At 42.7% G+C, this 71,335-nt stretch overlaps 2 protein-coding genes across 4 annotated transcripts; one reads left to right on the top strand and one right to left on the bottom strand.

Annotated features, from left to right (window-relative positions):
* Window positions 1-22,705: 22,705 nt before the first annotated feature.
* On the bottom strand, window positions 22,706-46,899 carry ZIC4 (Zic family member 4). Of its 3 annotated transcripts, XM_043998708.1 has the most exons (6): window positions 46,467-46,899; window positions 42,107-42,191; window positions 34,822-35,326; window positions 34,102-34,713; window positions 28,629-28,953; window positions 22,706-25,697 (listed from the first exon to the last, which is right to left on the bottom strand). In XM_043998708.1, coding segments are annotated over exons 3-6 (1,422 nt in total). In that variant the 5' UTR covers window positions 35,306-35,326; window positions 42,107-42,191; window positions 46,467-46,899; the 3' UTR covers window positions 22,706-25,696. The 3 variants fall into 3 exon arrangements, with proteins under 3 accessions (XP_043854643.1, XP_043854644.1, XP_043854645.1); XM_043998709.1 differs by lacking the exon at window positions 34,822-35,326 and having other exon boundaries at window positions 46,467-46,889; XM_043998710.1 differs by lacking the exons at window positions 34,822-35,326; window positions 42,107-42,191; window positions 46,467-46,899 and adding an exon at window positions 37,774-38,976.
* A 2,530-nt stretch (window positions 46,900-49,429) lies between these two features.
* On the top strand, window positions 49,430-54,418 carry ZIC1 (Zic family member 1). Its single transcript, XM_043998711.1, has 4 exons — window positions 49,430-49,558; window positions 49,951-51,450; window positions 52,863-53,026; window positions 53,780-54,418. The coding sequence occupies exons 2-4, from the start codon at window positions 50,472-50,474 to the stop codon at window positions 53,975-53,977; spliced, it is 1,341 nt and encodes a 446-aa protein (XP_043854646.1). The 5' UTR covers window positions 49,430-49,558; window positions 49,951-50,471; the 3' UTR covers window positions 53,978-54,418.
* The last annotated feature ends 16,917 nt before the right edge of the window (window positions 54,419-71,335 follow it).

Raw genomic sequence — 71,335 nt, 5'->3', positions numbered from 1 at the left:
GAACTTTCTTTAATAACCAGAAACAAGATGCAGGACTAGAATGTATTTATAATTGTCGTGGAAAATCAGACAATTAATGGAGTCAGAAATTTTGAAAGAAAATTAAAGGGAAGGAAAGAGAAAGAGGAATGGAGGAAGGAAAAGAAGGGGAAGGAAGGAAGTACTAAGGAAAGGAGAGAGGGAGGGAGGAAACAAGGGGAAAAGGAAGAGAGGAGGTAAGGAAGAAAGGAGGAAGGAAAGAGGGAGACAAGGGAGGAGAGAAGAAAAATGAGGAAGGAAAGGAGAGAAGGGGAAGAAAGTAAAGGAGGGAAGGAGGGAGGAAGGAGAAAGGGAGAAGGAAGGAATAGAGGAAGGTAGCACAGAGGAAAAGAAGGAGTAAGGAAGGGAGAGAAAGAGGTAGGAAGGAAGGGAGGGAGGAAGGAGGGAAGGAAGAGAGGGAGGGAGGGAAGGAGAGAGAGAGAGAGAGAGAGAGAGAGAGAGAGAGAGAGAGAGAGAGAGAGAGAGAGAGAGTCTGCTCTTTCACTTTAATCCTCTTCAGTCTCTAATCACCTTGGTTCAAATTCATGCTTAATCACAGAAAACCAGTACTATTTGAAAATTATTTTACTAGCATTTTTGGTATTTTAGGACTAAAGCACATCTTTGAGATGTTGAGATTGGTAAATTCAGGAGTCATAGGTTAAATCAAAAGCATCCCTAATATCGCATCTTCACCAACACAGCTAGGATAGAGAGTTAGAATCTATTTAGATCATTCCTGAATCTATATAAAATTTTAAAATAAATTACCTTGGAGGTAAAATATGAATAGGGAAGGGGAAGAATTATCTAGATTAGCTGTCTACATTGATTAAAGTAAGCAAACCCTAACCTCATTGCTCCACTTCAATTTTGCTTTGTAGAGACAGAAAGAGATTTCATGGAACCTATCAAAATATCAAGCCTATGTAACCTGACGTTACAGCAAAGTCAGAAAAAAAGGTCTGAATAAATAAGTTGAGACATAGAAGACAGTCATGGAGCAAACATTACAGCTCCAAATATGAGCCCCAGTATAACAATAATAATTTTCCTTAATAAGAAGTTGTATAAAATAAAATGTCCTAAGTTTTGACCAAATACTCTACTGCTTGTAGACTAGTTTAGCAGTAGCGCTTCTTTTATTGATTTAAATAACTCATACTCATTTGGAGCTCCCTGGGAAACAATGACATACAGCTTTTGTGTGTATTGTCACCTAGAGTGACATATACACATACATATATGTGTGTGTGTGTATCCAAAAATGTTACAACTGTTTTATGTAATCTCTTACCTTAAAAAGGTTTTTTAGATTTTTAAATTCCCTTTATATTGATCTGACAGTTACCTTATTAACCCACTAATATTAATAAGCTTCAACAATTTGCCTTGTAGTTTTCACAAGATAAATATTTAACAGCATTTTATCTTTAGTGGTTGTGGTAAGAAGAATGTGTATATAATAAATAACGCTTTAACCAATAGCAGGGACAATTGCTCCACTACATTTTTATTCAACTGTTTTGATTAGGTACATGAATAACTAATGAAATGTATGAATGAATAACATGCTTAAATTTAAATATTTAAATTGGCCAGGCTTTGGTTTCCATACACACACATACATATTTCCTTCTTTTTAGTTTATTCTCACCAAAAATCATCAATTTTTTTCTATACATGTTAATTTCTTAAAATTAGACCTTTCTGTCTCTAAGACATACCAACTGATTTTTAAATTTACTTGTTCTCAACTTTTAGAGGTCTACGTTATGCAATTTTAAGTCACTATCTGAACGTGTATCCACATCAAACCCCAAATCTCTAAGAAGAATCAGCCTGTTTTTTCCAGGTCATAGTAAAGAGTTTGTAAAGCCATCAGAGAAGAATCCCAACGCTGACAGGGTAGTTCAGGATCTTTCACCCAGATTGTCTGGCTGAACTCCGGGAAAAGGGGGTCACATTCCCAGTGATTTCTCTTTGCAAAACAACTAATATTTTGATCAATATCACAGTTAACGTGATTACAGTATGACGAAATTGTAGGGAAATCCGTTCCCAAGAACTATTCCACTAATTCAATTTCTCCCTAATGATTGCATTTGTAAATAGAAAGTCAAAACACTCAGGTTATCAGTCATCCAGGTTTCTGTCAGCCTTGAAGAATTGTCTTTAAATGGTGTTTACCTGACGCATTGTTAAGCAAATCGTTCAAAAAGCTGACACTCTTATTTGTTGGCTTTAAAAATAGGGACTTTACAATTCCTCTATTTCCAATTTCTCCTTTCCAAATTTCTCTTCCTATTACAATCACAAGCAAGGTATTCGTAGGACCTCCTGTTTTCTTTTTTCCTTCTAGTGTCATACTTATTCCCAGCTAGATTTTGTGTGGCCCTTGACTTTAATGATCTAATAGGCTGATCTTTTCCAAAAGTCCATTAAAAAAAAAAAGCCCGCCGATAAGAGGGTAAATGAAATGCCCTCTGCTTCGGCCAACCAAAAAAAGAATGTTATGCTGGCTGGAGGATTGCTGCCACCCCCACCGCCCCCACCCCCACCTCAGGTTGGAAAGATGTAATTCTCAGAAAATATCAACAACAGATAACAATTCAAGTGAGCAAGAGAACTCCTTCAAATTCTGCAGAGTAAAGTTTTGTCCTTAAAGCCCCTGATAATTCTCGGGACATTTTCGATCCGCGTGGATTTTGTCCTTTGCCACGAAGAAAGCGAGAGTACTTTCCCCTAAAGTTTCTCCCATCGGAAGAATCTCCCTAATAAACGACATGCTTTCTTGTAACTATTTACCACCTCCCACTTTCCCTTAACTTTCCCCCCCTCTCTGCAACTCCACCAAATCAGAGATAGGATTTTTACGCTTTACGGTTAAGGAAACAAAAATTTGCCAGGCGCTGAGCCAAAGGGTGGGCACGGACACTGGGTCAGATCAATACCAACTGTTGTTTCATCCTCTTCATCCTCAAGTTGAGGATCTTGTCATTAAGCTCACTGCAATCACGTTGTCACAATGGTGTGTGTACCTAAGTCAAGGTCTGATTTTATTGTTTTTAATATAAAGTTTCCACAGAATGTTTCATGTCACCTGATAAGCCTGTTTCTTTCATCGTGGAGTGGGGGGGGGGGAGCGCGAGGGGAGATGGTATACACAATAGCCATAAGGTCGAGCGGTCCAGCAAACTTTTTTTAAGTTTCTGCCCAGAAACTAACAGCATGGTCCTAGCAGTTCCCTTCCCCCACCCACCCCTCCCGGCTCCATCCAGCTCGTCCCGGCTCAGTATATTCTCCAAGCTCTCTGGGTCTGTTTCCCAAACAGTCTCGCTTTCCTATTGTCCTGTATGTCAGCCCCCTTCCTCTTCAGCACACTACTCCTCCTGCCCTTACTTTACCAACCTAACTTATCTTTGTAGCTGAGCCATTTGTAATGGGAACGCATTCATGTGCCCATTTTCTTCCTGATCAAACAGGAATCTGTTGATCCCCCCACGTTTTCCTTGACCATGAGTTTTGTCTCCTGACCTTTTTACAGATTTTTTTTAAATGATCTACATTCGACATGTAAATGGTCTCCTATTTAACCAGCAACGAGCAATCATCAGACATTAATTTATACGGTTTTTACAAATACCTAAGCTATTTAAAATGCTGAACTGGGTTGTGTGTGGCAGTGAACATCTATCTGTTGAATAGGCTGTGTCACACGGTAGCATGCTCTCTTGTCAAGGCTGATTGTGTTTTAGGCAAACATTTGAGCAGACATAAAGGCATGGGTCAAGTAGTGTTCAGTGACAGTGCGTGCTAATTCACCTAGCTAACCAATGGGGCAAAAGTTGCATTTTCTTTGCTCGCCCCTGCAGACCCTGGCTCCCTGAACTGCTTTTCCTGTGACCCCCTTCAGCTGACTGCAAGTCCATAAACAGTAGAGTTCGAGAAAGCGAGTTAGTCCGGAGAGTTTAGAACGGTTTAGCCAAGAAGCTGGCCTGGCACGTGTTTATTTCACGCTCCTCTGTCTCTGAAAAACCGGCTGCCGCCGAAGGTAGCAGGTTGCTGCTGGGTGGTTAAATAAAGGACCCTAGGCACTGCTGCCTGGATCTCTGAGCTGTTATACACACGGCAGCCCCACTGTATTGTCCCGTCCCCACGAACAAAATCACAGAGCTTCAGGTTAGTGACAGGAAATTACACTTGAACTGCACCGAAGAGATGTATGAATGTGTGTGTGTGTGTGTGTGTGTGTGTGTGTGTGTACCAGAATTGGAAATTTAGTCTTCAGTTGCTTTACTAAGGAGCATTTCCCTTGTTATCCAGAGAAAATAAATCAAGGTTTAGGGGATAAAATAATCTCCCTAGAATAATTTTGTATACAACACCGACCAGGAATACTTTTGGTTATTTCCCTAGTCTTGTAATATATATATATATATATATATATATATATATATATATATATATATATATATATATATATATATATATGCATGTCAAATGAGCGACTGGAAGCCAAGATTTTTTTTTAAAGAAAGAAATTTTAAATGTGGGAGAAAGGATATCTCCACCATCCTAGGTCTTCAAGCCAGATTCCCTAATCATCATTTGGTAAGAAACAATGAGTTGCTGTTTTTTGTTTGTTTGTTTGTTTGTTTTTTTAAATAAAAAGTTCCATGTGTTGTTGGCTGAATTTTTTTTTCTTTTTCACAAACCCAAGTTTCACAGCTGTGCTCTTAGGCAATCAAGTATGTTTACACGTGCAAAATTCATTGCTGGGAGTCCGGCAAGCCCCCAGCCTCCTGCTGCAGCGCCTGAACCAGCCCATGGCAGGGAGAGAACAGGACTTGTTGCCTCAGCAGTCCCCAGTCGAGTTCACAACGCCCCCCCCAACCCCCCATCCACTGAGTTGTATCTAGAAGCCCCTGGGACAGCAATTGACAGTCCCCCTGGAGAATCACCTAGATTTGAAACGTTCGGAAGAGCAAAAGAAGGGGGAAAAGAGTGAGAGAGAGAGCAAATGTTTCAGTTAGCAACAGTGTCCTGGATTCTCCAGTTAAGTTCGTAGTCTCTAAAACAAGAGGGAGATTTTCCCAAGTGCATTTCCCTGATCTCAAAACCCAAACGATAAAGCAGAAGAAAATGTAACTTACCCCAACCTGCCACAACACTACATTTGGGGAGTCCTTTTAACCCTTTGATTCTTCCATTAGGGTTGTCGATTTTTTTTTTCTGGCTCCTTCCAGAAACCTACATTCAAACTTGCTAAAGTTAAAACTTTTTTCCCCTCCCTCATATCTCTCCAAGTACAATCTGCCTCAAATATCTCGTCTTTCTTTACAACTCACTGGCCACGATCCTCTAAACACCACCTGTGCATCTTCGCAAGCTTTAAAGTTTTGTGTGTGTGAGTGTGAGTGCGTGTGCGTGTGTGCGTGTGAAGTAAGTTGCTTTAAAAGACACCGTTGTCATTCAGAGTAATAAAAGTGTTGCCCTGATCTTTGGTGTGATGTTTATACATGCACCTCTCATTTCAGTTAACTTTTTAAAGATGAGAAAATCTGCAAGCTTAGTTTCTGGAGACTTCTCGTTATTCATCTGTTTAGTCGCCTTAGCTGCACAAAAGAGTATCAGCGGCGTTATGAAAAATGGCCTAAGCCCAGAGAATGTCACAGTGGTCGACTTATTATTTTAGCCCTTCTTAAAAAAAAAAAAACTCAGGGAAAGTTTGCTTTTGATGAATTCAATAAAAGCAGAGCTGCAACGGAAGAGATTTTAAGCTAAAATCATACAGCATGGGGCAGAGCTTAAAACAGCCAGATGGCCAAAGGTAGACTAGAGCTCTCTGTTTCAAAAACCCAGATATAGAATTACTCCCAGTTGAGCTTCTTAACTTATTTAATCCTGAGTATATCTTTATGTCTTTTTCAATTGATTTCTTTCCCCCACTCCCCGCCCCCCTTCCTTTTCCCGGCGACTTTTTCTCCCCTTTTCACAACTAAGTTTCTGGTTAGACCTTGTCCTTGAATTTGCAAAAGTCAGTTCTCAAGTTTCCCCTTTTTATTAGAGTTAAACTTCCGAAAGGGCTGAGCACCATCAGATTTCTTCATTAGCCAGAAAATCACCCTACTTCTTTCCTGACTCACTATTTAGGATGAGTATTTGATAGGTGGGGTAAGGTTCTGAAAATGAGGAATGCTGATGCTTTTACAAACACCCAGAGGGGCGAGAGCTCAAGTTCACCCCTCAGCAATTTCCTCTCGATGAAATCACCTGCTTTCATGAGAAAAGGATATAATCAACCTCTCTCCATCCGCAGGTAGTATTTGATGTATGTCGCTTTTTTCCCCTCCCCCTTCCCCAAGTAGCTTTCTGAGAGCCAGCAAAAGCATAATCATAATAATATGAATTTAAATTTCTGTAGCGCTTTAAACTTTATAAGGCGCTTCCCTCATAACCATCTTGGAAGAGAAACACACCAAGCATAATCGAAAAAGAGAGATGTCTAGAAACTGGGGGAGAGGAACGATGGAGTTCAGCTATACTGGATTTCTCGATTTACAAAGTGTTGCAGGATGCTGACTGCCCAACAGGAAAAATTGAACAAATGAAAGAAGATAAGTTACTATATGAGATTTAGCGACCCTCACCCTAACCCCTCCTTTAAGGAAGTTGAAGAACAAATGAGATGACCGTTCTCATCTAAATTGCTGGTAAGTCCACTCTACCCAACTCCTACCCGTAACTGGGAGCAATGTGAACCATTTAACGCCAGTAAACGTCAATTTATGCTGGAAGGCAAGTGGAGGCACTCACTGCTCTCCCAGCAGCCAGGTCTTGGATACTGGTATCCATTAATAAAGCTCTGAGGTGACAGATAGGGATAGGTATAGCTAGACTCTATGTTACAAGGGGTCCGAATGACCAAGGAGGAGAAGCAACTAGCTGGCCCCAGGTTTTTGCATAGAATCACAGGTTTTGCGAACTTGAATTCAAATTCAACTTTGGTTGCTCCAGATGAAAGTGAGGGAGAATACCAAAGGAAGCAAATGCCTGCAATTTTAAATGTCTGGGTCCACTAAATTGAGGAAAGAGTCCTAGATAACAGCTCAAAAGACCTGAGCTTTATCCTGGCTTTACCTACTAGCTCTATGACATTACCTTGCTCCTCATTTGGCATCAATTTTGTCATCTGAAAAATGAGAAGGTTGGCCTAAATTCTTTCTAGAGCTCCTTCCAGTTCTAAATTCTATGTCCTTATGTACTAGGAGGTTGAAAGGCATGCCTTCCAAGGTCTAGAGAGTTTTGGGTTGGTTTTTTCTCCTTTAGAGGGGTGGAAATAGATTATATCCTCTGTACTAAAGACTAGAACTAGGTTTTGGTTGTCAGCTCCTCCAGAAGAAGAAAGTATCTGTGCCAATCTCCAAACTTCAAGGACTTTAAGCCCTGACTCTTCTCACCTGAAGGTACCTGATTCCACCACTGCTCCACACCTTCATTCCATTGCGTTGCCCTTGGCCCAATCCAAGGCAGCTGTGTTACTCTGTCAGAGTTTGCTCCTTTTAAAAGAAATATGCAGAGCCTCTGTGGTTGACCCATAGTCAATCATGACTCTCACCTCTAACCCCCGAGGGAACCTGGAAAGGTGGCTTCTTTGTTGAGATGCTGTATGTCTGAAGCAAACAGTCAAGAGCACTGTTGCTGTCAGTATCTCCCGTCTGTTTTCCATCCTATCCACCTACACCTAAAAGGTATCAAGGAAAAGCTACAGAAGGATGGGGTTGCCAATTTCATTTCCAATTTTTCCTGTATCAGTCACCCAAAAGCTAAGGGAAGGTTCTTGATGCCAAATCCTACCCAAGCATTTGATTCAGAAGGTACCTCACTTAAGTCAGAATTTCCCTAGCAACTCCCCTTCTCTAAATGTGTTTCCAGGAGCTGTGATCAACGGGGCACTGTCTTGTTAGACAATTTCTCTTGTGGAGCAAAAGGGGGATTCTAATTAAAAAAAAAAGATGTGGGCTTCAGTTTGAAGTTTCTTGTTTTCTTTGTTTTCCTGAAAGCAAAGGACAGAGATCTAACTATTCTGTAATTACAGACTGAGTGGTGTTGTGAAATAAAAGGAAAAGAACCTCCCTTCAGCAGGAAGCTTTCTTCCAGCTGTCCAGAAGAATTTAGTCAAATGCCAGGACACACATCGCTATTGGATCCAAAGAGTAGCCCTTCTCTAGTGTTCAATAGATTTGATTAAGTCCCTTCTCCTGTCTTTTCCCTTCTTCTATGAAGATACTGGGAGAGTGCCTGCCTGTAGAAAGACTTTTAGAGCTTGGAGACTTCCCATTTCTTTGATTTTACCCCTTCTGGATAAGACTCCATGAAAACCAAGCCAACTTAGAACCTCTAAAAGGTGTTAGGGTGAAGAGCATCAGTGAGAAGGAAAGGGTTTCCAGTGCTCCATGGCTGATATTTTCTGAAATTGCAATCGCCAAATAAAGAGAGGTCAAGAACCCCGACAAGCCACCTTGGGTCCCTCTTAGAATAGGGCTATTAATTGCTAAGAACCATTGTGGGCCATGCTGTGTGCTTTTTACCTGTTTTATATATTTGGCACACTGCAAAGTTGCATTTCCAGTCTGGAATGACAACCAAGAAACGAATGAGAGAGTTGGTGCTTATGAAAATTTTGCCACGCCCACAATCAGATCTTCTTTGGCCATTTTCCACCTGAAACGATATACAGAAGCACTCCCAGGTGCACACCTGGGCTTATACACTTTTCCAAAGTAGCCACACACCTATTGGAGTTTGATGTTCCTGACTAAGAATTTGCTGCTTCTGTGTGTACTCCTGGGATTGGAGGATCTCATCAATATTGTCTTTATTCGAAGTAGACAGAAGGACTACGTGGGCTCTCACAGCAGCAAGGTCACTTAATAGATTTATACAGGATGGAAGAAAAAGTTTTGCTAAAAATGAAGATTCTGATCTTGGCTTAAAAACAAAAACAGTAGGTTTAGGGGTAGATATGTTTAGGGACAAATAGTAATTTAAGTGCACTGTTTCCACAAACTACTGACCTTTGAAGTCTTGGATTTCTTATGATTAATGGACTTGGCTTTGCCATTCAAGATTATAATTAAACTATTCGAGGCTCCTTGCTCATTTAAATACGTTTAACCAACATTAAAATGATGAATGACTTTGTTTCCCAATCATAATTTCGCTTCTGCGGTCCCCTTCCATTTAGAAGACTCTGTCTGGCCCCGAAAGTTTGCCCATGCTTGCCTAAGGCTATGGCAAGAACCCAGAGGGGAAACTAAATCCCACTACGTTTGCTCTTTGGGGGCTGGTACTTTTGACTTCTGCAAGTATCAGTAGAATTCAACTTCGGTGCTCTGCAGATAACATTTTCGCCTGAGGTGTATCCCCAGCATTAATTGTCCCAATAAATTGAGATATAGTGTTCGTAATGCAATGTAACAATATGGTTATATTCCACGTGTATGACTTAATTAAGCTATTTGCAGCCTGATGCTGCAAGTCACCGGGTGTGCAAGTGGATTAACAATGTACTGTTCTGTATCCTCAGGATGGTGCGTAATTACTTTACTGGCGGTACATATCAATTTTTGATGATTGCAGAACACATGCTCACTTTACCAACAAGCGGCTTAATAACTCTCCATTGTGTATTAAAAAAAAGTGTTGTTTGGAAATATTTGGAAGTCTCGACCAACCCCTTTATGGGTTCTTCGAGTCTTTTAATAGCTCTGCGTTTTTATTCTGGATGTATATTTTATAAAGGGGCAAAGGCTAAATTTAAGGACTATGCTCGGAGAGGGAATTGGAGTTCCCTCAATGCCACTCCGCTCTGACTGGCCTAGACTTCAGCCAGACTAGAGAAAATTCTACTGGGAAATAGACTATTGATATGACTTCAAGTATGTCTATCCCTGATTCATTCCCTCACCCTGTCTAATCTCCCCTCGGATTCTGCTCCCTTTTTTCTTCCTCCCTTCCTCTACCTCATGGCAAAGACACATGCACACACCTTTCCAACAGTTCCATCAGGAACTGAATCTGGAATGTGGGAAGGCTTTCTTTCCATCTCCTCTCCTTCCCCCTCACTCTCACCCCTCCCACCCCGACCTCAACAAGGCTTCACAATAGCTAGAAACAGCCCAAGAAAGTTCCCTGATGGGTAGCCTCTCCCTTGTGGCAGAAGCTCAGGAAAAGATGGTGTCTGGTGTCCCGGCAGGGTGGTTTGTAACCAACACAGGCTTATGAAATTTGTGAACAGGCTAATGAAATTTACCAGCCTGATTACAGAGGCTTTGACAGTTTGTCTATTTGGGAGCCCAAGTCTTTGTTTCAAGTAAGATGGCGCCAAAGACCCAGATAAAGCCTTTGCAGGCTGGAGACTACGGATATTTATGCTCAATAATTTACTCTTTGAATCTTAAGTCAATGTTGATCGTTTGACCTCTCTGCATTGAACTAAATTTATCACCTATAATTTTATTTAAAAGCCTGGTGGCTATCAATCATAATGAATGCATGGGGAGGCAACAATTTGTTGTTGTTGTTTTTGTTGTTTTTTCATGGGGAAACTTGTCAACCCCTCAGTCCCCATTAAAGCTCTTAGATGCTGGTCTTCAACAAGGCATATAAATGTGCTGCTGTCCTGAGCTCCAAAGTCGAAGTGTCAACCAATTGCGGGGAGGAGGTGGGGGGGGAGGGAGCATGGTCAGACAAACTTAGGTGCTCTACCCTTGGGGCCTTCACTAATATGTAAAGGATGGGTTTGGGGGTCGGGGGAGGAACCAAAGCCCATTGAAAGTTGTCTTTCTCCACCTGATTTAGACTCGGTTATAAATGACTTTTCTCTTTCTGAACTAGAGGGACCGTAGGGGCATAGAATTTCCAGAGGTGAAAGGACCTTAGAAACCACCTAATCTAAGCCACCTTCCCTTCCCTCGCCTCCCCTCTCCCATTCATTCTACAAGCAAGTTAAACTTTTGAGACCAAGAGATGTTACAGCAAATCTAATGTCCAGTTTCGACTATGAGGAAGTCTCAGAAAAGTCCAAAAAAGAATGTAATCAGCTTTAGTTTCTCGTAGCCCTTGACTGAAGCTCTAAATCACAGTTCAATTACAGCAAGCCCTTTACCGAGCTGCTGTCCAGGTATCCACACATTTTTGCCCTACCACAGGGATAAATGGGTAGAATAAACAACTCTTTCTTTCTCAGAGAGAGAGAGAGAAGAAAAGAGAAGAGAAAGGAAGGAAGGAAGGAAGGAAGGAGGGAGGGAAGGAGGGAGGGAGGGAAGAAAGAAAGAAAGAAAGAAAGAAAGAAAGAAAGAAAGAAAGAAAGAAAGAAAGAAAGAAAGAAAGAAAGAAAGAAAGAAAGAAAGAAAGAAAGAAAGAAAGAAAGAAAGAAAGAAAGAAAGGAAGAAAGAAAGAAAGGAAGGAAGGAAGGAAGGAAGGAAGGAAGGAAGGAAGGAAGGAAGGAAGGAAGGAAGGAAGGAAGGAAGGAAGAAGGAAGAAAGAAAGAAAGGAAGAAAGAAAGAAAGAAAGAAAGAAAGAAAGAAAGAAAGAAAGAAAGAAAGAAAGAAAGAAAGAAAGAAAGAAGAAAGAAGGAAAGAAAGAAAGAAAGAAAGAAAGAAAGGAAGAAAGAAAGAAAGAAAGAAAGAAAGAAAGAAAGAAAGAAAGAAAGAAAGAAGGAAGGAAGGAAGGAAGGAAGGAAGGAAGGAAGGAAGGAAGGAAGGAAGGAAGGAAGAAAGAAAGAAAGAGAAAGAAGGAAGGAAGAAAGAAAGAGAAAGAAGGAAGAAAGAAAGAAAGAAAGAAAGAAAGAAAGAAAGAAAGAAAGAAAGAAAGAAAGAAAGAAAGAAAGAAAGAAAGAAAGAAAGAGAAAGAAGGAAGGAAGGAAGGAAAAGAAAACATTTTTTCAGGGGTCTGGTCAAATTACGTCTGAATTAATTCTTTAAAAAACCGAGATTGCCATGCACCAGTTTTTTTTTCCCCCAGGTTTTCTGGAAGAAGTAGATTTGTTCTTGTACCTGAAGCAGGTGATGTTTATGCAGAGACATCTGAATGACAGCGGGAGTGAAGGACAAATCTAATAAAGTCTAATAAACCGTGAGAGCCTAAATGTCATTAAACTTACAAAGATGATGCTCAAAATCACCAAAAAGGTAAATGTCTTCATTAGTCTGATCTCTGAAGACTGTCGAACATTTCATTAATTTATAATTTATGATTGTTTGACAAATATTGAAAAGTATGTAAATATGAGAGGGATAATGTCTTTTCTGCGGGAGATGAGGAAATGACCCAAACTGTACGTGCCTGCTAGATTACACACGAGGACCCATCTATCTGTTATCAAACTGTGCTTTCCCTCTCTCCAACATATTGTGCAAGTGACAAGTGAAATAGTGCAGATAAACCAATGGTTTAAAACGTAATAAAGACAACAGCCATTTGCATTTTTTACATTTTATTACAAAGGTAATTTACTATGACACATTTCTGAATGTAATTTATGAAAACATTTTAAAGCAATTATATAGTGTATACAGCCTTTAGAGCTTAAAAAGTCCGATAAATAATAATATTATAGATCTTTAGAGACTTTCACTATTGAAAACATATCATAGAAAGAATCCTTTATTTCAAAAATATTGCTTGCACAGGAAAAAATAATAGTATTAAAAATTTAAAATTAGAGAAATAAAGTGCAGAAGGATGCAGACCGGGTAAGGGAAATGAATAATATCCTTCTCTGGAATTACAAAATTAAACCTTCATGAGGACGATTCCTTATTTTACAGTGATCTGAAACCAACAAATACATATGTGTCTATATCCCCCCTCCCCCACAGTTCTAGGTACAGAAACCTTGTAGAGGCCTCTTTAAAGCAGACGTGGAAAGATGGAGGGGGAAATAATTTAAATAGTTTTGGTCTAAAATGCTCTACTTCCCCCCCCTTTTTCTCTTTATTATTTTTTTCCTTGTATTCATTTTCTTCTCCAGTTGAAACATGCTGAAATAGGAAAAGTCAAATATTTTCTCCTTGGTGGTGAGCACTGTATTGATAGTATCCTTTCTTCGACTGACTCTTCTGGTGAGTCACAAGCTTTCAACGAGCAACTGAATTGTCATCCATGTCTAGGCCAAAAGGGGAAAGGAGAGTGATCAAAGAAAACTCGATTGTGGAATCAACGTTACATACATTTGATTTCTTCTCCAACTGTGGCAAACATTCATTTGTTTTCTAGTAACTCCATAAGATGCCTTAACCCTGCATTGCGTCACCGAACAGCCTATATATTGGCATTAAAGTGCTGTTGTTACAGTTAGTTTTGCCCTATGGACGTGGGAAGGAGGGGAAGTGTCTGTGTGAAAATTATTCTCTCCTGTTCTACATCTGCAGGTATAGTGAGTGTTCTTAAACCACTAAAAAACAAATCCACAACTATACACTTCCTAACATCTCCAAGGAGAGAGACCTTGCTTCATCCTAGAATCATGAGACCATGTCAGTAGTGCCTGTTAGAAGTTTCACTGAAAGATCCCAGCAAAGGAGGTTACCTGCTGTGAGACTTACTGCCTCCAGCCCCTTTCACCAGACATATTAAATCTCTTACCCTAAGAAAACAGGCACTTGTCACAACAGAAATCCGATTTACGGGGTAACCGAATGTAATGATTTAGGGAGCCTTATAGTTTAACTTGTGGCTCCAAAGGGCCCTAGCATCTCTTCCCACAAACTATGCCTTGCCTCACTCCCACCACCCCCCACCTTGGCTGAAAAAAAAATTCCCAAAGAAAATATCCCTTTAAATCTCCCGAGTGCCTTTAAATTTCGTAAAGGTTCTCTTCCTACTTTCCCTTTCCCCCAAGGCGGAGGGCAGAAAGCACAAACCCCTTAAACCCCATTTACACCCTATTCTGTTCCCAGAATTCCAGAGTGAGAAAAAAGGCTCCTATTTCCCTCCTAGCAGAACGCTCCGGGATGCGGTCAGCAGGTGACTATGCTCTTTGGCACCCCGCACACTTGCCTCCTCCGTGACCCTTCCCCCTTAGGGAACTCCTGACCCTTTAGCCGGGAACCCCAGGAAATTCCTCTTCGCTCTGTAACTCAACGCTCTCTTACGAGGGGAGCTCCTGAGTGGACGTGTCATTGTTTAGCTCGTTAAGCAACTGGCCACTTAGGCAAATTCCAATGGAGGTTAACGCGGCTGTGTAGCCCCAAAGTTCGGGGAAGGTCAATGCTGCGGGAGGAAGGGCCGGGACCTAAAAGTATTTAAACAGCGGGAGAGGAGTCATTGACTATTTCATCTGCTTTGAACGGATACTGTTGCATTCCTGTCCAGGGATCTTTAGCATAGTCTAGCATTTCTAGCCGGGAAATAGCCCTTCCCTCTGAAACCTTCCCCTCTCCAGTCCAGACTCTTCAAAAAGGTCTCCCCAAAACTGAAGCCGTCCCCCTGCTCTGGAGCTGCTGGGGATTGGAAGCCAGTTTTCAACAGAGTTAAAAGTTTTCTTTTATATTCTTTGTCCGAAATGCCATATATGAAAAAAATTGCAATTGCTTTTGTATTGCAAAATGCGACCGCGTCCCCAAGTAGCTACCAACCCGCTTCTACGGTTTTACTCGCCCTAGACAACTGGAGATGATCAGTTTGGGTCCCTCCACAAATTGGTCTGTGGACTATGCAGTCCTGCACACACACACACACACACACACACACACACACACACACACAATATTCCTTTTTTTAGGAGGGGGTAGAATGCGATTTAATTGATGATGGAATATTCAAGTTTCTGACTTAGCACTGAAAAGGAGGAAATGTAATGGGGGGGAGGGAAAAGGGGTAGAGGAAAACATGAAACCTACTGGTGTATCAACTCCGATGGGCAAACGTTCACTTACTAACAAATGGGGACAATGAAAGGGCTATATTGCTTCCTATTAAGCAATTCATAAGTGACCCTGTTTATAGATGAATAGCAATGTTTTGATGGCTTATAGTATATGCAAAAACAAACTTTCCCGTCGTGGGGTGGGGTCTCCCCCCCCTACTCTAGTTGTCAAGTCCCCCCCCCCCCGGAAAAAAAAAAACCAAGAGTTGGATGATTTTAAAAATGAAAGAGAGATGGAGGGGAAGAAAGGAAAAAAAAACAAGAAATGATAAATAGCGGCGCATAGCTAATCGCTGGAGGGCGCGTTTACCAATTCATAATCATTTATTCTTGGTGATGTATGGCCCTTACTCTTAAATCTGAAAAGCTTCTATTTGAAGGTGTAAATAGCTTTTTTTTTTCTCTTGCAGTAAACCTTAGTGCATTAGCAGTGATTGATCTCATGTACAATTCGTCCCAGAGTGCTATTTTAGAGGGGGAGCACTGGCTTTTGGAGATTAACTGGGGAGTCTGTTACATATTAATGAAGCTAGGAGATAGACTAACGTTTTGGTAATTTAGTTATTTGTGTCTATAGCTATCGCCATTATTTTCTTTTAGACCCCTGCGGTTGTTATACAGCGAATTAAAAAGTGGTCCTTAGCATTATTTTTTTCACTGGCAACTAAACGCCATTTAATGTGAAAAACAAATGTTGACTTCTCTCTTGAAGGAAGTGTGTTTCTTGGCAAGACATCAAAGTGTTTTAAACTGTATTAGAGGGTTATGTTAGTTTTCTTACTCGGAGCCTGGGCTCATGTAAGAAAAAGAACGTTGGAGCAAGCTTTGCCCACAGCGAATTGGTACGAGCCGCCAGGAAATGGGAGAAAGTTAAACTCCGGAAGAAGCGTGCCATGTGTCTAGGCTTCCAAAATCATTTGGAAACTCGAGCTGGATCAATAGTCGGACTGCATTTGTGGGGAGGGGACGCTCAGTGATTTGCAACCTGATAATTAATATCCCACTAAATGAGACGTCAGCGTCATTAACACCTGCTTGTGTGTCCCGGGAGTGAGCCAAAGAGTGTATATTTCCCATCCAACATAAAAGGTGCACCAGGCAAAGAAGTTATCGAAATGCCCATTTTCTCTAGGTCCTTAGAAGAAAGTGCACCAACTTTCTTAAGAAAAACGAAATCTCACTGAAGCATGACGTTTTCCCTTGATCTTTAGAAAGGGGTAGGACTCTTAAAGGCCCCTTAGCTTCAGAAACGTGTGTGTGAGAGAGAGACAGAGATACAGAGATACAGAGACGGAGAGAGAGGTCATGGGGGGGGGGGTGTTGTGGGGGGTGTATTCATGTCAATGGAGGCTGGCAGTGCCCAGAAGGCCTCTCAAAATACTTCATCCATCCCGAACCCAGAGGAGTGCAATCAGAGCCCTATGAGGACCAAGATAGCTTCATAACCCTTTCAAGTTTCGCATCACCCATTGGTCCTATGTCTAATGAAGTATCACATCTTGGATACCATTTATTACAGCGTTGTGCCCGTTGCCTTTGGATAAGTTGAAGCAACCCTGAAAGGTGAACTCATTTGCCATCCTTGAGTAGGAGGGTCCTGTCCACTACATTCCCATGATCCTTCTTATCAATCCATCCGAATACACTGTCAATCTCAGCCGTGATCAAACATTCTGGAAACTCCCCAGTGGCCCAGTAGTATCATCAACAGTGGCACGTACCCCGCCCCTTTTGTCCCAGGGATATACATATTTAACTACAATTAGATTTCTAGAAACCTTGCCTAAAAAGTTAGACAAGTCAAGTGGAAATGTAGGGACTCTCTTCACTTCCAACCCCGAGACCCTCTAAACCCCAATATATTTTCTTGGCAGCTCGGCACCCCCAAATCTCCCTGTTTGTTTAGCATAGTGTCTACAGGGAGCGTCTCGTCTGCGGAACAAAATCATCAGGATCCCCTGCCCCAGTAGGCGAGGCGCACAACTTTTGTTTTCGGGGGGCGATTTATGTTCTTTATAAATATGTGGTTTGGAAAATAAAAAAGGACTTGAAAACGTTGTTACAATGAAAAAGGACAAATTAGAAGACATTTTCTGTGATCAAAGGCAGAAGAGAAAGCGCGCATGGGTATTCAAAAAGCTTGACTCATTCAGACAACTCCTTTGGAACGCGAGGGCAACAAGCGTGTCTCCCCGTGAAAAGGCGCCTCTATTCAGACTGCAGGTGCGAGGTGGTGTGGCACATTCTGCGACATTATGTCAAGGTTGTTGGAGATTAGTGTTCAGACTTAATAACTAAAGCGCTTGATTTACATTGGAAAAAAGCCCCCTCATCCGTGAAAGCAAAATAATTTAACGCGTGATCATTTCGAGTGCTGCTGATATCCTAATACTTGCATTGTTGGGGGGGGGGGGGAGAGTGCCCCAGAAGGACAGAAGAAATCTTTGGGAACATCAAGCTCTTAGGCACTGTGTCCTAGTCACAACTGGATGGCTAGAAGGACAGAACAGGGGGCGAGGGGCCTGGGACTGGGAGGAGGGAGAGCAGGGAAGATAAAAGTTTCCTTGGCATAAAAAGGAAACAATGGATTTGGGGGCCCCATCTGCAATCGGCACTGGAAGGCTAGAGGGGAGTGGTACAGACAGGAAAGAAAGGGGAAACCTGGTTTGGACAGACCCCCTCCTTGCCTACGGATAGGAGGAATTGAAACTCCTTTGAGTTAAGGTAGAGTTTTAAGATCCGAGCTCCAGCTACAGGTATGAACTGCCCGACGTCTCCCAGGCATAGGTCTGTCTTCATTTTAATTATTCTCCTCTCCCTAAACCGAGTCTCAGAGAAAAATTAGCTCCCCCACCAGTCCCTGACACTTAGTTTCATTGTGAGTTCTTTTCCTTCCAAAGTGACTACATTTTGTATTTTCTGTTTCTTCCCGCCCCGTTCTAGTTGTTTTTTTTTCTTGGTTGTCCCCTACTTATGCATTGCCTAATAGAAACACACACACACACACACACACACACACACACACACACACACATTTGTATCCCTTCACCCCATCCATGGGTCTCATACCAACCCCCTCCCCCTCATTCGGAAGGAATCTCAAGGAACAAACGAGCTTGTGGTAAAGGCATAATAGTGGGAATTTCAATATGGATATGTATCCATTATAATTGCAATATCTTTTGTTGAAGTAAAGCATCTTATGGCGATTTCCATAAATTCTGTCTAAGAATAAAAGGTATAATGGGGACAAGGTGAGAAAGCTGTTACCCATTGTTTCCTCCTGAAAAGGTCGTAAGTCAACCTCTTGGTGTCTGACCTGTCAGGCGAAGGTATAAAGGCTTTATTCAAGCGGTCGCCCGCAATTTTCTCTGCTCTCACAAAAGTGTTTTTATGATTCTATTTTCTTACCTCTTTCCTTAATTAAAAAGCTGAATGATTAGAATAGCACCTGCATAATGTCTGAACGATTTCTGCATACTAATTTGAGACCCTTTACATCCAGTAATTATAACATAAAATCAGAGATTGAATAAAACAGAAGGATTTTGCTCCAAAAGCCCTGCTAATCCCCTTTTAAAAGGGTCTGGTGAAATAATTCAGAACAGTTTCCGGAAGTTGGATTACCGACTCTTTCTTACTTTTTACAATGAAATGATATTTCACACTTAAAGGGGACTATGCTTTTCTACAACAGGTTCCCCCCCCCCCACCCCTTTACAAGTTGTTCCGTTTCTTCAACAATAGACAACATTTGACTCTAGATTCCTTTCTCCCCAAATGGACTGCCAGAAATTCAGGGGGAAAAAAATCTGTGAAGTGTTTGAAACACTTGTGTATTTGGTGGGGCAAAATTGTGATTGAATTGTTTGATTTCATCACTTGTGTAACACAAGCTACTACAATCAATAGTAAATAAACAATCAAGCCTTCTAGGTGGTTGGCTATTTTTCGTAGTTTAGCAATATGCAAATTAGTTGCAAAATGCTGGCTGAAATATATACACTTATGGCTGTGTGTTTTTATATTAAAACCCAATAATGAATAGCTATCTGTGGCTTAAAATGTGGAAATAATTAATAGATTGATTTTGTTAGTAGCGCAAGATTTGAATCAAACACTGTCTCAGGTGCTGCAGGGATACTAGTTTGTAATCTTGGACTTGCACTACTGGTTGTGAGGTGTGGGGGGCGGGGGTACTCACCACTCTCTTAGGTGATTCTGTCGTAACTACATTACTTATTAGCCCCCGGTTGATTCGAAATGAGTGGCAGAAGGAGGCTCTAGCTTGGGGATTGCTCATAATACTAACCTGTAAATTGTTACCCACCTAAATATGATGGTTTAGTGGCAACTACCCCACCTCCTTGGTTTATTTCACCAGGCAGGCTTCTCACCCAACTTAACATGGATTTATACAATTCAGTGGCTTTCCAGCATTGATCACAGGCAGCATTGATCAATGCACCTGTGTTAAATTTTAGTTAATAGAAAGTAAACGCTGAAACTATAACGAGTAAACAATGTGAGTTAACTTGTCAAAGTTTGTCTCACCGGTAACATTTGCATAAGATTAACCTAAATCCTATATTTTTCCCCTCCTTTCTACACAGCGGATGTGTATGTTTAACAAAGCTACTGAGGATTACAGAAGCTAAAACAAAGATCTCCTGCTAATTGTTTACATTGGATTGTTAGTTTCATTTTAAAATAGTCGCTCCCGAAAGAATACAGGCAGGTCCTGCAGTCGTGTATCACTTTGGCTGTTAATGACCACAAAAAAAAATTACAATATTTCATTCATTTAAAAAAATAGATTTATAAAATCATCCACTTCCACCATATCCCGATTATAAGGCTGATAACAGGTAGAACATGTTGCTTTCCTAATTCTTGGTCCTCCTCCTACCAATATTTTATTCAGCTCAAGAAACCGGGACTTTGGAGGATAAAGCCATAATTGCTTAACGGACGCTATTATCATTCGGTGAAGAATGTACTTTTCTTGTGAATTTCACCCAAATGCTTTTTCTGCAGCCTTGCTTTTCTGGCTTCCCGTTTTAATGCCCTCTGCGTTATGCTCTTGGAATGCAGATTCTCCAGCATGCAATAACCTAAAAGACTTATGATGTAAATAAATCAACATATGGTCTAGACGAGCTACAGAGGTTTACTGAAGCTACAACGTCTTAACAAGTCATATGGGTGACATTAAGGCGATCTCATCTCTCCAGCTTCATTCCACATAGAAATAAACTCGATTCGGTCTAATTTTTCTTGGGCCTTTTAAAAATAAATTACATATTTTCTGCAGTGACCCACTGAATGTTTTGGTGGGATTGACTCAAACGCATGGCTCTTTGACTGTGATTGGAGAAAAAAAAGAAAACACATATGAATGGTGACAAGCAAGAACTCCCATGGAGCCCACCTTTCCCCAAATTTCCTTCTTAAAATCTAGGGAGAGATCGATCTTATATAAACGTGTGGGAGTGAGAGCTCCTTTGGGATCACAGGGATCTAACCATTTAAAGAAATATCAGGTTTCTCAATAGTGATAAGGGCACCGAAGTCAACACTTTTCCAAGGGAGGATGCAAACTGTATTGGGACCACTTCCTACTCCTGGTATGGAAAGGTTAACCTTAAGAACCCTTTCTCTCCTCTTACAGAACATACTCTAACACACCGCCCGCCCCCCAACCTTTACACGCGGGCGTACACACACACAATGTTTTTATTATTATTTTTAAAGGAGCAGCAACTTAAGCCCGATGGACAGTTAGAGATGTTGCCCACCTTTGCTCTCCAAGAAACCAGTACTAGAGTAGCTACAGAGCTCAAGGTGGGAGGTGGGGGAGCCATCCTCAACAGAAAGCCTTTGGGTGCACCCAAGAAAATGAATCTGTCTTCACTATTCATTGAAAGCCAGTTGTCCTCGAGGAATATAGATTAGGGAATGGTTTGCGTTTCTGGGCCCTGTGGATGAATGCAGAACCTGCGGACCGGAAGAGAGGGCAAGGGGTGGGCGAGAGGGGAACGGGACTTTCTCTCTCCCAGGAGCCAGGACTCCGCGGGAAATCCCCAGGCTTGGGTTTTCCCCATTCCCATTTTCTAATCTTCACTTCCTTTACGTACCAATTGTGCTTTTGTGAAATGAATGGTCTCTAATTAATGCACTTGCACAATGGCCGGGTTTGCATGGGGATCGATGATAGGAAGCAACAGGGGATGGATCCTTCCAAAATGGTTCGTCAGTCCTAGAAAGAAAAGGCAACGTCTATAAAAGGGACCACGAAGAATGCCCACACGTCTCTCCCCATGCTGTCGGAGGGGACATTCCATCTCTCAGTGACTACAGTCAAATGTAATAACTACATGTCTTCGCTCAATCAAGAGGACCCATAGAACTGTGTGCTCTAATTAGCACATTCTGGGAGTCTTCTTTCTTTCCTCTCTCTTCCTTTCCTTCTCTCTCTCTCCCCCTCCTCACCCCTCACCTTTTCTACCTCGTCATACTCCTCCTTCCTCAGAGTCTTAGTTCTTCCTCCCTCCCTCACCACAAGGAAACACTCTCTTTCTTTCTTTCTTCCTTCCTTCCTTCCTTCCTTCCTTCCTTCCTTCCTTCCTTCCTTTCTTTCTTTCTTTCTTTTTCTTCCTTCCTTTTTTTGCTAGTTCCCCACCCCCTTTTATGTCCCACTATTTTCATTTCCACCCTAGAAACTCCGCTTTGACATCCCCTGCCTGCGTGAGGCAACTTCTTTTAAGTTCAGAAAGACAGAAGAACCAAGCGCAAAGCCGTGGCGCATGCGCGCTAGACTTAAAGCGCAGGCACGGTTTGGGGGGTGAGGTGGGGCTGGGGGGAGAAAAAAGAGAAAAAAAAAATCTTTGCCTCGAAATGAGAGTTGCCCAGGAGAGGCATTGGCTACTGTGAGTCCGGACGGGAAGGAGAGAGCAACGAAATAAGCCTAAAAGGCCTAGTCCAGGAAACTCTAAGTACACTTTTAACTGCTAAACCTCGTAGAGAGAGTAGATTCAGGCACTGGAAGAGGGATCACAAATGGCTCCCCACTTGACTCTCAAAAAACAAACAAACAAATAAACAAAACAAACCCCACTGAACCTTGGGCTTATAGGAAGCTATAAGGAGTTCATTGAGAAAAGATCACAGCTCCTGAAGGAGACGCTAAGCTGAGGCCACCACATGAAGCCCCAGACACTACTGATATTACGCGTGGGGGTGGGGGGTAGGGGAGCAAAAATGAGCCCAATCAGCACCTGTAATTATTCGTTTCATTTTTGTTCGGTATACCTGTTCCTAGAAACGTTTTCAAGAGGCCTGAGTGGTAGCACTGGTCAGCCAAAGAATCGGTGGCAGAGGAGAAAGTAGATTCGGACAAGGTTTTGACCGCAAGCACTTACAACTTTGTCATACTTCCCAACACCTACCACTCTCACCTACCCCCAGTCCTCCAAATGTACAGTCCGTTTTTAAAGTTTTGTTGATTGGAAGCGGATATGAATGGAACAGGGACTGCAGCCTGAATTGGCCTGAGTTAGCTAGTAGGTCCCTCCGTTTTCCTTTTCCAAACAAAAAAGCCCCAATGATTTCTCTATAATGAAAGACAAACAACACGAAGCCCATTTTCCTCCTAAATGGAGATTGAAAGTTGGAGAACAAATTCATACCTCGGGATAGAGCAATCATTTGAAACCCAGAATCGAAATAGGGTGGGAAGATGCATATGACGTTTATTTTGAAATAATGGAAAGAACGAAATGAAACATCGTCTACACATCTAGGATATATTTTGGGGAGAAAGAGTCACAGAATTCAAGTTGTACATATTTACAGAAAGATTCATCAACTACTTGGAATATTTTCTTTCCACAGTAGTCTAGTCGCTTTCAAACAGAACAAGTAAAAAAAAGTTACTTTATAATTTAACTCCTGCTGAAGGCAAGATATAAATCACAATCTGGAAGGAAAGGATGAGAAATATTCAGAGGGCTCAGTAGGGCATTCTTTGTGAGTTACGGTTACAAAACGTTTTCCTGTCTGTATAATTCACATTCATTGCGATCATTACATTTTCCCATAAATTAGCGATATAAACAAACATATGGGGACCTCCAGTAAACAAATAAAAATCAATAGAAAAGACAACATTTTGCAACAACTATAATAACAGCATGGGTTACAGCTTTAGGAAACTTCTTTACAAATCATTTAGTCATCACACACAGGGGAGGGAAAGAAGACCTCCTAAATATCCTGAATGGTTTGGTGTGTGTGTGTGTGTGTGTGTGTGTGTGTGTGTGTGTGTGTGTGTGTGTGTGTGTGTTTAAAGCCACCTTTAAAAGCACAACATGAGGTTTCAGAGAACCAGGACCGATGAAAAGCTCCAAGACCTGGCTAGGTAGACAGTAAGAAGATTCATTCGCAGGCTCACAAGGGACTTTTCGTTTGCATGCCTATTAGCGGGGCTACATTCCTTCCTTATTTATTTTTCAGTTATCTCAATGTAAACATTGAATTAAGACTATTCCACTGGAGCAGTCCTAGCTCTCTTACCTACTTTTATTTTATTTTTCCAAAAAGGGGCTCTGCAGACTCTATAGTGGGATTGAGGAAATAGGATGAGTCTATTTTTAGCTGAGGACTGCCTTTTAACTTTGAGGGTGATGAAGAGTGTGTTGAGGGGTGTGATTTCTCTGGGTTACTGAGACAAGGGGATTTCTAAAAGAACATGCCCTCCTCCCCCTTTCAGGTAATCAACTGATGCCAGTACTTAAGATTTCATGTATCTAGGAAAAGAAACACAAATTCCCCAAGCTCCAAGATTGTTCGACTTGGCCATGTACACCACACACACACACACACACACACACACACACACAGAGTCATCGCCATTTTCTTAAGTGTGTACCAAAGTGTGTGCTGGGGTCTCCACAGACGGGTAAGCCTGTGGACTTGTATTTATGTGGGTTGCTCTTTGCTGTATAGACTTTAGAGCCCTAAAGTTATCTAAAAAAAAAAGTTTGATTTTATCTCTTTAGAAACGGTTTAAAGCTAGCGGGCAGGGGGAGTTTGACAGAGAGGAGAACAAATCGCCAACAAAGCCCGTTTTACGTTTCATCAGCGTTGTTAGGACGACAAGCAGGAATGTCTCAGATAATAACTCCCACTTCAAAGATTTCTCAGCTCAATAGAAAGCGGACCATCCTTTTTATTCAACCACAAGGGCTGGCACTAAAGAAGACTCAACTGTTTGAATTTTTTTTTCACCGTGTTTATTTTTCCCCTATTCACTGGGGTACTTGGATAAAATAAACAACAAGACAATTACTGAAACATGGACTTCTAACTTTCCTGGGATCTTCCCTAAGGCCTTGGCCTTCCTTCCCAGGAATGCCTGCCCATCCCAGTCTCCCCCAGACTAAATTCTTCCCCAGCTTCCATTAGCAGAATCCTTAGAACAGGGGGGACTTGGGCCACTTATAAGTTTAGACTTTGATAAACATCCTTCTTGGGACAAGTGAAGGCGGTAGGAAGTTAAATGCATAAGGGAGCTTGGAAATGGTGAGAGTGGCCAGAAGTCAGTCCTCCTTACTTTCTGAGGATGTGGCTCATTCCTATAGTCCATCTCGATGTCGCGGTCTTCCAAGCTCAGCTAACTTAAGGACAGGAAAACGAAGTGTTCTGGTGGATGAAATTTGTTTTCTTTCTTTCTTTTCGATTTTAATTTTAAAGCTTCTGACGTTGCCAAGAGTCATTCACGACTGACCCTGGATCGTCTTTGGGGGGCAGTAAAGGTTCTTAGAGACCAGCTCTTCCTTTTCTGACAATAAACAACAACACTGCGCACAACACGACAATACAGTAATGATAAGAACAGTAATGATTTGGGTAAGGGGAGAACATTGACCAAAATCCCAAGCACAACTAGAGCCAGGGTCTCGGGTAAATACAAACACCCAAATTTGAGAAAGTGTATTATGTGCAGGAAGTATATGATGGAGAGCAGATTGACTGTATTAAACTAGCATGAAACCAAAGGTCAGTGCAAATGTATCTTAATAGACTGTCTCAAATGGAGTGTGCCTCTATTGAGGGCCGCTTGCTTTTGCTCTCCTCATTACCATAGCGATCCTAACGTGCCATGTAGATGCACCATAAAACTCACACTTTCAACCCCAAAATCAGACTCTTTGAACAACCCGAGCTTGATTAGACCTTTCTCCTTTTCTTTCCCCCTTAAAAACCATTTCCTTGCCTTTAGAAACTCGCCATCAAATCCAAATGCATTCTCTGATCACGGCAGAATGCAGAGACAAAGGGGAACTGACGCGTCAATTCAGGCGGCTCTTTTCTTCCTGACATTATTATCCATTTTTATTATGATCTGGAACAAGTGCCCATTCGCGTGGTTTTTGTTTACCGGAAATTAAATGAAAATGATTTAGTTCGCGTCAAACAAAAATATATACTTGTATACACAAGAAAAAAGGCCTGTTAGACGTAAATATTATGTCCTTAATGAAAAGACTGGACGGGCTCCAGACTTCGCCTTTCAGTATTTAAGTATGACTTGCCTATTGCCATAGAAATCCTAACTTACCATGAAGATTCACCGTTGCGGAGAAATACTTCTTTGTGCAATCTGCCTTTGATGTCTAAGGCATAAGATTCAAGCTTTCAGCTGCGTCTGTCTAGATTACCTTGAGAGCAACGCGGTGGACATCTGTAACAAGCAAATGAAAAATTAAAGGTGATTAGCCTACACCGTCAAACAATTTTATTTTATTTTACTTTATTTTTCTTCGGGGGCAAAGGAACGAAAAGAAAGCAATGAGCTCATCAAGATAGAAAAAAAGGTTTCTTCTTTTTTTTTTTAAAGAGAGACATCCTTCTAGAATGAAAAATCTTTCTAAGATGACCCTTTCCTGTTCTTTCCTCCACTCTCAATCCCTTCCTCTTCCACAGTTTAAGTTTTGTGATGAGAAACACTACTTTGCAACCAACTTGGCCCAAGGCTGATGCAGTTGATGACTATCAGCACTGTTGTGTTATGAGTGGGTTCCCCCCCCCCCCCCCCCCCCGTCTCTCTCTCTCTCTCTCTCTCTCTCTCTCTCTCTCTCTCTCTCTCTCTCTCTCTCTCTCTCTCTCCTCTTCCTTTCACTGACTAGATAATTCACCAAGGATATATTTGGATGCATCAGGTTTTCATTATGTGTAATGAAAACAATTCCACACCAGTTAGTAAGTTATTTATTTAGTTGAAGTTGTTGAGCTGAGTGTTAGAAAGTGAAAATTATCTAATAGTATCCGAAAGAAGCTTCTATGGAGAAAAAAAAACTGAATCCCAAGAAGAGTAGGTGAAAAGGCTTCAGGATTGCCTAATGAGTCCCTTGTGTGGAGATTTTTTTTTCTTGTTCCTTTGGTTAGTTGCCCTTCTCATCCCTTTCAACATCACCCCACCCACCCCACCCAATCCAATTCCCCCTGAATCACCTGGTTCTTTAAATTCTATGGGGAATGAGGGCGGAGTTGGGAAACAACCAATTGATCTTCCATTTAGCAATGAACAGATAACAGTTTTAGGAAAATTGTCCTTCTCTTCCTAGAACAGAAGATGCAGAAGGAGAAGAAATGATGCCTAAATTGTCTTTGCAACTGTTGCAAAGGAGTTCCTTAACCCCGACCCGTCACCCCAACTCCCCATTTCCTAGAACTCAAGGTTCAGGAGAAAAAAACAAGGTACAGGAACTGTGGTTCTCCAACGGGGAGTCCTTTCCCTGCTGTCGTGTACACCGCAATACATTATATGTATATAATACACATTCTATCACCACCGTGGGTTTCTTTTTGCCGATACAAAATTTATTATTGGTGTTTCTTTCTTTTTCTTTCTTTTGTTTTTTTCCTTAAAAAAACAAACAAAAAAAACCAAGACAAAGGTTGTGCGCTTTAGACAAAGACCATCACGTAGTTTACACGATTCATCCAGAGAAACTGACACCTCACAAGTAATTTCGCCTAAGTGGCCTGAGCACAATGACGTCACCACAAAAAGCCTTCCCACAACCCCCGAGAAATCACAAGCACCCGCAAGATTCAACAGGAATGAATGACAATGGCTTCGAGGGAGGCTGGAGGTGGAGGCAGGGGAAGATGGCATTAAGCATCTTAAGGACTTGGGAACATAAAGAGAAAGGACAAGCTAAACAGTAGGCCACTCTTTCTCCCTTCTCTCTTTAGTTTTATTCGTGGCCTACTATATATCTGTATGTATACATGCACATGCACATATATAGTGCATACACACGTACACACCCATGCATATATTTTGTACACTCGTTTCATGTACTTGTGTACATATAACACACCTATATCCTTCTTGGGGAGAGGGTCGGGGGTTTCATTTAAAAACAAAACAAAACAAGAACACCTTCAATTCTTGAAGGATTTGTGGTTTTGTAGGAAGGGCGAGAATTTGGAGGGTGAAGCAGGAAAAGAACCTAGGCAGAAATGGTGAGATCGAGCAGGTTGCCACTCGCAGGCTATCCATTTGCTCAGAAATCCACGGACACTAAAAAAACTAAACACTTTGGTTCATTGATACAATCATGGGCGAAGAAATCAGAAATCGATGAGAGACAGTTTGGCACCGGGAAGACCAACTCAACCAGTGGGAGAGGGAGCTGGGATGGGGTGAGGGGGGGCTGAAAGGAAAGGGGAGGGCAGGGCAGGGCAATAGAGGGGCGGGCTTGGGGGAGGGGGAACGAGAGCAGGCCAACCCCTTAGGAATAGCCTGCAAGTCCGCTGACCTCCCTCCCTATAGCAAAACATACAGTTCCCAGCCTGATGACAGAGCCTCGGCCCTTTATTTTATCAGGCTTCCGGCTTCTTCCAAGTACCAGGGTTCCCCCATCAATCCTTTCATTATTATTATCATTATTCTTTTCTCTTTCTTTCCTTTTTCTTTCTCGGTCCCTTTAGAAATAGCAACCAGAATCTAGGGTTCCTTTTCAATGAGTCCTCCACCCCCAGGCTGCAGCAGCTTGAGGTACAGGAGTGTGTTTGTATGTATGTGTACGGTGCGTAAAGAGGGAAGGTGCGTGTGATCAAATAAACATATAACTAGAGATCGATCTGAGAAGATCTTTGTATTTTAAGATTGATGGGGATGACAAAACTGCATTGGGGACCTACAGCCCTGAACTGATTGCTAGTGGCCTTCCTTCCTTCCTTCCTTCCTTCCTTCCTTCCTTCCTTCCTTCCTTCCTTCCTTCCTTCCTTCCTTCCTTCCTTCCTTCCTTCCTTCCTTCCTTCCTTCCTTCCTTCCTTCCTTCCTTCCTTCCTTCCTTCCTTCCTTCCTTCTTTCCTTCCTTCCTGATCTCTCCCTCTCCCTTTTTAGTAACAGGGCCTAGCATCACAGTTCGTGTGAGCAGCAGCCGCCGCTGCCCCTGCCGCCGTGGCCGCCGCTCCCGCCGCCGCTGCCCCTGCCGCCGTGGCTGCCGCTCCCGCCGCCGCTGGCCCTGCCGCCGTGGCCGCCGCCGCCGCCGCCTCTGCCGCCGCCTCTGCCGCCGCAGCCGCCTCTCCCGAGTCAGGTGACGGAGCCGGACTGGGAGGAGCCGGGAGCGCGTTGGGCCCGGAGCTCTGACACACGTACCATTCGCTCAGGTTCGCCGCCCGCGACGAGGCGCCGGGCTCCGCGGGGGCTGCAGCAGAGCCGGGGGGGTCCCGGCCGGAGTCCGAGGAGGGCGACACCAGGGAAGGGGTGGAGGAGTCGTAACCCGAGCTCGGAGGAGGAGACTTGCAATGCACTTTCATGTGTTTCCTCAAGGAGCTGGGGTGCGTGTAGGATTTGTCACAGCCTCTCACTTTGCAATTGTAGGGCTTGTCGCTGGTGTGCACGTGAGAGTGTTTCTTCCTGTCGCTGCTGTTTGCGAATCGTCTGTCACAGCCTTCAAATTCACATTTGAATGGTTTTTCTCCTGAAAGAATGCAATTAACGATTACATACATTAGTTAGGGGGAGGGTTGGGAGCCTTCCTCCCTCTCAGTCTCTGTCTCTCTGCAAAACAAAAAACAAAAGATCCCCCCCAAAAAAAGGGGGGGGAGAGAAGAAAAGAAAACCCTTCCACATGGCCCCAGGACTTTCAAACCTCCCCCCTTCTTCCCCTCCCCCAATGGAACCAACTCACATCCCTTGATAGAGATCTATTATAACCACTCCCCCTCCCCCCCCCCCAAGGTTTAGGAATTGGGAGAGCAGGATGGAGAGAGAAGGTGACTCCATCTTAGTTTAATTTCCATCGTCTAAAATCCCAATGGATCCATCTCTCCCCCACCCCCCTCCGCCTTGGTTTTCTAAAATCCATTCTTCTGAACCGAACCCACTTTACACAGTGAAAGAATATTGGCAGTGAAGCCAGAATCTACCCAATTTAAAGTTGTCCTTAGACCCAAACGCCTTCTTCCTCCAGCCCAAATTGTTTTCTAAAGTGGGTTTTGTGCAAATGACAAAGCAGTCAGATAATTTAAAGACCAACTGCAGTTGCACACTGCGTGTAAACAATGTATATTCTGTCTTCAGGGAAAGGTATTCTGAGCTCCTCAGTGGGCAATGATTCACTTCTGAGGCTGTTTTCACATGAAATCCATTTTTCCCCCTCTCTAGTCTACCCCCTGAGGGAAAACATTTAGCAGCATTCTTCAAATCTTTCCTAAATAATCCTCTATCTCTCTATACTGGAATGCATGTAATAATATTTTATTATATGGGTTACAACGGCCTCCCGAAGATATTAACATGTGCTACTTGGTTTTATTGTCAATGGAGTGTTTAAAAGACAGATTGGTCTCCACAAACCGCTGAAGGCAAGATCTTAAGTGCTGTAACTCCTAAACAGAGGTGAAGGGGCCAGCCCTGCCTGTTGTTAGAGTTAGAGGGATAGAGGAAAGATCTTGCAATGAATTAATATCTCCTCCATGGATGGGGAGGGAATTTGATTAGGGCCAAAGTTGCCCCCCCAAACTATCACAATAAAGCCAGAGCCAACCGTCATAGAGTCACAAACAGAAATCTTATACTTTGAAGAATTAGCAAGGGATTTTCTCAGTTTGGATGCATAGATGTGCCCAGTAGCCAATGGAAGGTGATCATATATGTGGAACATTTTGGCAAAATGATATGCCAAATAAGGGTCAGTTATATATTGCTTTATCCTCCCCCTCCCCCTCCCCCAATAAAGTCTTTCCTTATCTACAACCAGGAATTTGCAAATTATGGAAACATCAACCCTTGCCTACTCCCTCAGTCAATGCTGCTAAGTCAAATAAGGTGTGTGATTGAAACACCTAAAATATAGCTGATTACTATAGTGTGTATAGATATTGTATACCTTCGATGAAGGCCAACCCCCTATCCCCTAAACCCTCACTCCCATCTCACCATAAAGCCAATTCCAAAAAAATAAAATGTTACCATGAAATGATCTGGATTTGGTGCTGATGTAAACAAAGCCTTACTCAAGATAGACCCCTAAGGGAGGGATTTGAAGCATATGGGTGTTTATCTATCTATCTATCTATCTATCTATCTATCTATCTATCTATCTATCTATCTATCTATCTATCTATCTATCTATCTATCTACCTACTATCATCTTCCTGTCTTTCTACCTACCTGTCCATCCAACTGTATGAACGCAGGCTTGATCTAGGCCTTATACACTTGCTTCACATGAAAATGAATGCACTTTGAAGAATACCAACCCTGGACAGTTCTTCCCCCTGAAATTTACTTTGTAAATGGGATTTCCCCCCACAGTGGTGCCTTTCATTTTTCATTTCTCACGGGACAAACTCCTTTTTTAAGGAGGGGGGGGGGGATGGCAGAATAAATCAGTGTCATCACTGTCCACATGCTTTCTCTTTCTCTCCTTCCCCAGTAGTTCAATTCGTATGGATGACCAAAAAACTTTTTCTTTACTTAAAAAAAAAATCGAAAAAATGACGCAATCAAGGTCCTGCAAAGGAAGAAAGAGCTTCACTGAGAAAACAGATCGGGGGGAGTCTGAAGGTTATATTTTCTCCTACCGGAAAAAAAAAATCTTCTTATGACTGCCTAATTAGAGTTTCACATAAAGAAACAATGATTTGACCTCCTCCGGTCGTGGAGCCAAGTCAACAAATGAAAGAAGGATATCAGGGCAGTACAAGCAAGAGGTAAGTTAGGAGGCCCCTGGGAAAGAGGACCCGTAAAGCCAGTGCCTGAGCCGGAGAAGTTACGTGACAGGTAAGGAAGAAAGGCCAACTGAGTGGCTGCTGCGGCTTGTACTTTCTCTGGCGCTCCAAGCCTTCGGCCTCAATGGCCTTGGCTCCTTCTCCTCTGGGCCCGGCAGCCAATCTGCTGGTCCTAGCCTAGTAGTCCTAGCCTCGGCCTCTTGAGTCGGCGTTCGGGTAAGCGTCTCTGTCGCTTTTGCTAGCTCCGAGTCGGCCCGAGAGCCGAGCAAGCGAGTGAGCGCCGAGCGTAGTCTAGGGGAGCCGCTCTGGCCTGCCGGGAGGGAATGCAGGGCGTGGATCCTCCGAGCCTGGCTTTTGCGGAGTTCAGCTGCCCGCCGGTTTGGGGCTGCCGCTCCTCCCGCCTCTGCAGGGACTCCACAAATGTCCCCGGCCGAGCAGACCGGTCTGGGAAGCGGAGCCGGGCCGTCCCCTTTGGGGCTCAAGGGACCCGCCTCCCGCTGCAAGCTGCCGGGCCAAGTCAGGAAGTCTGGGGCGGCCCCTCTGCAACCGCCATTTTATAGCACACTTGTAGCTGAGCACAAGTATTTAGGGAGAAATTCCACTCGGTCGGTTTTATTTTTCCTGCCCTACGGGGCTCCACCTCGAGATTTTTACAAAGTTTGGCTACACGGACGGGGGGAGGGAGAAGAGACCCGGTAGGAGGGAAGGATAGGGCCCTGAGTTTCATAAGGCAAGATTCGTGCCTGAGAAAACGAAAGCCACAGCTCGGAGAAGGCGTAGGATCCCCCTTCTTTCTCCTCCCCTCCCCTATATCCTTATTGTTCCTGCTGCCTCCTCCTAAGCGCCACAAAGTAAAGCAAACCCCTCAGTGTTGGCCGTGTTAAGGTGCTTTTAAGTTAGATCCCTTATTTTAAGAGAGAAATTCTCCCAGTCTCAGGAAATCACTGCTTTTCACTACTTCCCCGGACTGGAGGAAATGAAACGTCATTAATATTTGAAAAGGCAATTATTTTCCCGTTGAATCTAGAACTGTCTTCATGAATAATTTGTAGCGAGTTCTATTGCAATTTCAGAAACATTTTGTTTTTTGACAACTTAGGGTGTTTAATAGAAACGCGGGAACAGGCAAGGCCCTGTAGGATTTTTACACGGCGCGGTAATTAATCACAATGGAAGCTGAAAGTGAAAAGTGGATACTTAGAAAATTGCGGTTAACAAACCCGAACCTGCGCTCCCTGCGACGCCCTGAACTTGCTTCTTTGCTGTAGGTCAATTTCACTAAGAATTTAACCATTTTCTGCTTCAGAGACTTCAAACAGTGGGCCGGTAAAGAGCAGTAAAAGTTTGTTTACTTAAGGACCACGCTGTCATTAAGGATGAGTTGCCTTGTTAATGACTCTTTCTACCTGCTCCAAGCTGACAAGAACGTTTGCGGAGGTGTTTTTCTTACCATTTGGAGCATAGGTATTTCTTTTTATCCCCTGAATCAAAATAACACTGGAGGCATTATGGTACATGCAGGGTCTGCATAGACACTAAAAAGATTTCCTAGTTGAGACTGTAAAGTAGCCAGCCCAAGGAGATGCTGCCTTCAATTAAGCGAACGACACAAGAAGGCACTAAGGTGGGCTGGGGTAGGGATAAGGGAGCCGAGAGGGGAATGGACAAATGTTCTACGTAGTATTCTTCAGGTCTATAGCTCTGAGTAGGTTCAATGCAAGGGACTTTTTCTGGGAAGAAGGGGGGACTTTGGTTGTTATTCAAAAAAGTAAGCAATTTCGAAGGCTAGCAAGACTTCTGATAATGAGATTGTAAGATACTTTATAAAATAGAGATGATGAAGGAGTAGGGGTGTAGAGGAAAATAGAAGGGGGGGAGAACAACTACATTGAAATAGATTCCATTCTCTCCTTTCCCTCCCCTTTTCTCTTTCCCTCCCTCCTATTTCCTCCTTCTAATCCCCCCTCCCCTGAAAAGGGGGGAGGGGAGGTTACTGGTACTTGAACAGGAAAAAAAAAAAAGAAAGAAAGAAAAAGAAACTTAACAGCTAAAGAGTCTACAAATACCGGCTGCTAAACTAATTAATACAACTTCACAGGCTGTTCCGGAAAGTGTGAAAACTTTCTCCTTGCAATTTCATTAATTATAGATGCTTCTGGCCGGAGGAGTTCAAGCTTTGCAGGATCTTCCATCCAGCGACTTCCCCCTCTGTTAACTAGAACTAACAGATGTGTTTGACACATGTCCCCATTTCACTTAACAGTTCTGTAAATGACATTTCAAGCAGATAGGCCCAATTGTTCCTAGGCTCTGGCTAGAGGTGAGGATTCACAAAATGTGTGGGGTCTGTTGCCTCTGCAATTCTAAAAAAGGAGGACTTGGAAATCCAGATACATATGGTTCTGCAAAGCCCCCCCCCCCAACGTAATTTTCATTTCTGAACCCCAGAGCAGGCAGCAGTGAGAAAGAACTACCAATTTAAAGGCAGGAAGAGTTCAGCCACAGTAGTCAAGAGAGCCTGGAAAAAGTTAGAGGCCCATTGTTCACTCGTCGCTTGGGAGCTCTCCACACCAATTTGATTTTTAAAACGCCTTCATACACCCTAAAATATTTAAATCATGTGAACACAGAACTCATACAAAGGGACACACACATACTCATTCCCCACCTTGACCCTCCCCATAACAGAAACATTGTAGCAACGTACTCAGCCTCCAAAACTTGCATGAATCTAAAAATAAAAAACCGGAATTAATATTTTGTGGACTTTGGCACAAGGGAAATCAAAAATACAAGAGTTGAAACCTAAAGAAACCAAACACTGAGGGCATACAAAATACACCACTTGCTTGCATCATAGTGGCTGAATAAGATAGAGAGCGATGAATACTGACCTGTGTGAGTTCTTTTGTGTATTTTGAGATTTTCTGATCTAGCAAACACTTTCCCACACCCCGGGAAAGGACAGGGGAAGGGCTTTTCCCCCGTGTGCACTCGGATGTGATTTACAAGTTTGTATTTGGCTTTGAAAGGTTTCCCCTCTCTCGGACACTCTTCCCAGAAGCAGATGTGATTGGACTGCTCCGGGCCGCCAACGTGCTCCACCGTGACATGAGTTACCAACTCGTGCATGGTGCTGAAAGTTTTGTTGCAAAGTCTTTTGGGCGCTTGCTCCACCTCGATCCACTTACAGATGAGCTCCTGCTTGATGGGCTGCCGCATGTAGCGAAAGAAGGCTCCGGGGCCGTGGTGGGGAGCTAGGTTCACGTTCAGGTTCATGCCCCCGTAGTTATGCAGAGAAGCTGCAGCGAAAGGATCTGTCCTGGAGGCGGGCACTTGAGTGAAATGCTCGGACCTGGCGTACATGTCTCCAGGTAGCCCCAGTCTTATCTGTCCGTTCAGATGGCCACCTGGGGAGGCCTGGGGAGGCGGCTCATGGAGTCCAGAGAAAAGAGAGTGATGCCCAGCTTCGGGGTGGTGGTGGCCATGGTGTCCAGAATAGCTACCTGTTGTTGAGACAAACATTCCGTGGTGAGAATTGGGAGCAGGGGGCTGCTCGCTTAGCCCTGGCATCATGGGGGCTGGCAGTTCTCTGCGTATTAAGAAGTCCCTACCTGCTGTAAGCGCCTGAGCGGGGTGGGAGACAGGGTAAGGGATAGCTGTTGAAGGCACTGGGCCAAACGCTCCGGTTGTACTACCGACCACCTCAGCGTGGCCTCCTGCCATAGAATGAGGAGGTGGATGAGGAGGAGAAGAAGGATGGTGGTGGTGGTGATGATGATGATGTTGGTGTCGGTGGTGGGGATGAGGATGATGGGCAGGGCTGAGTTTGAGGGCCGAGGGATGATGGTGCCCCATGTGTTCGGCTCGGAATGGACTCGGCCCTAGGCGGGATTCAGCAGCGTACTCCCCAGGGTGCGAGGGAGCCATTGAATGGGGGTGACCGGCGAACCCCGGGAAGCCTGTGACGCTCTGTGGGGGATGGTGGTGATGATGGTGGTGATGAGCCCCTGCCAAGTCAACTAATCTCAGCGCCGGGTTCCGTTTGGAGAGTGCAGCTGGTTCCATCACTGGGCTCCCCAAAGCCTCCACACTCATGGCTTCTAACGCTACAGTCACCTGACAGCGGGGAGGAGGAAGAGAAAAAAAAAAACTTTTGCAAAGTTTTTTTTTTCAAGTTTTGGCTTTTTTTTTTTCCTTTTTAATGCCTACGTGGAATCCCATACGCTTGAGAGGCAGCAGCAGGACGCAGGGAGATACTGAATAGAGATTCATGGACACGGCTGCAGCCCAGAGAGCTAAACAATTACCCCACCCTCTGATTGGCCGGCGCCGGATGATTGACGTCACTGATGACAGGTCCTGCTGGAGACTGAAAAGCTTTAAGCTGGAAGGGGAAGCACACTCACATACACACACACACACACACACACACACACACACACACTCATTCACACTGCACATGCGCCATGACTGGGGCACTAATTCTTTTCTTTTCCTCTGTTCTCTCCCCCTCCCTTCCCCCAACCCCCCGCCCCGGGTCTCTTCTCAAAACAGTTTTGTTTTTGTAGTATTATTTAAACATTTTTTTTGACCGATGCCTGGTATTTTCATTATGAACGTTTTTTTAAAAATACTGTTTAACTGACAGATTTAGATCTCCTTCCATGTCCGCTGGCTAAGCCCAGTTCTTGGGCCACTGGAGGAGCAGAGGTTGGCCACGGAGCTAAAACAGCCCCAAGGCGACTATAGCTGCGGCGGGAAGGAAGACCTACGTAAACTTAGGCTGCTGCTTGGCGCTTCTTCAACTCTTCTCTCGGCTTGAAGAACTGGGATGGGTTTAAGAGACAGCCATAATCCAGATGAAATCAGGCAGCAGCTGGAGAGTAGGCTGGGCACATCCTCTGCTTTGGAAATCCCTGTACTTAACTTGGTTATCTAAGTCTCCTCTCTCTCTCTCTCTCTCTCTCTCTCTCTCTCTCTCTCTCTCTTCCTCTCTCCTCTCCCTTCTTCTCCCCACCCCATTCTGTTTATCTATGTCTGTTTCTGTGTCTGTTTCCTCCTCTTTCTCCTCCTCCTCAGTCCCTCCCCCTCCCCACTAAGATCTGCTTTCTTCACTCCCCAGGCAGAAGGCCTGATAAACAAACCCGGAAGATCAGTATTCTCGCCTGGCCCCCGGACGACTGGGGCCCAAGGTCATCTACTTTCGAGTTTGTGGCAGACTGGCGATAGTTAGTGTCTACCCGTTGATAGGCCAATACCCAGAGGTCTTTGTAACACAAAGTAGGGGCAAGGAAAGCTTTTCCTAAAGCTTGATTGATATAGCCACCTAAACCCTGCCCCCTTGCAGCTCCAGTTCCTCTTCCTACATCCCTTCCCCCGAAACAACAAACACACAGGAAAAAAAAAAGCCAAACCAATAAAAACAAAACAAAACGCGATACATACAAAAGAAACAAACAAAAACAAGCCTCCAAAAAAGAAAGTGATGACCCCAAGCTTTCTTTCCCTTTCCACTCTTCCCCGCTTCTTCAGTAATAAAATGCTGGCAGCCTAGAACTTTTACTTCGCAGGAGAGCTACAAGGTCGGCTCCTTGCCTGCCAACCCCGCCCCCCCCCCCCCCAAGCTCTAGAGGCGTTCGCATCAGAAGCCAGGATTTTTGTCTCTTTCTTCCTTCCTTCCTTCCTTCCTTCCTTCCTTCCTTCCTTCCTTCCTTCCTTCCTTCCTTCCTTCCTTCCTTCCTTCCTTCCTTCCTTCCTTCCTTCCTTCCTTTCCTTCCTTCCTTCTTTCTTTCTTTCTTTCTTTCTTTCTTTCTTTCTTTCTTTCTTTCTTTCTTTCTTTCTTTCTTTCTTTCTTTCTTTCTTTCTTTCTTTCTTTCTTTCTTTCTTTCTTTCTTTCTTTCTTTCTTTCTTTCCCCCGTTCATTTTCGTTTCCAAAAGCTTCCCGGGTCCCATTCATTTAAAGCGTCTGACTCCACAGTCTGTAGGGAGGAAAGGGAGGGCTTTCCCTAGAGCCGGTACAAGCTGTGCTACCCAGCTACGGAGACAGAACTCCCCTGGGAAGAGAGAGCTGGTTAAGTTGCTCACTGACACTTGTTGACTACAGGCCTAACTTCCTCAGGTTTTCCCCCCTCCTCTGGGTTGCTGGTGATGGGGCTTTCTGTTCTTTTTTATTTTTTTCTCTCTCTCTTATTCTCTCTCTCTCTCTGTGTTCTCTTCCTTCTTCTCTTTCTTTCTCTTTTTCTCCCTTCCTTCCTTCCTTCCTTCCTTCCTTCCTTCTTTCCTTCCTTTCTTTCTTCCTTCCTTCCTTCCGCCAGACCCCACTGCCAAGTGTGACTACCACAGGGCTTGCGGTTGGATGGAGGGTGGCCGGCTGCGAGTTTGATCCTTCTGCGGCTAGAAATCAGGGACTTCAGCGAGGAGATCTCGCTGTCTGATTCCCATTCTCTGCAGTTAAGTGTCGGAGAGCTACTGGTGCGTGAAAGTAGCCGATGAGAAACCCGTTAGGTTAAGAGGGAGCTGAGTGTTGAGCAAGCAATGAGGTAATTTCCTTTGTCTGCTTTTACCGGATGGTGCAGTCTTCAATGCCTTCCGATTTAAAGGGGCAAGGACGGAAAACAGCATCCACCGCTAACTAGCTTTAGGACAGGCTCCAGCAGGCGAGGAAGAGGGGCCCAGAGACTGACTGTCCGACAGTGTAAGCTTGTTCGGCTCTGGCTGGCTTACAACATTTCTGCCCCAAGTGCAGGAGTGCTTACTTCGTGCTTCAGCTTCCAACAGGAGGTTGGTGAATGAAGAAAAAAAAAAAGACATTCTCCCATTTGAGATGAAATAACTATTTTCTTTCTTGGGGGTGGGGTAGAGGGGAGAAGAATAGTTAGGGAAAAAAATGAATATATAGTGAGCCCTCCTCACGCTGAATGAGGACAATTATTTTATGCTTCCTGTTCAGTCAATTTCTTTTGTGTGTGGGTATTTTTTAAAGAAGATCCAAATCATTGAATGCATTTCTAAGGCATAGGCGGATTCTTACTAACTTCCTTCAAATAACTTATTGTTCACTTTTTCTCAGGACATTGTCTGCACGATGCAATTCAGCACAGGGATTAACTCTTGGAAGAATTTCGCTTGGCCTTAACAAGCCAGAAGCATTCCACTATCAGGGACCCAAGAGTTTAGCAAATCTAACTCCACTCTCAATCGATGGCCCAGTTGAGTTTTTTAAATATTAGAGACTATTGGGCAGCTCAGGGTTTCTCCATTATAGTTCCTCCCAAAGCCAAAGTATTTGTAGTGAGTGTCTTACAATTTGGAATTTTAAGGGTAGTTGTTATATTCTGTTTTCCATTTTGCTCCCTCACCCCTACCACCACTTTCTTCAACTTCCTCATCAGCAACAAACCTGGATCTGGAGGAGCTTATTGTGTGTTTTTTTTTTCTGGCCAACTTTCAGATGTTGGAGACTGTTTCCTAAAGAAAAGAGCCATCCTTGGCCATATTTGAAGTTTGGAATTCCAGGCATCAGCAAGTAGCTTAAAAGTCTCTTCGTTTATAAGTTTATGTTTAGGGATTCATTTCTAAGGCTGGACAGAGATTTCCTGGATGCACATGTAAGGAATTACTCAGCTATTACTCACAAATAAACCAAGATCATGCCCTTGGAGGCAAATGTTTTTCTCCTAACCTTTCAACACTAAGTTTGATACACTTCTTAGACTAGTGAAAGTCCTACCTTAAAAGGGGGGAAATATCAAAAATGGTTGATCAATTAAACATATATTCTCAATTAGATCTTGGACCTGTAAAACAGATTGTTTAGGGGTATTACCGTACACTAAGGGCATCTTCAATTTTGGTTTTGGTTTAATGAGCCATTTAATTGTTCAATATGCCTGTCAGTGCATAGACAATATAAGTGTATCACATACCTATATACATGTTTTTAAATACATATATACAACAATATACTGTGCAAGTTGTAGTCAAATCCACATATATGTATGTTCAATGTGCATTTGTGTTTAGTTTTGAGGGAACCCCTGGGAGACTTTTGTAACTGCAGAGTCAATGAATAGAAACATCACTGTATAGGAGGGGTTCTCCCTGTCAAGGTTTAAATGTGCATGCACTATAATTGTACCCCTTGGAAAACTTTGAACATCTGCTCACCTGAGTATGTGAGTAGCATTAGGGGTCCACTTATTTGTCCCAGAAAAAAATGACTGAAAAGGGGAAAAGAGATTCCATACAGCTCATGCCCAGATACATCCTGTCTTAGAATGCTTTAAAACTGAGATACATCTTTGGCTGTTTCTTCTTCAGTTACCAGTAGTCTTCCTGTGCATTTATCAAATTTCCCTAATCTTGGCAGGCAAGTTGGAATCATATATTATGAGTTGAAATCCAGCAAGAAAAACTCAGAAAATAGTTACCAGAAACCTGTCTGATATACATAGAATAAATATTGCTGCTCCCAACATTTTTATCCTTTCAGATTTATTCAAAGATTGACAGGAAAAACCCCTTTTGAAGTTATATTGAACAGTGATGTCCCATTGTATTTATGCAGTTAGACAAGTGTTTGGATGGGTTACCTCTGAATTAATCGTAAAAAGCCTTTTGCCAATCTCAGTAGCTAGGGATAAGGAATAGAGTGTAGAGTGAATTCAGTACTACCTTAGGAGCTGGGCAACAGAAGGTTGGTATTTAAGTAACTTCCTCCTGTACTTTATCACAGAGATTGGCAGGGTAAAAGGAAAGTGGTGAAAAAAATAACCCTACAGTAACAAGAAAGAAAGCAGATAGTTGGCCTTTATCTCCCCTTTCCTAATAGTTGTAGCAAAAGCACACACACAACTGAGTTAAAGATAATTGTTTGGCTACAAAATAAAACAGTTCATCTTTCTATTTTATTTAAAGAGAAAATTTGCTCTAGAGAGGACTTTGGAGGGTCTACACTATAGTGGTGTACACTGGTGTTTGAATGCATGCATAATTTTTACACAGGCTGGGCCAACTTAAATCCAAAGAAAGCAGAGTTTCTTTTAGGTAAATTAACCCTCAGAAATCTTATGAAATACAAGACCTTGGAAGCCACTACTATATGCTAAACGTGAAATTCTCTCTCCTCTCTCTGTGTCTGTCACTGTGTCTCTGTCTCTATCTCTTGTCTGTCTGTCTCTTTGACAGTGTAAACACAGCACTACCTTTCGGGAAATTAAAAAATATAGCTAAGGTGCATAGAACATTCTGTGATGCTTTGTTCTGTCCGTTTATCTGATTTTTTTAGTTCAAATTTGTTCCCCAACACTGCATTGCCCCAGTGAATGAATTTATACATTCAGTATATCTGAAACTTTTTATGATTCTAGAAGTATAGAATTCAGAGCTGGAAAGGATCTAAGTTGAAAGTAACACATTTCCATATATGAGTCATTTTTATATTTTAGAATATTTACATATAGAAATAAAAACAGCTATTTACATCTCTGAAAATGTGCTATATTTTAAAGTTACTTCTAATTTTCTTAGAGCTTACTAGCAAGCCCCAGAAACCACTAGTCATTTCTGGCTGCACCAAACTATGTATGATCAACTACGCATTTGCTTCTTTTATTAGAGATCCATCTAGATTCATGGAATAATTGTTAATTGTGGAATAGGTTATTCAATAGAAAGTGTGATTTCCTCCCTGGCTATTGAAATAAAGATTTCTCATTTCTCTCTGAAATTAACTTTCTACTCCAATTAAGAATATAGCATAAGGTTAAGGTCAGTAGTCAAAAGTCTATGGAAGAACATTGATTTGTACTCCAAAGTATGCAAATGAATTGTGGAACCTCAGGACTAAATGAAGAAAAGAAGAGAGAAAGTATTCTTCCTGTACTCTGCAAAAGGCTGGCCTGTTATAACCATTAAAAGAATAGATGTAGTAGGAAAAGCTATGCTAGAAGTATTTCATTCACTAAAATGTCTTGTTTATGAAAACTACGTGGGAGTATTATGGAAGAATAAGAAATGTATTTCAAGATTGTTCAAGAAAGGAAATAGAGTTCACTCAACTTCAACGCAACTATTCTTAACTAGAGAAGCATGTTTTCTTTTTCTCTTTCAACTATTAAATATAAGGAAAAAACAATGGGTATCTCACTTCAGTGACTTTCCATTTTTTTCTGAAAGAATATTCTGTAGGAACATTAGAATAGCTGTAAAATTACACAGAACTGGTGGTGTATTTCATATTTTAGAAACTAAAGTGCTTTGAAGCAAAACCACAACCACAGCTTATTTTTAATGGAATATTGCATTAAAGTCTTCAGGATTAAGGTTTTCCTGCCTGAACAGATGTCAGTGACTAACTACTTAGACAAGGGATGGTGGAAACTTGGTCTTCACCACATTGTGGAAGGCTGGTATCCCTAGTAAAGATGAGACATATCATGTCTACCCCATCAACAAGATCAAAGTCTTCTTCTTTAATAGGATCCAATACATGTCAAACCTCATTCCAATCAAATCGTCCGTAAATGAATTCAAGATGAATATGTCATAGAATAATGTGACAGTGGCATCGCAGAAGGTCAGGGGTGGTTGTTCCAACGAGAGAGTCGTCAAATATTAATTCTAGAGCGTCGGAACGAGTCATCTTTGAACTGTATTTACCGGGCTCTGGTGGGGCGGGATGGCCCTGATGTGTGTTTATGCAAGTAAATGAAATCTAAAACTCAAAAAATGGACTCATTTAACCTAAAGATTGACTGAACCTTAATCGTTCGTGCGTTCGTACCCCGCCCACATACAAACCCAAAATCCAACATTAAAAAAAAAAATTAAATCAAGCAACTTCATCGAACACTCACAAAATACTTAATGGGGGAGGGGGAGTGGTGTGAAACTTACTTGATTCTTTGAGGGCGTTTCTGTAAAGTCGTAATCTTTTCCTCATTACCAAGGAAGTCTTGTATCTCATTTTCTGACTTTGACCCTGTTTGGGAAGAAAGGGGTGGGGGAGGGGAGGAAGTAACCAGTAAAAAAGAGTGAGTATGCTGGGAAAGTATTCCCCGAGCCTTTGTCTGGAGGACTCCAGAAGCCTAGACAAGTGGGAGTGAAGGATGATACTTAGGGTGGACGGCGTCTGTTTCCTTCTTTGGCCATTTCCAAGCATGAAGGCCAAGATGGAGAATGAACTGAACTGCCCACTTTTATAACGTAATGAAGTTTCTATGCGTGATTTCGGCAGGGGTGGTGGGATGCTGGGGAGGGGGGTGGTGGTGGTGGTAGTGGTAATAGTAACATGAAAAGCAAGTTATTAGTCAAAGTGCTCAGAAATTTACAAGATGCCTGTTTATTGCGCTGTTTTTACACTCACTTTCAAGTAGTTTACTCAGTTGAAACTCTAGAATTTGAAATTATGCTTTGAGGTTCCCATTTTAAAAAATATGTTAATTATATGGCTTTCATAAAATTTGACCGGGACAGCCTCCACACTGCAGTCTACCTTGGGAGGCTGAGAAAGTAGAAACGTGGCAAATGTTAACTGAATACAAACTTGGTTATCTTACAGTGATCGAATAAGTCATTCTAATGGATTCTATGCCGTGTGTTTGTGTTTATGTGTTTACACACGTGCATGTCACTTGGGACAGTGCTTCCTCCCCCCACCCCCCCACTTAAAATGACAAGTTTGTACCAATTAAGTCGTCTGATTAGAATCATGGAATTATTTAGTTCTGGAAGGACTCACTTTCTACCTTTCTGTCAGAAACACAAGCTAAATAAAGTGTAATACAGAGTCATTAGATCCACCTGTTTCCTAATCACCTACTTTTTGGGCCAGAGTTCTGGAAAGTAGTGATCAAGAAGAAGTCTAGCTAGCCAAGTCCAACCTTTCCTTCTCTCTCAGGAGAAGAGGAAGGAAAAAGCCAGAATTGAAGATCTCTTCCATAAGGCAAACAGAATGAATCACCCTGAGCTCCCACTAGACAAACACTACAATCCTTTAAATGGAGGAAGTTTGTCTGCCCCCGACACTCCAGCAGGCAGAACAAGCCCTTGTTTAACTTGTTGAACCTGAGGCCAAAGGAGATCCTGGTTCAAAAGCACTCCGATTTCCTATAATCAGGGAGTCCCCAGCCTCCCTTCTTGGCCATTTTCAATCTTTCTGAGACCTTCCATTTTCCCTTTGGCATCAACTATCTTGAGAATGACAGAGAAATGTAGGGAAGACCATATTTATCTTCTTAGAAGTGATTTGGGACATTTTTTCTCCCCCCCCCCAATTTTCCTTTTCAAAGTTATTTGTGGTTATTATTATGAATAATACAAATAGCAATCATAGCAATACTAATAATAAACAGATATTCCAAGATATATTTTGTACAGAAGGCTGTGCTAAGACCTTTACACCAAAAGTGGTTAAATAAAATTTATTTTATAACAGATGAGATACTGATGGCAGATGTCAAATACAGTATAGCTCAAAGGAGTCCAAGATGACTTTCAATCCAGAACAAAGGTGCCTAGAAAGCACCTTTTCTCCTTATAAAACCACAGCACCAATATAAGCAAATAGTATTTGACACCTCATTCCCAGCAGTGACCCCTTTCCTAATAGTATCTGCATTAGGACACATGCTACTGCCAAGGGAAAAGGCATCTGGGAGAAACTTGCAGTTTCCTTTGGGAAACAGATTTCTCCTTCAAATCACTGGGCCTTTCCAGGCTGGCAGAAGCAGAGAAACTTGTGGCTATTTCCCTGAGGCCTTCCTTGCCTGACCTCTCCCTGGGCCCACCACCAAGTGTTGGGGTTTTAGAGTGGTTTTAGGGGCACTGTTCAAGGGCCAGCAGGCAGTGCCCGATGCCCATTTGATGAAGTTGCTGTTTCTGCCTTAGATGGAGCAGAAGAACTCAATTTACTCAAACCTAAATCTAATCCTGATCCTGAAGCGATCTGCAAAAGTTGGGGTGGCAGAGGAGAGCACTTGATTTTCCCTAGGCGTAGTTTTCCCCCTTAGGAAAAGAAAATGAAGCCAGTGATTCAGCCTGAATGATCAGATGGGAGAGGAGTGAGGAATGGGGGGAAGTAGAGCCAAGAAAAAGGAAAACCTTTTCGTTGGGGCCGTTTCTCAAGTTAGCCAGGCAAGACACGCAAACACACACGTACACCACCACCACACGGTGCTGTATGCTCTCTCTTCAACGCACGTGGTAGGACCTAGGTTAGAGGTCAAACTCTAGGCTACTTTCAAAATCGGCCATTTCAAAGGCTTTAGCCTTCAACACTACTCTTAATTGCTTAACTACGTTTGCAGCAATCACTGAAGAAAATGAGTGCCTATTTCCCCCGATCTAGCCTTGGCGGGTCCGCCTACCGTGCCCCAAATCTAAGATTCCTCCAAGTCGAATCGCCTTCCTTGGGACAGAATGGGCACAGGTCTGGAGCCTTAGTGTCTTTACACCTTCTTCCTTTCCTAGGCTCCCTTCCTTCCCATCTCTCAAACGCGAGGCATCCCCAGGGACAATGGGGAGGAAAACAGGGGTCAGAGAAGACATTTGTGACGACAATTAGCTTCACTCTCTTTTTCCTCCAAGAACTGTGGGTTCGGGTGGGGGTAGGGGGGTGTCTTAAAAAAAAAAGCTTTGTGTTTGTTTAGTGTAAATGTCCCTCTCACATTCACCAGTCCCTGAGGCTAAATACCTACCCCTCCCCCACTCCGCAATCCCTCCTCCGGCGGGCTCTGTCCTGGAGACCGCTGGCTGGCCCTGGAACTGGAAAGGAAGCACCAGCCGCTAGCCAACAGAGATGCGCTCGCTGACTCAGGACAACACAAGTCTTTTTCCCCCATCAAAGGCCAGGATTTAACCCTTCTTTAGTCTACATGAAAACAAGGATTGCGACTTACAAAAAGTATCGCGGTCTGGGAGATTCTCTAGTAACTACTTGGGGACCTGAGGAGTTGAGGGAAATGACCCATTCTGGAAAGGAACCCAGAGTTCCTAGCGGACAAGTTTTCCGCCAACCTCGTACTAATGCAGCCTAGGGGCACGGCTGAACTGCTCTGCAAGAGGCGTTTGTTAGGGACTGACTTTTACACTACTCTGACTCTACACAAACACACACACACACACACACCGAACCCCTAAACTTCCTTTATGTTCGGCCCAGATTTCAACTCTATTGGGTCCAGAGGAGCCCCCAAGACTCTGGGATAGGAAGCCTTCTCACCCTTTCCAAAAAACCTTTTCTTTCCGCTCGTGGCAACTTGGGAACTCCCTAACAAAGCTACTAGTTCGCTAGCTCGGTGGCCTCACTTGTTTCCTTACCGTCGGCTGTTCGGCTACCCTAGCAGTCGCCCTAGGGCAGAGGAAGTCAGCTGCGGCAGCTGAGGGCTTCCGGGAAGGGAAGGGAAGAGTTTATTCCTTAGCCCTCGAAAGAGAAAGGCGACGGTGTTCCTAACAGCCTGCTTCGGCAGGAGTAAAAGCTCCGCTTGGCCCCAGAGCCTGGAAGTCTCCAGCTTGACCCAGGAGCCAAGAATCCTGGGAAGAGAAGCCAGAAGGCTGGGGAGCCCCGCGTCCTTGTTCGGGATAGGAGCGGGGAATCTCCAGCACCGTGATCCAAGCCTGGGCTTGTGAAGCTTATTGCCTTTCACCTGGGACTAGGTAATTCTAGTCTCTTTCCCCTCGCCCTTAGCCTCATCTCCTCCAAGTCCCAACCGGGAATGGGGACAGAGAAAAAAGAAAATCTTTCGTCGCTTCCTCTGGGGGTCTCACACCCTCGATCTCAGGTCCTTTACAATGGAAGGATGACACCCCCCCCAGCACCCCCCTCCAAAAAAGCTCTCACATCCTCAGCCCCATCCCAGACAGGTCCCTTCCCCTTTCCCCACCCTGGGTCTCTAAGCCAATTTACCCTGTGGGATGGGGAGGGTGTGGAAAAAATTTCCTGGTTTCTGAGAGAACCAAATTCTCCCTCCCATCCCTTTACCCCAGCCCCCTGGGGAGGAGAGGGAGAATTAAACCAGAAAGTTGCCCATTTCAAGAGGTACCATTCTGCCTTTCCCTTATCTCAACGGGTGTTCGACTCCTTACCCCTAGTTAAGTAAAAAGGGGTGGGGGGATAAGGGGAGTGCCAAGTTACTTTTCCCCATTCGGGAAGGGTGTGCGGAAGCCCTACCCTAAGGGTGCCAAGTTGGTTTTACTTAGGGGGAGATTGGATGCCAGTCCCCTTCTTCCAGCCTGCCTCCCTGTCGCACTCACTTACCCCACTCCACCTGTTGAAGAGAATCCTTCATTTCTGCACAGCACTTCGAGGTGGACGATGGGGGAAAAGAACCCCGCTAACCACGTCTTTTGTGGTTCCAGCGAGGCGGTCATCCTTCATTTCTTCTTTTCGGGCTTTCTGGAAGCAGTTAGGGAATGTATGATGGAGCAGAAATGAGCCGTCAGGATGATATTTTAATGGCTTATATGTCACGTTGGTGCATGTGGCTTTGAACTGGAGCCGCTCTCGTTTCCTGCAGAGAGCGCCGCAAATCCCACTTGATAACTTCTACAACCCACAACTTTTTTTTTTTCCCACATTCACTCTTACCCTGTATATTTTGACGCGCTTACTAAAAATACCCTCTTGTTAACCTTGCCATTAGGTTTTTACAACGACTGGCCAGGATGAGGTTCTCTCTTCTTTTTTAAAAAGAGTTTTTTTTTTCCCCATCCCTCTCCCACCTCCCCCTACCATCTCCGCCCCCCCTCCCCTCTCGCTTAAAGGCAAGGACATTTGGATTCGATTTTTGTCCTAGCTCTTTCCTGAAGCGTTTCCCCAGAGAAAGGACCCACCTTGGAGGGACAATTCTTTGTGAAGTCTTTATACATCTGGGGTAGAATGTTATCAAACTTGCACTTGAAACAGGGACAAAAAAAAAACACAAAACAACAAACCTTTACATTGTTCCTATATATGTATGAATGTATATAGACATATATGTATGCATGTATTTGTGTGTGTGTGTATATATATATATATATATATATATATATATATATATATATATATATATATATATATATATGTATTCACAACAAAATCCTACAGAGCCACCCCTCCTCCCCTCCCCTTACTTCTCAAAACCATGCCTATTTCGGTCATTGGGTGTGTGTTTCTATCTGAAAGTGACAATGGGTTGCAGAGATGTAGACTTGTTGCTGTAGACATTACATTTGATTTCTAGAGCTGCTATTTCAGCCTCACCACATGGGCCAACTTGCTATCAGGTAATCTCAGACGATATTAAGCCGTCCTGTCTACAAAAGCCTTGGGTTGAATCGGTTCAATTGGGAAACCTTGAGAAGGACTTCCTAAATAACATCTCGCCAAGCCAAACCTTTAGCATAGCGTTTTGGGGGAAAATAATTAAAGGAAATACAAATCGGATATTGGCAGAGGCTTACCCTTCATTTCGCAGTCCTTAAAGGCAGGCGTGCAAATCACACATATTTTCATTTTCTTCTTTGTACCTGCAAGGGAGGCTTTCCTAACGGGCTCCCTTTGAAAGGATGAGTTAAAGTTTCTTTGTTTCGAAATGCGAGTTTAGGGCTCAGATTCCGCTGCAAAAGAGCCAAATGAAGTACAACACAAAGGCTAAATGGAAGGATTCCGACTCTTGGCTATTTGTGTTTTCGTTACTAGAAAATAATTAGACCTAATGAATATGCAGACGACTTTGTAAATAAACTATGTTATATTTAAGAAAAATATAGAGAAAGATATTTGCAGAAGAATGCGGTCTAATTTTTTTGCCCAGTATTTTTCGAATGTACAAATGTTTCTGAGTTTAATTGACTGAATCACAAAGATTTTTCTGCTTTTAAGTACCATACTTATACCTTTCAACAATCATTTTAATATATAGTCAATGGCTCTTTGTAGCAAGAACAAAAAGAAACTATCCGCAGTTTTTCAATAGACTTTGAGCTGGGGAAAGACAGGTTAATCGAGGGCTGTATCTAGAAAACAACCAAGTGTTGTATGTTTGCACTGAATCCAAATGTCTGCATTTTCCTAACTAAATCAAAGGGAGTGTTATTTCTTTTTCTGCTCACTCATCTGAAGGTAAGTAAATTTTCTCTGGCGATCAAAAGCCTGCTCAGCAACAAAGACACCGCCTGCTTTTTCCACCGTCCTGGTGTGGCGAGTTGAGGAATTTCAATAACTGTGACAAGGGTGACTGATTTGTGAACTAGAAAAGGTTTGAATGTCAGAAAATTTACATTGGTCCTATCTATCGAGGATTTTAAATACAAAAAAAAAAGTATTCGGAGATCATTGGAAAGCTTTATGCAGCCTAAAGGAACAATGAAGCTTTGGAAAATTTACAGTTTTACCTGAATGAATGAAACCCAGCTTCAAAGGGGGGTGGGGGTGGGAGTGGCGACGGAGGGAGATAGAGAAAAAGAAAAAAGAGAGAGAAAACAAAACAAGAATAGAAAAGAGAAAAGAAAAATAACCACAACTTTAAAAAACACCATAAAAAACTAGAAAGTTAAGAGCTCTCACCCACCTGCGTTCTGATGGGCGCAGGATGCGTGATTTATTTCAGAAAACTGATGGAATGAGCCAGTCAGTTAGTTACCCCCGAGAAATCACGTCTCTTGTAAAGAGAAAGTGAAGTGAACATGTGCTCTTGAGATCTTAAATTATAAACAAGGAGGGGGACGAGGCAAGGGGAAAGAAAAAAAACTTCAAAAGGAGCAAATAACAAAAGGCTCTTTAGCTAGTCTTAAAGAAAAAGAGAAAGGAAGGAAGAAAAGAAAGTTGCTGAATCTGGGCATTCTGGAAGTGCCTTAGTAATGTTTACCATCATGCTCCCCATCATCACATCATCATCATCATTACCCTGATCATGAAATAATCATCAAGGAGTAGGTTTCGAGAAAAGAAAAAGAGTGTGTGAGCGAGAAGAGGGCAAGAAAGAAAAGGATCCGTGGAAAGATTTCTTTTCTTTTCTTTTTTTTTTTTCCGTGAGAAGAGGGGGAAAATTTTGGCTTAAAAAAAAAAAGTTGCTACTCCTGGAAGCCCTGTTTGTCAAAAGGGGATGTCAAGCTCTTTACAATACCTGGGATTGATGAGCCGGGTGGGCCAATCAGAGGAGAGCTGGGGCTTTGCGCGCCCTTAGTTGGAGAGGCTGCAGGGGAAGGGGGGAGCGCAGCAGGGCCAATCCGGACCCACGTTGCTCCGCACGTGACTCCTCCCCCTTCTCCCATTCATCAAGGGGGGGACGGTGTCGTCTTTTCAATTCATTTATCTGCAGGAATGATTGCCGCTATCAGTCTCGCGCTCACCGCCCGGCTGAGGAGGTGAAAGTTTCTCCCCAGGAAGATAAACCGCAAAAGACAATATTGTGCATGATTTGCGCCTTTTTTTTTTCCAAAAAGCAAGAGAGAGAGAGAGAGAGAGAGAGAGAGAGAGAGAGGGAGAGAGAGAGAGAGAGAGAGAGAGAGAGAGAGAGAGAGAGAGAGAGAGAGAGAGAGAGAGAGAGAGAGAAAGAGACAGAGAGACAGTAAGAGAGCCGGGGAGAGAAAGGGGGAGAGAGATAGAGAAAGAGAGAAGAGAGAAAGGGAAAGAAGGGAAAGAAGAGTGGTGGGAAGCTCAGGCGAGAGAGAAATATCTTTTCCACTTACATTCCTATATGCAAAAAAAACAGGAGCAAGTTTTTTGGGGGGCTGCTGAGCTCCATGCTTTTTTGCAGGCAGCCTTGACTTGGGCCTCCCGCGCCGGAGACTAACCCGAAAGAAAGTCTAACTCAGCGGCGGCGGCAGCGGCAGCGGAGGCGGAGGAAGAGGAGGAGGAGGAAGCAGCAGTCTGGGCTGGGGCTTCGGGGTTTTCTTTTTGGGGGGCGGGGTGGGGCAGGGTGCCGATATTTTTTTCTGGTTGGTTTTTGTTTTTATTTACTCTTTGTATTTTTTGTATTTTTTCCGTGCTTCTTCTTGACTGTGGCCGCGGCAAGTTGACATCCGTCTCCTGCTCTGCTCTGTTCTGCTCTGCTCCATTTTCGTGGCTATTTTTTTTTTGGAGGGGGGGTGGGGGGATCGGAGGGTGGGGAAGGAGATTTTGGTTTTTTTCTCAAGCCCCGACTGGTGATTGTTGGTTGACTTTCCGAGGTGTTGCCCCCCCTCCTTCTCCTCCTCTTCCTCCTCCTCCTTTTTTTTCCCCCTCTTACGAGGTGAGGGTGGGGGGGGCGGGGGAGGCTGGGGCTGGCCGAGGGCGAAGATGCTTCTGGACGCCGGACCCCAGTACCCCGCCATCGGGGTGACTACTTTCGGAACGTCTCGCCACCACTCCGCGGGCGATGTGACGGACAGAGAGGTGGGCTTGGGCATCAACCCCTTCGCCGACGGCATGGGAGCCTTTAAAATTAACCCCAGCACCCACGAGCTGGCCTCGGCCGGCCAGACCGCCTTCACCTCTCAGGCTCCCGGATACGCGGCCGCAGCCGCCCTGGGCCACCACCACCATCCGACCCACGTCAGTTCGTACTCGAGTGCCGCTTTCAACTCGACCCGGGACTTTCTGTTCCGCAACCGGGGCTTCGGCGAGGCGGCGGCCAGCGCGCAGCACAGCCTCTTCGCGTCGGCCGCGGCAGGCGGCTTTGCCGGGCCCCACGGGCACACTGACGCCGCGGGCCACCTTCTCTTCCCGGGGCTGCACGAGCAGGCGGCCGGCCACGCTTCGCCCAATGTGGTGAACGGGCAGATGCGCCTGGGTTTCTCCGGGGACATGTACGGGCGGCCTGATCAGTACGGCCAGGTCACCAGCCCGCGCTCGGAGCATTACGCTTCCACCCAGTTGCACGGATACGGGCACATGAATATGAACATGGCTGCCCACCACGGGGCGGGGGCCTTTTTTCGCTACATGCGGCAGCCCATCAAACAGGAACTCATCTGTAAGTGGATTGAGCCCGAACAGTTGTCCAACCCCAAAAAGTCCTGCAACAAAACTTTCAGCACCATGCACGAGTTGGTAACTCATGTCACGGTGGAGCACGTTGGCGGCCCGGAGCAGTCCAATCATATCTGCTTTTGGGAAGAGTGTCCGAGAGAGGGGAAACCTTTCAAAGCCAAATACAAACTTGTAAACCACATCCGAGTCCACACGGGGGAAAAGCCCTTCCCCTGTCCCTTTCCTGGCTGCGGGAAAGTGTTTGCCCGATCAGAGAATTTAAAGATTCACAAAAGAACTCACACAGGTACAGTAACAGCCCCCAAGAACGGAATATCCCCCTTTGGTCGAGATGCTCGGGAGGGCCGTGCGGGTAGCTAGGCTCCGGCCAAGTCCCTGGCACTCAGGGACAGAAGGCTGGTTGGGGATATGTGTTTGTGTGCGTGAGTGTTTGTGTGTGTATTTGTGTGTGTGCGCGCACGCGGGGTGGGGGTGGGGTGGGGTAGGAATGGAGTTAGTAAGAGACCAGGAAAGATATTTTTAAAGGGAGGGACCGGGGAAATCGAAAATAATTAAAAAACGAGGAGCTAGCATGTGCTCGATATTCTCCTCTTTTCTCAGTCTGGATGCTTTCGAGAGGGCCGGTAGAAAAAGCTGTCTCAAAGAGAAAATACAATTTAAAAAATAGTTTCTGGGATCACCCCCTCCCCCGCATCCCCCCTCACCCTAAAGGTTTCTCTCTTCAAAGGAGGGATTTGCCAGAGGAGGCTAATGAAATTGAGGAGGGGAGAAGCTGGTGAAAGGATGAAGAAAGGGAGAAAGAAATTTAGAAAGTCTTAGACCTTGAAGAAATATCTGTGGCCTTACACAAATTTAAAAAGATCGTTTCCTCTCGGATCCCTTCAGAAACTAGGCTCTGGGTTCAGTTAAAACCTTGAATGAAGGCATATTTTGTAAAACGGTATGGGAGAGATGTTAACGGGCCCTGAATCGAATATACGTGTCATTTCTAATAACCCAAGGGCCAGTGGAGAAGAGTACAGTTAAACTCTTAAAACCGCTGCTCAGTTCTAGGGCTGGTGCTGTTGGGCCATCCTTCTTTTCTTCAGGCTGTACACCGAGTGGTGGGATTCAGGTTATTGGGTTATCCTTCACTCCAACCATGGCTGAGATCGACACTGTCAACTTTGCATCCGAAGCCTCTAAGTGCCGGAATCACAGAAACGTTTCCTGATATTGCGTTATAAAATATGTGTTCTGGGCGCGTGGAGGGGTGGGAGGGGGGGAGGGGAAAGAGGATTAGGGGAGGGGAGTGTAACATCACGGGAACCAGCCATAAAAGCGAAAATTAGATAATAAGGGCCATATAGAAACCTAGAACACCTTCTGTATGTCCCAGAACCTAATAAGCAGCTCAAGATTACAGGCTGGAATAGGGAGCTTAAAAAAAAAGAATAAAGATAACAATTAAAGAAACCCCGAAAATGAAATACTTTTCTATAAGAGGGCCACAGAGGGACTGAGATTAAATGAGCGAAGAAAACAGAAGCAAAAGCAAAACAGCAAAATAATAATAATGATAATACTCAAGCGAACCTCAGAAAAACAAATTTTAAGTTGCAAAGTTACCATACTTGGTTTTCTTTTTATTAAAAAAAAATTGATAAATCAAATACAGTCTTTCTAATCGATCCTTTCCCCTCCCCACCCCCATACTAGGTGAAAAACCATTTAAGTGTGAATTCGAAGGCTGTGACAGGCGATTTGCAAATAGCAGCGACCGCAAAAAGCACATGCATGTGCATACTTCTGATAAACCTTATCTCTGCAAAATGTGTGATAAGTCTTACACCCATCCGAGCTCACTCAGAAAACACATGAAGGTAATAACTGCACTCTCTTAGTCCCGGGATCGCGTGGGCTCTTCTCCCTCTGTGTTATCTTTTGTCACTGTGGACAAGTCCCATTTCTTGGATTTAGCTAGAGAAGACGGAAACGCCAAATCATTGTTCCTTTTAGAGGTCTGGGGCATAGTGGATATGAAAATGAAAGGCAGAATGGGCCGGGTATGACATATATATTTTTTTAATTCTGCAAAAATTGATTGGGGAGGGGGTGGTTACCGGGGTGAAGTAGATATATATTTCTTAATGGTAAAGCTGTCTAGATTTTATAGATATTTAAGTTGGAAACCTTTTGCCACTGAGATAGTTGCACTCCCAGGGCTCATTCTAAGTTGACTGTTTTCCTGGAGTGTTCATTCAATGACCAACCTCAGTGGTTAAGGGAGGAAGCCGCGGGGTTTTCTTTTCAATCCAAACCCCTCAGGTCCTCTTTCTTTTGTTTGTCCCCCGACCGTATTTACCTTCCTATACAGCAATCCAAGGGGCCAGATTCTAGCATATGTCCTAGGCAGAGCTAGAAGCCAGCATCCAGGATCTTGGTTCTGCATGAGCCTAGACGATACCCTTTCCTACTTATTACTGCCTAAGAGATCTGGGGAACCAACTTACAGGAAGAGAAAGGACAGACAGTATAACTGGGAGGAGGGAACAGTGCTCCACCTTAGTTTCCTAGCTGATGAGGCCATCATTATTATTTGTTATATCCTTAAAAACAATACTTTATTTCCGTAGGTCCACGAATCCTCTTCCCAGGGATCGCAGCCTTCTCCAGCCGCCAGTTCAGGTTACGAATCTTCTACCCCACCCACCATCGTGTCTCCTTCCACTGAAAACCAGACCACGAGCTCCCTTTCTCCATCCTCTTCAGCAGTCCATCACACGTCTGGCCACAGCACGCTTTCGTCAAATTTTAACGAATGGTACGTTTAAAAACAAAACAGAAACAAAATACAAAAAACAAAACCCTATTTAAAAGACTGCACAAAAATTAACGAACACTGCAAATCAAAACAGAACCCCACACGCAAGCCCCCATAATCTTAATTAAAAAAAAAAACCTTCTAGTAGACCCAGGAACTCATAAAATGAAGAATCAAACACTTTTTTTTAAAATTTAATTGTGTTTCTGGGCAATGGCTTGGTAGATAAGGGGTAGAAAAATGCAGGAGAGGAGGTTGCCTGACCAAATGTCAACTCTGTAGGGCTGATGATGCCAGGTCTGAATTTGATGGGGCTTTTAGGACATCGGCCTTTTTTCTTCTGTAAATACAGAATTATTAGCATAAAATGTACTGTTTGATTTTGTAAATAGTTATATCACAGTTGAAGAGGGAGGGGGGATCTGTGGAATTGTGGTCTTTGCATTTATGTGGGGGAGGGGGGAGGGGGAGGGGTGGCCAGGGTGTGGAGGGGGAGGGGGGTGGGGAGGCAGAAATTCAACTATTTGTACTGAATGGCAAGAATGTTCTAGTAAATGTGTACCACAATGTGAATTCCTTTGTATGATTACAGTCTAAACGTCAATCTAACAGAATATTATTGATATTAATGTGCTTTTTTTGTATAAAGTGCAAACATTTCGTCCCAAAGTCCAGTCTAAGTAGTGCAGTAAAATGTTGTTACAGTCCTGTCAAGAATTCGTATAGTACAAGCCTGGATCTCTCTGCGTGTCAAACTGTTACATTTGTTTATGTAAAGTGATATTAAAAAAGATATAAACTATATCTGTCCATTGCTTTTGGCAAATACAACAACATAATGTATATACTTCCTAATTTCCATATTTATCCGCATGTAAAGGGCCGGTTATACATGTTACAGATATTCAATATTTATGGATAGAAGAATTCGTATGTAAAATTTAGTTTACAGAACTGTTTGGTAACATTTCGTACCTTATTAAAGATTCTTAAATCTCATTAACCGTGGTAGGACTTTCTTGTTCTCCCAACCAACCTGCTGCAACTTGAGCTCTCTTTAGCATCGGCCGTGAAAACTGTATCAGGGGGTTTTTTTTGTTTTTTGTTTTTTTTAAACCGCTCTCCCTTCTGTTACTAGGAAGGCAGCGACGGTGCTTTCTATATAAATGTCATCCAGGAAAGAGTCCCTGCTGGCACGAGGATAGTGTGTAATTAGTATTTATATCAAAATTTATGAAACAAATTTTCGGCCGCAGTATAATTTAAATGACCTTTGCAGACATAGAATAACAACCATAAAAATAGCAGAAATAGATTGCATATGCTACATAAATATTAATGTGGGTGAATTGTGGAAGCCGAGAATCTTTTCCATACCATCCCCACTGCAAATGAACTCGCAGGCTAGTGTTACACTGCCCCCAAATTAAATTAATTCGGGTAAAACATATCAGGAGATTTACAATATCATATTTTAAGTTGCTGTTTTTAAATGAAAACGTTTATGGTCATAACTAATTTACACGATGTAGATTCATGGTTTTTCATGGGCCCTTCTTTGTGCAGAAGTGAATGTCCATAAAGACATTTTCCTTCGATCCTTTAAAACGTGATGTTAATTTAAATTAATTACTTCCTATGATATGTTATTATTACTATAATTTTGCCAGTGTTATTAGCTTCCTCCAAAAATAAATCTAAGGGAGAAGAATTATTTTATGTAATTTGATTATCTTTCTATCTCTTTTATTTATTTCTCATTTACTTAAGAAATTCGTTCCATTGGCTGGCGTTGATACAGTAAATTTGTAAATGAGGAGACAATATAAAAAATCTAAATTACTTGTGCTTAATGACTGTGGCAGAACGCCTTTTCTCTAAATCAGATTGTCTCTCTCGCAGTTAAGTTTGATAGATTTGCTATACTGCTTCCACTAACTTAGCTACGCTTGTTGGAACTGTTGGGCTTTGTTCCTTGTTGTAGCTTGCATGATCGCCCCATTAAGCAGACAACATATCAACAGACAACACAAATCATGAGCTTGGCTAAAGCTGCGAGTGCGTGTGATATGTGTGTCATAGAGTGACGTGCAGAAACTGACCTTCCAGTAGACCAAGATGACACTTTAACAGCTTCTTTAAAGAAATATTATGTGTATGGCAAATCACTAGGCAGGCATATTAACCGTGAGAAAGCAGACAAAACTCCCCCTAAAGTCTGCCACCCCTGAAGATGGTGCCCAGGCCAAGGCAACTCTTTGCAAAATGTTGGTTCCTTATTAAACATAACACCCCTATGCGTGCACACACAGAGTCCTCTAATTTCCTGCCCTTTCATATTTTATATTCATATTTATCACTTGGATATGACAAAAATCTTATTTGAATGGAGAGAGATGCTGGCTCTGGGTATGCTCTGTGGCTCTGCAGAAACTTTGGCATTAATGAAGTTTACTTTTACTTTATCAAAAATGTTATTCTGATTATAAGCTTAATATCTCCTTTAAATGAAAAGAGCGCCACCTTGCAGGGTATGGAGAGATTTAAAGGAGTTCGAACAGTGGGGACCCAACAATAAAATTTTGCAAGTTGAAGAAATTCGTGTCACCAAAAGCCTCCCCCAAATGGCTGTGGGGGGTTTGAAACTGATTACCATTCTAATACCTGAAGGGACTCCAGACGGTTTGCCTAACAATTAATAATTGTATAAATAAGAATAAAAGTAGTTAAGGGATGTAGGAAAGATAACACCTCAATCAACATCCCCCCCCCATGCCCCAGGGATAAGAACTGTCCGGGGATTTTTAATACAAAAGATAGATAATATTGTAGCTTGGCTAATGCTTAGTTTTAAAGGACATTTTTTTTTTCAGAGTATATCTTTAAGGATTATTCTGTTAAGATTCCTGAAGGGAGGTCGTTTCTCCATGATGGAAAATCATCAGTTTATTCTTTGCTATGGTTCTACCGTCTACTTAAAAAAAAAATGGAGATAGTGGTGTGTGTGTGTGTGGGGGGGGAGCAGAGGGGGAAGTCCAGTACTGCTGCTACCATATTTAGATCAAATTAGGAAGTTGGGAATTTTTTTTAATTGGGGGAAGGGGAAAGGTAAATGTTGACATTGTGTCTACTTCCTAATTTCAATATTAGTTCTTGTTCTGGAGAAATAAATAGCTATTTTAAGCATCTGAGGTTGAGGTGGGGGGGAAGGGGAGGACAGGAACCTACATTTTCCTATTGCAAGTCTAACATAATCTAACCCAGAGGGAGGGAGAAAAACTTTTGATAAAATATACACAAAAACCCTATTGCATTGTAGCCGTCAATATTAATGATGTAGGTCGCCTAAAATGGTGTTTCAGACTTAAATGTTGCCTATTATTTTGCTTGTACCTTTAATGTCTGTTTCTTGAGATGTATTCTTCATACTTTTCTTCATGGGCTATTAGGTTTTGAAATACATGAATGTTAGCAGCAAAATATGATGTTCGACTCTATTTCGAAGAAGCTGGAGAGTCTGTAAATGGCTTGTGTCGTGTGTAGTTGTGGGTTGTGATTCAGGCAGAGGGCTCTATGTACTGGTGCACATTCGCTGCTGTCCTTTCTTATGCACCAGTCCATTAGAACCTCTAAAAGGTTATTTTAAAAGTTACATAGTGTCCGTAGAAAAACGTGGAGTGGATGCTGGCTGGCTGGTGAAATGAGGTGCGGAGAGTCCTCTCTCAAGTCTAGGTTGATATAGGAGCCACATAAGTGCACACACCCATGTCCATAATGGGTGGTACTTAATAATTTTCAAAAATTTCTGTCCCCTTTGTTTTCTCCTTCAAAAGCCACCCCCAACTGCTTTAAGCGTTTGCAGCTGATCATTTTCATTTTTTAAAGTCAAGCATTCAAGTTAACCTTTAAGAAGCAAACCACCTCCAAAAGAAAGATGTAACCTTTCAATTGGCCCTGTCTGCTTATCATTTCTTTTCTTTCTTCCTTCTTCTTCTTTTTTTTTATCTTCAGCTGACAATAAAAATAGCACTAACCTTCTGTACTGATGGGCCTGGCATTTCGATTTTTTTGTTTGTTGTGAAGTTTCCTATAACTTTTAAAGGGTTGGCCCCTTGAATCATACCTCTAAAAGCCCTCATGTTCGACTACCCTCTTCGCTCTACCCACCCTATCAACCCCTTCCCAACCTTAAAAAATAAAGTCTCTCCCTATCTCTGATACATTTTTAGGGAGAGACAAAAGTAATTTTCTTGTTGGACAAAAGAAATGAATGGTGGCTAATATTCCGTTTGTCTCGAGAATAGTTACTACTGTAGCTTAACTTGGTAGGTAGTTGCATCACCAAGAGCAGTGGGATCAGCGGCAGCGGGGCACCGAGGCCTGACTAGTTGCCAATAATGATGAAGCCTATTGGGAGTACCTGGCTTTCACCCTCTCCCCGCCCCCTCAAGCTTCAGCCCTTGTAAGTGGGGCAGCTTTGGAGTCATTGATCATCAAGCTAGGTATGTTTTCTGAATTTAAGTTTCTAAATTAAAAATATAATTCCTCCTCCCTAGGTATAAAGCGTATTTCTAATTTCTGCGTCTTCCCCTTCCCCTTCCCCGCCCCCTCTCCGTTTTGAACTCAAAGCGTAACTCAAACCCTGGCATTCCACATAGAAGCTAAGGCGCCACACCTGTAAAGGTGGAGACATTTTAAACGACTATCTGAAGTAGAAAGGTTTTAGAATACTATGAAGCCACCGTTGCACTGTTAAAAAAAAATTCCAACAGACAAAACGACCTAAATTTTCTTAGTTGTATTATTCAGTACCGAGAGTCGGTTCTCCAACAGCACACAGCTTACACTTGGCCCGGTCTCTTTTAGCCTCATAACTGTAGCCATCATCCCTAGCATTTGCAAACAACCCAACCGAAGCCACCAAAGTTTTCGTAGACCAATTCAGCAAACTTATTTTAACGCTAATTATTAATCTTAGGAAAGGAATAAGAAAAAAATTCCTGATGTATGTATGAATGAAAGCCTTTATAATCCAGGCAAAGTTCTCTCCTGAACTGTGTAAGGCTGATCAGGCAAACTAGGGACTGTTTTTACCATTCAAGCTGGATTCTGTCATCTATATGTAATATTTACTTCGGCTTCAGAATCATACTATATAATAGCATGAAGTTTCCAGATGACGACGGCATTAGAGACAGGATTTTTCAAGAACAATAAATCAAATTAACTATATTTTAGATATATTTTATGGAAATATGCTCTCTGGTCATAGAGAAGCGAATTACATGTCTGCTTTCATGTCTAGGTGCTCATATATAGTATCTAGCTGCAGACGATAGTTGTGCGTGTACATATTAAGTGCACGTATTTAGGAAAAATAAGCACACACACTGGACGGACTGCTGTGTGTGTTATATTCTCGATCACATTTACACTTAGAGCACACACTGATGTCTGATCATCTGTTGATATGTGTGTGCATATGTAGGTGTGTGTATATATGTATATAAATGTGTTATGGGATTATATTTTTTCAAAATCCCTGAGTCCTGTCGTCACAAAGCGTTAGAATTTAGCAAACCAATTTTTCCATCTGTGACAATTTCTATTAAACCTAAAGGAGGCAGAGGAACTTCTGGGAAAAAAAAAGAAAACAACAACAACTGAAAGACAAATCCCAATTTTCTTCCTGCCTAACTGGCAATATGCTGTTTCGCCTCTTGCGAAGAGCAACGAGGGGAGGAAGGTAAAGATGGGCAGTGGGGACGAAACGCTGTCCAAAATGATTCCTAGAAAACATGTCGAGAGACTATGTTTCGAGAGAAAAACAAAACAAAACAAAACAAAACTCTATTTGCTTGCTGCATCAGCCTGCCAGGGTTTCTGAAAGGGTTCCCAATGCCACACATGAAACAGGCTGCTCTCTTTTTAAGTACAACACACTGCTTAGCTTTGACTGGGAAGACAGCGCGCATGCGCCGTCCCCCGGGCTCGGGCACTGGTTCCACGTGCTGTTGAATATTTATGATTCTTTCCCACCTCCTCACTGTCTGGAGAAGGTAACCACACAGAGGCTAAATCATGTGAAAGCTGCTGGCTTGGCTCCCAAAATAGTTTGGTAGGGAATATGCACGTGTTTGTTTTCAGACGGCGCTGGTTTAAGTAAGATCACAATACCAGGCAGAGTGGGCTCTGAAACCTTGAAGCCCCAGAAACAGACAATGTGCAAAAGTAGAATCAAACCGGCTGTGGGTTTTGGGGGTGGGGGGAAGTGTACAATGGAGGTTCTCCTAAGTGGCGTCTGACGGCAGCAGTTGGGCTGGAAAATAGCTCGATTCTCCAGCAACTAGATTAGAGTTCGGTTTCCAAAGGGGGTGAGATGGGGGTGGGCATGTAGTTACCATTGATGACTGCCTTCTCATCTAGCCTTTCTCTCCAAAGGAAGACATTTTTGTTATGGTAACATTAACACCAAGACGCTAAATAATATTGTTGCATTGGTTATATTCTTGGGATTCCAACTAGCTATTACAGACTTCCGTGATACAGGGTATCTTAATACAGGCTCCGTGAACTTAAAATTTATCATCCATCCATCCATCCATCCATCCATCCATCCATCCATCCATCCATCCATCCATCCATCCATCCATCCATCCATCCATCCATCCATCCATCCATCCATCTATGCATCTATCTATCTATCTATCCATCTATCTATCTAATCTATCTGTCTGTCTGTCTGTCTGTCTGTCTGTCTGTCTGTCTACCTTTATCACAATATAAATATGCTGTATAACTAATTTAATTATTGATTTCCTTCGTACTTTCTATGTATTTATGTATTCAAAAACATTATTCTGAGAACCATCCATAGGCTTCCCAGACTGGCCAGGGAGCACACGACACATAAAAGGTTAAGAACCTCAGTCCTAGAAGGACCTCTGGAATTTATTAGCACTTTAAGACTTAACTAGTGGCTGCTGGAGGAATGGTAAAATTTTCAGCTATTCTTCCACTTTCTTTCTAGATGCCTGCCTAAGTAACCGTTATATGCGATCTGTGTGTCTATCACGCTCTGCCTCTGTCTGTCTTTGTCTCTTTCTGCCACTTTCTCTTTTCCGGTTTTTCACTCTTTTAGTCCCATTCTACCTCAGCCTATCTCTGTCTCAGTCTTATTGGTTTCCTTCCCTGCTTCTCCGCCCCCCCTCGCCCCCCCCCCCCGTTTTGTGGACTTGGAAGGAACAGTAAAACATGTTTAATTTAACGGATGCTTTAGGATTTTCACTCGATCCTTCCCAAGTAATAATTGTCAGATCACATATCTGCTAGTTGAGTTATTTCTGTTAAGCCAAAAACGTGCTTTCTGTAGTGTTATGTGAGGAAACTTTACTGGCAGAGGGACTGGAAGAGTCCAGAGACTATTGGGAAGATATGGGGGTTAATTTCTTGGATTACTGATTTTCTTCAATTCGTAAGTTTAATTGTATTCTACACAGTACATGATATTTTATGGCTAATATGGAAATTCCATGAGCTAACAATTGTAACCTCAAAGTCGTTTCATTTCCTCTAATTGTTGTGTATTGCTAAAATGTTTAAACAAAGGACAGAAGCTTTCTTATATCGATATGGATCCCCTAACAAAAATACATCTTTATCATTTAGGGAGATCTGGGCCAAAATCAATTGTGGTGCAAATCTAAAAACGACTGATTTAGTCTGAAGATTCTGACGTTTTTTAATGTTTTTTTTGCCCCCCCCCAACCAAAAGAGAAGGGGCTAACTCTTTCAACCCTCTCCTCAGATCCTATTCCCAAGCCGTTCAAGCTAATGCTGAGATACCTGCTCTGTTTACACTGTTCCTGAACTCAGTGTCACTGTCGCTAGTCCCAGATCCTTGTCATAACAGGCTCTATCTGCTGCCAAGCTCACCTAGGCTCAAGAGGAATCCTCAAGTCTGAAAGCTTTGAACCTAATGGTAAAGTGGCATTGTTTCTGAAACGCTTCAGATAGGATTTGACCTCTCTCTGCCCCTTAGGACCCATTCACCAGAATATGCAGCAGGAATGGTGGCTGTGAAGATGGCCTGAGGAGGTGACTCCCGGAACCTAGTGGTCTTACTCCTTTACATCCCTCCCCTCGCTCTCTCTATTCCTTAATGGCCCTTTCCATATTTCTGCTGCTGCACAATTTGCTTCGACATTTGTTGTGAATAGCTCTGTTTGTTTCAGCAAAACAAAATCTGCTTCAAATCAGCTGGGCTAAAGGAGAACTTTCCGTGACCAAAAGGATCTTTTTTGCCTTCGCCCAGAGTCGCTTAGGAACCCCCCAAACCCTCATACATAGCACTTGAGAGCTTCCTGGCCGTGGTTTACAAACATTTCCATCGTTTCCTCCAACTAGCAACCAAAAGTACGGCTCTCACTGGAAGCCCCTTTTCTGATTGATTATCCTTTTTCCCCTTCTCGATTTTATATCTATTGTTCTCTACCTGGGCATATCTAGAAAACTGCAGGGTATCCATCAACTGATGGTTTTTAAAAAGAGATAGAAATAAAGAATTGTATATTTCTCTAACATCTCCCAAAGGACGACGATACAATTCAACCTTATGATCTTAGGAGAGGGTTTGGGAAGGGGGGGGGGCAGAGGAGGGAGAAAGTGGCTTCAATGTGCCAACAAGCAATGCATCTGATCTTGCTGTGATAAGATCAGCTTTCTCCTCAGTTCTCCCGGAGGCCAAGTGTTTTCGGCCAGCCGTGGTAACGCGTTTGTTTACAAAATCCCACTGGCTAGAAGGTGTGCTCCCCTTCCTTCTATCCCCACTTCATCCCCTAACTTCTATCCCCACCTCATCACCAGCCCACGGTTAACCCTTCCTATGCCCTAGCTCCTAGATGCCTGGCGCCTGAGCCGAAAGCTTGGCCTGCAGTCACAATGTGCAAATGGGGGCACTGCCCGGCTTCCCGAAATCCTACGAGAGCTTTGTTTGAGTGGCGGGCAGAGGGCAGGACTCACTCAGGGTGAGTCTTTGATTTGCGCGCCCCTCCGCCCCCCGTACAAAAAAAAAAAAGGGAGGGTGGAGAAGAAAACAACAATAATAAAAACAACAAAACCGGCCAAAGCACTCCCTCTCCCTCTCGACCCCCCCCCCGTCTCCCACCCCCTTGTAACTTTCAGTCTCCACTGAGATTCTACGGGGTCTCTCTTACTGCACACAGCTTCTGGCAATCTTTCCCGAAATCTAGAACCCAGCCGTGGGTAAGTTAAAATTTCTTCCCAGGAGGAAACGTAGTACTGGCGTGCGTGTGCGTGTGTGTCCATGTCCGGGTGTGTGCACGAAGTTTTACTTGTTTTGAATAGACTTGCCTCAGCCAAGCAAGTCTTCGTCCACCAGCGGAGAGTACTCAACTACTGTATTATGGTGTCTGAACTCTGAATAGGGAGCAAACAGATCCAACACGCAGGAGGCAGGCTACAAAGGTCAGCGAAGAGTGTTGTGGTTCCCCGAGTAAGCAGTGTTTCCCTTTCACCCTGTTCCCCTACGTTTTCCATCGACTACGTGGTCTTTTGGCTTTATCTAGGCTGAAGCTGCTTCATAATTTCTAACTGAGGCCAGACTAATGAAATCCACATTGAGTGTGCACTCCGTATCGCAGACAATCATTATCCCTCCCTCCCTCTCTTCCTCCCTCCCTCCCTTCCTTCCTCCCTTCCTTCCTCCCTCCCTCCCTTCCTTCCTTCCTCCCTTCCTTCCTTCCTTCCTTCCTTCCTTCCTTCCTTCCTTCCTTCCTTCCTTCCTTCCTTCCTTCCTTCCTTCCTTCCTTCCTTCCATTCCATTCCTCTCTCTTTCTTTCTCTCTTTCCCTCTCTCCCTCCCTCCTTCTCTCCTTTTCTCTCTTTCTTCTTAAATGCCCCCCCCCCCAAAGCACCTCCCACTAAGAGTCAAGGCTACAAAATACCTCTGTGCCTCTTGCGGGCATTTCGACAAGTTCCTCTCCTGCCACCCGACTACTATCCCACTTGCAAAAACCTAGACTGCATTTCCCAGCAGATGCCTGAGAACACGTACTTGTGGTTCGTTACGGAGTTTCATATCACGGTGACATTCTTGGACTATTATTGAAATATGAAGAATGGATTTTTTTTTTTTAATGGGGAGCAGGGTGAGGGAGAGTAAGAGGAAGTAGTAGAGTGCTTTGAAAAGGAACATTACTGTTGCGAATAGCAGCTGACCTTTGGCTGACAACTAAGGAGAAGGCCGGGAGTTACTTAAGGAGGATTTGATCCTTTGGGCGTTTGAGTTTGATATAGCCTGAATCTAGAGCCCACTGAAATTAGTTAAAGAGAAAATTATATTCACACGTCTTAAGGCTTAACACAATTTAGGGACAGAAACCGACCACAGCCTGGAAAGGTGCCCCAAGGGCTGGGAGGATGATGGCCAAATTCCTCACACTTGTTCCCATCATGCCATTTTGCAGAATTTTAAATATCTCTGCCCCCCATAGCTGATTATAAATACACCTAATAATTGCCTTCTAATGCACTTCATTCTAGAAAGCCTCTCTCCACACCAGGGTTTTAAGTCACTCTCGAATTTATAATAGCTATTTTGTGGATTTTCAAAAACTCTAATGTGATACTGTAGAGGTGGAATTTGTCTCGTAAGAGATGCAGGCACATGCTAGTTGCAACTCACAGGTGTTCTATACAGTTTTCCAAGTTGAAAAACTCAGATTGTTTTTTACTTTTGTTTTGTTCAGGATCCCCCTGTCCCCACTTGCAGAGAAGTGTTTGGAGCTGTTAACAAAGTAAATTGAATGGTGATGGTTCTTGTGTTTATCCAGTTTTTATATTGTACCACTTCCCAAACTGTCCTATGTAGTCAAAGTAACATCTCTGCCTATGCAAATTGGGGCCCTTTTGCACTGAACAGCACTGAAGAGAATATTCCCAGATTCTCCAGTAGTATGTTCCCTGACCACGTAGTGGATGCAACATTTTACACATTGGGGAGAGAGCTTCTTGTTGCTACTGTTGTTTGTTTTCCCAATTTCAAACGCTTTTCATTTCTTCTCTCCCTGACCAAACACCCCAGTTGCTCTGCATGGTGTGTGTGTGTGTGTAGTTTGGAAGTCTCCGCATTTGGGGGCATCTAGACATTAAGTTCTGCAGAACTTTCTTCTACTGATGACAACTTGGCGGGTGGCTGGTGTACTTAATTTGCTGTTATAAATCGACAAAATGCAGATCAGTTTCCACACATAGTAAACTTGCCTCCCTCAGTAGTTTTTTTTTGGGGGGGGAGGGGGAGTGGGACTGTAGGAAATAGGTCGCTTAAGCACACCCAGGGGCAGAGGGAGAAGGAGGGGGACGGGACTCTCCTTGTTGCTATTGGCTTGGTTGTTATTTTTTTCCCCCTTGGAGAAAACAAATACCATGCATCGATACAAGTGTTTCAATAAGCAATCACTTCCCCACCCCCAATTGTACATTAAATTGAAATGAGAGGCTTGCCTGGAGAACTTTAGGAAAGCAGACGTGTGTGCCTATGTCTGTGTTTGTGTCTTTTAAGGACTTTGTGCTATTGGGAAATTCGCTTGAGAAACCTTTACTAACATAGACCAGGAAAGCAGTGTTTGTTAGGTGGAAGAGAACAGGCACACAGGCGGAGAGAGAAATCAGGTTCAAGCTGATTTCTTCAAAATCTTTGCATAGCAGGGCAGCCTGAGTGCAGTGACAGCTCCCTCGCGTTGAACCGTAATCAGAGGGAAAAGCTGAAAACGAGAATTCGTTCTAGAATCTAGGCGATTGGGCAAGGGTGGCCCGAGATGACCTAAGGGAATGGGATGGGGTTGGCGAGGGAGGTCGAGCAATTCACCAAGAGAAGGTTTAGGACGCGGTTGGAATTGGAGGGAAGAAAGGGAAGGGAAGAGACTGTCAATAAACTTCTGAATCCAGTTAATTTTAGTAATGAAGTGGCTAGAGGCGCCTGAAGGTTTTGGTTACAAATGACTTCTTTTAAGACAATTGTCTATAATGTCATCAGAAACTTTAAGGTACAGGAGGGCCAAGTAGAAGCTGAATCTATGGCTTTAAAGCCTAGCTATCTGAAAACAGAAGAAACAACATTAATTTATTTTTGAGTCATTTGTATGACTTTTCCTCCTTTGGTTCCTTCCCCCCCCCCCTCTCTCTCTCTCTGTCTCCTTCCTTTCTTCTCTTCCTCATCATGTTCTCCCTCTTTCCCCCTATCTCTTTAATACAGAGTTGTTTTTTCCCCGGCTCAGACAGAACCAAGGCAAACCATCCCCAAAGCCCATTGGGTCTTTTAGAAATGGCAGTGAAACCGCGCGGAGGAAAACCCTTTTCATCTCCTCCAATTCCTGGCTGGAAGAGACACTGCCTTCCTATTCTGCACACCTCCCTCGTCCCCCGCCCCCCCACCCCCATCGCTTCCCCAGCCTGCCATTCTAGAGGGTAGGCCTTCAACCCTTACGCAGGCAGCGCTGCCACTGACGTCAAATGCATCCTCCCAGTCCAAGAAACTGCAAGACTGGGCCCACATGCGCCTTGGTGGTTATATCATTAATTATAAGGCACTAAGTGCTGTAAAGAAAGCTCCTGCTATTTAGGCTGCAGCTGATTTTTTTTTTGGGGGGGGGACAAGGATAGGAGGGAAGGGGAGGAGGAACAGCAACCCCAGGGAATCGGCAATTTTTATCTCTGCTCAAAAGCATTTCTATTGAATTCATACTCTGCCCCTGTGTTTTTGTTACCTCTGCTCTTGTGGTTCCATGATTTTACAGACATTGCCTTTTCACTCCCATCCCATTTTATCTGCTCTTAAAGAAATTATACGAACTACATTATTCAGTCACTTAGGAAATTTATCTACCCAATTTCAATGTATATTCAATCATAAGAATCTGTATGACCCTCTTCCCTATGGTGTGTGTGTGTGTGTGTGTGTGTGTGTGTACTAATTTGACAATGCAAGAGAAACTTAAGTTCAAAGCTGAGAAGCAAAATGGAGACCATCACAGGTCACATATACTTCTTTGCCACCATCACTGCTTAAATACAGACTATTGGGTAATGGGATTTGATTTGGCTAAGTTTTGCATTAGTAAATAAATAATTATGCATTTGTTGTCAAACTCATAGTGGAACTTAGTTCTTCATGTCCGTGGTTTAAAAACTCACCATGGTCTTTGTTGTTGTTGTTGTTGTTTGTTTGTTTTTCATGGGGAGGAGGTCCACAAACCTACCACCCTAGCCAAAAGACTCGGTTTATCTTTCAATTGCAGAAGATGCCATTTTCTTGCAAATTTCACTTGTCCTTTAATTCAGTTCTAGTCATGCTTTGTTATTCTTCAGAAGATAAGCAATAAGCAAATCCAAGGTATTCTGACTGTTATTGTGAGGCAAATCCTTGACTGTATTCAGCTACAACAAAGGAAAAAAAATAAAGCTATGTGATTTATATAGTTTGAGACTCAAAAGAAATGTAAAAAAAAGAAATAGAACTTGAATGATTAATATTAGGACAAAATTTTAACAGTCTTCATATAAAATGATTACTGTAGTGTATCATAACTTAGAAAAAATGGACATGGCTTAAATTTTTAAAAAAATAGTTGTTCTAAACATGTGTGTACCTGGAGTAAAAATATTGCATGTGTCTGGTAAAATAACTCTCAAAACAAATAGGCATTATATTGATGATCTTTGAACACAGTTTTTTTTTTTTCAGTAACCAAATACAAGTAAGAAAAATATGTTTGAATGAGCTCAGACATTGGTGCCATTAGATGTAAAAAAAAAAACAATAAAGCTTTGAAAATACAAGATTTTTCAAAACATAGCTTTTAATGCAAGTGTAAAGTATCCACAGTCTTGTCTATTTAAATAACTTCCTTCAGTTTAATTTTAATGATTAGCAATGTAACTTCACTGCCTCTCTATAGCTATAATTTTGCTTTTTAAAAAATTAAATTAAAAAATCATTGGAATGGCAGAAAGTTACATTTAAAGACTGGGATAGATAGTGTGGCCTATTCATTTTCCTAGGGGGTACTACTATTTTTGGTCCATAGTGCTAAGATTTGTTTGAATCTAGATAGGTTTCAGGTTATATACATTGATGATTCTTGACTTTGTTTTTTAAAGTTAAATTTGAAAATGAACAAATGCTGCTGAACACAAATTTACAGAATTTTCTTCCTCATAATTATGTCAGAAATCTTCAGGTTTAATTCCATTAAGATCTTTCTATCATTTTGCGATCAAATAACAGTTTTGTTTGTTAGAGCCTCTCACATTTTAAATTAAAGGACATCTGAAAACTTGTGTCTTAGTTCTGGCTCTGCTGCTAAATCCCTGGATAACTTCAGTCAGGCCACTTCTCTCAGAATTCCAGCTTCCTCCCCACTAAAGTGAATGTGCTTCAGTGGATGATCCTGAAGATCTAGGACTCTATTGTTCACTTGGAGACTTAAGTGCATTGCAAACGAACATGGTCTCAAAGAAGTAACTTAAGGCCCAGTCTCGCAAACCTGGGCAGTGTACACCTGTTTTGGGGTTGTTTTGTTGTTTGTTTGTGGGTTTTTTTTTGTTTTGTTTTAGCAATTCATCACTTTTCTGAGCTCCTGATTCAACATTATGCAATTTGTAATTTATTTTGTTAAACGATCAAGAAAGCAGGAGTCCTTCTACATTTGACTTTTCTTAGTTTAAGATGGAAATAAATGAAATATTCATTGAGAGTTTATATGGATGAAATAAAAATCATACAGTTAAAATCAGAACAAAATATAAACAATTTTGTCTAAAAAGATGACTCAGTACTTAAAGGAGAAAGAGATACTCAGTAATGAACATGATGTGGATATTTTCTAGCTTGTCATAGAAGGGAGGAAAACAGTTTTTTCTATATCATAAATATAAAATAGTACACACAGTCTATAGAAGGTTATCTTAAGGAGAGGGGAAAAACAAGCGGAACTTTCTGTGCACATGGCTATTTAAGGGCATAATTATTTTATAGCTTCTATCCATTTATAAGACACATGGAGTGAATACACTTTCTGTGCATTTAAACATTGCTTAGTATGCATAGTGACACCTGTGCACATTAATTAGTCCATAGAAAGGACTTAGAATAGAAATCTAACTGTTATTTCATTGCTGTCATTGATAGCTACTAGATCAATGCCTAGATCAGACCAATAGCTTGCAGGTTTATTTGAATATGCAGTAAGTCATTTCTTCTAGGATCTTTGATTCCCTCCATGTTTAGATTTCCCTCTTATCAGCTACATGACCACCCTGTCTCTGACTTAGTAAATCAATTAATCAATCAACAATCATATATTAAGTGCTTACTATGTACCAGACACTGCTAAATGAAGGCAATTCAAAGTCAATGCAGAAACAGGCCCCTCTTCCAAGAAGTGGAAAGTCTAATGAGATAGACAATATATGAGCATTAGTGCACAATGAGAAATACAAGGTAAATGGAAGCCTGCTTTGGAGGGAAGGCACTAGCACCTGGTGGACGAGCTCAGGCCGCCCGGAGGAGCTGGCACATGAGCCGAGTCTTAATGGAAGCCAAGGATTCTAAGGGCTCGATGGAAGAAAGGGAAGACATTCAATGCATTCAGGTTAACCAAGATAAAAACAGAAAGATGACAGATGGAGTGCAAATTGGCTTCATATTATATCTTGGTAGATGAATTCCTCTCTTTGGTATTCAACCTTCTGTTTATGAACCACTACTTATAGAGCTAAAATGGTCCTTATATGACAGAATTTAACTCATTATTGGGTCCACAAATGAACCCTTTCTAGTTTGCTGGGACCTTCCAAAGCTTGCCCTTCTCTGGCATAGCCTTTCAGAACTTAGGGTTTTTGCTCTGTCATAATGAGGCACCAACCTAAGAATTTTAGTGGAGGTGAGCCATTGTATATGTCATTGAATCCTTAGGCTCTGAAAGTATTGCACATAACTAAGAAATGATTAAGTATCTGTATTTTTTAGCATAGTGATTTCAATTCTCATGAGAAATCCTTGGTTTCCACTGAAAAGAGGAATTTTGTTCCTGGTTTGGTTTTTTTTTTTTAATCAGAAAACAAGCTGGTCATTCAGTGGGATAAACTATTTGCTGGCCGCAGTTCTAGGATACATGGCAATAAAAAAGAACCATTTTTAGGGATGAGAGACCAAGCCTCCATTTGGTCTTTTGCCTTTTTTGTTGAAATTTGTTCAAATGATAAATTGGTAATGCATCAGCACCAATAACCAATGATAGTTTGGGTAATGTGGACACCCCTGCACTAGGACCTGAAAGAATACCAAGAGTTCTCTTGGTATCCCCAAAGGTTGGATTTAAAAAAAAAACATGGCTTAATAATGCCACTATCTTCTCAATATAGTACCCACATCCACCCCATACAGTCTTATTTTATCACAAACAAAAATAGTTGAGGAAAACCAACAGATACAGAAACCACCTCTGAGGGGATGTTTCATTCTCTGTCTTCTGGAACTAACTTTGGTCATTGTGTTAATCTGAGTCCTCATTGAGCCTTTTAGTGTTCTTTGCATTTTCATTTTTGTAATAATTTTGGATATTGTTCTGGTGACTTGCTTTCACCCAGGTCCATCATTTCATACCAGTGTATATCTGAATTCCTCATATTCATTATTTCTTGCATTGAAATAAATGTCCTTTACATTCATAATACCACTCTCTCTTCACTAGCATATCCCTCAGTTGATGGTCACTTGGTATCTAGTGTTTTACATATATAAAATTATTCTTAATGATATCTTTGTGTAGAGGGGACAATTTTTCTTTATTGACCTATTTGGGGCATATGCTCAAATTCTTTCATTCATTTATATATTTATTTATTTTTGGTGGGTTATTGAGGGTTGCTGGGTCAAAGTGTATAAACAACTTAGTAAATTTTCTTGAATAATTAGGAATTGTTATCCAGAATGGTAGGATAAATTCACAGCTTCACCAAGTGGATGAATATGCCAGGGTTTCCAAAGCCTTCCCTGGTGTATTTTTAGATAAACCAGTGACAGCTGAGATTCATGTTTTTTTTTTTTTAATAAATTTGAGGCAAATGTTTGATGGTTATTGGTTAAAGAGCATTAGAAGTCAGGAATTTTAGACTTCCAAACTTGTCAGATTTTTCATCTCTTCTAATAATTTTTCTGATCTAAAGTTGTCTCACTTGAAAAACAAGGATTATTAGTAAGGGGTTTATTTACTGATCTACATTACAATTTTCTTCATCTTGAATATAAAACTGTCAACATGTTGACTAATATCTCATGAATTTTCAAT

Source organism: Dromiciops gliroides, chromosome 3, assembly GCF_019393635.1.
Source record: "Dromiciops gliroides isolate mDroGli1 chromosome 3, mDroGli1.pri, whole genome shotgun sequence".
Classification (NCBI taxonomy): Eukaryota; Metazoa; Chordata; class Mammalia; order Microbiotheria; family Microbiotheriidae; genus Dromiciops; species Dromiciops gliroides.
This window is presented reverse-complemented; position numbering and strand designations above follow the sequence as displayed.

Coding starts and splice junctions, on each gene's coding strand:
- ZIC4 (XM_043998708.1), bottom strand. CDS start 35,305: ATGAGTGTGGAGGCTTTGGGGAGCCCAGTGATGGAACCAGCTGCACTC. Junction 34,714..34,821: donor CGCTCAGGCGCTTACAGCAG/GTAGGGACTTCT, acceptor TCTCAACAACAG/GTAGCTATTCTGGACACCAT. Junction 28,954..34,101: donor ACACAAAAGAACTCACACAG/GTCAGTATTCAT, acceptor GCATTCTTTCAG/GAGAAAAACCATTCAAATGT.
- ZIC1 (XM_043998711.1), top strand. CDS start 50,472: ATGCTTCTGGACGCCGGACCCCAGTACCCCGCCATCGGGGTGACTACT. Junction 51,451..52,862: donor TCACAAAAGAACTCACACAG/GTACAGTAACAG, acceptor CCCCCATACTAG/GTGAAAAACCATTTAAGTGT. Junction 53,027..53,779: donor CACTCAGAAAACACATGAAG/GTAATAACTGCA, acceptor TTATTTCCGTAG/GTCCACGAATCCTCTTCCCA.